The following is a 72,089-nucleotide window of genomic DNA, read 5'->3' as shown; positions in this document are numbered from 1 at the left end:
CTTTCATAGTCATACATATCGATGTCGAGATGATCAATCAAACGGTTTTTCAATATTAAAACTATATTTTCCGATGGATTTTTGAGGGGCATCCGTAGTTTTACATTATAAGGTTGCATCCTTATATAAACTTTTTCCATTATCAAATACCAAATGCCAAACCAAACAAAAATCCCAGTTCAAGTTAATATGAAACAATACATGCCTGAGATATTTGATCAGATTGTCTGGTAAGCAGATAAAGGGACCGCAACTCATATATTATCAAATACCAAAAGCCAAATCAACAATTCATTTCAAAAGAAACCAAATATTTTCACATAAGATATAGGCATATTCAACTCTAACGATACATAACACCACCATATCCGTACCTATATATAAAAAATAGAGAATAAACATGCACTAATACATTTAAACTCAGAATAGCCAATATTAAAGAACAAAAGATCACCAAAGGGAACTAACCAATTCTAATACTCCAAAGTCACATATAGAGATAGGTGAGAGAGAGAGAAATTATGATGATGATATAATAAGAGGGAGAGAGTGGGTGAGACATTTTCAGAAGGAGAGAGATTTTAGGAAAGAAGGAGAGAGAATTTAGGAAAGAGGGAGAGAGATATAGAGAGAGTTTGTTGGAGAGGGAAAGACTTCTAAATTTTGTCAGACATTTAAGAAAAGAGACAATAGAGAGAGAGAGGATGTGTGAGAGAGAGAGATAGTGTGGAGAGAGGGATGTGTGAGAGAGAAAGAGAGATAGATTAGAGAGAGAAACAGAGATAATAACCAAAAAGGAAACTTTCGATCTCCCTCTCTAATACACCTCTCATCTCTCTCTAACTTTCTATCGCTCTTTCTCTTTTGGGCAAGCTTTCTATGCTTTTCCTACAACATAAAACTTAAATATTTTCCCTTATCCAACTGTCCATTCTGAATGGAGGGCTAAGATTGTCCCAATCACAATGTCATGTCTCTACACTATTTTTTTTATAAACTATTTTGACGTCAAACTTTGGACATCCAATAATCTATTAAACTCGCACTAGTGAAAAATATAAAAAAGTATTTTCAATAAAATAAACTGATCAAAATACCCTTGAAATTTTCAAGGGGTATTTTGGTCATTATATTTTATCAAAAAATTATTTTTAATATTTTTTATAGGTGCGTCCCAATGAGAAGATAGCACATACCAAATTTCATATTGATACAATTTGTATAAAAAAAAACTAAGATAAAGAAATTGTCATGATAAACTAAAATCAGACGGTGAGTGACTCTCTTGATCAAAATTGGACGGCTGGATGGTAGGGGAGGATAATTCTTCTATGTTGTAGGGGAAGTATAGAAACATTTCTCTTCTCTTTTTATGAGTAATGAATAGATAAATAAAAAATTCCCCAAAACTCTCTAAATGATAAGCCCTCTCCTCTCTCTCTAACTTTCTAACTTTTTATCTCTCTTTATGAGTAATGAACAGATAACAAAAGAATTCTAAAAAAATCTCTGTAAATGCAATGCCATCTAATGCTTTATACATTGCCTCCTAGAATAATGGTGCGTGATAGAGAGAGAACATGCGAGAGAGTGTGGAGAGAGGGGTGTGTGAGAGAGAGAGAGTTAAAAAGATAGATATAAATTATAATATCACCTTCCATATCTATCAAGAGGGAAATGGAGAAAGGGGAGGGAGAGAGAACGAGAGAGAGATAAATAGGGAAAAGAGGCGGAGAGAGTTTGTTGGAGAGAGAAAGACTTCCAAATTTTGTGAGAAATTTATTATGGAAAGAGATGGTAGAGAAAGAGAGGACATTAGAGAGATAGAGAGATAGTATGGAGAGAAAGACCTCAAAGAGAGAAAGAATGAGAGATAAAGAGAAAGAGAAAGAGAAAGAGAGTGAAATAAGCCATCTAATACTTTCTATATTTTGAGAGTGAGATTTAAGGAAAGAAGAGAGGGAGAGAGAAATATGGTGTTGGGAAGAGGGAGAGAAAATGGATAGTGAGAGCGCAATTATAGAATAAAAAAAAGACACGTGGTGCAAAAATGGTGAGGGTATTGTTCTCATTTAATATATATATATATATATATATATATATATATATATATATATATATATATATATATATATATATAGGGATTTTCTAGGGTAACAACCTCCAAATTACATAGGTTCAAGTTAAAGACCCTTGTGAACCATATTTTCACTTTTACTGCCCCTACATTACTTAAAGACCAAAGGATACAAAAGGGCATTTTGGAATTTTTACTTCCAAACTAGAAAAATTTTGAATTTTGAAATTTAAAACTCTTATCTCTCACACACGCCTTCCTATTTTTTCTCTCTCCTTGCTAACCCCCATCCTCTCTTTCTTTATATCTCTTTCTCTTTACTTGTCCCCCATCCTCTCTCTCTCTTTATCTATCTCCTTGTTGTCCCCTTTCCTATTCTTTCTATCTCCTTGTTGCCCCCTTCCTATTCTTTCTATCTCCTTGTTGTCCCCTTCCTATTATTTATTTCTTTCTCTCTCTTGATCTCATATGAGAGTTTTCCGGTCAAAAGAGAGCGAAGATGAGGGAGGGAAAGGAGAGAGATAAAGAAAGGATGGGGGACATCAAGGATAGATAAAGGATAGGAAGACGTGTGAGAGATGAGCTTTACATTTCATGTAAAAAGTCCAAAATTCCATTCTATATCATTTGGTCTTCAAGTAATATAGGGGCAGTAAAAGTAAAAATATGGTTCACAAGGGTCTCTAACTTGAACCTATGTAATTTGAGGGGTTGTTAACTCTAGAAAGTCCCATATATATAGATATATATATATATATATATATATATATATATATATATATATATATATATATATATAGGTTGTCGGTATGTGTTGGACTTCCTTCTCCTTTTTGCCTGGCCCGACTTTGGCTCCAACAAAAATTCGTCCCCGCAGCACCCGTTTGGGTAGTCTAGCTTTAACTGGTTGGCTCGGTTTTGAAAAATAGGGCTTCTAGAAGGATGGGAGGGTTGAGCACCATGACAAGCCCAACCCTGGCCGAGCATTTGTTTTTTGTTTTTTTTTTTTTTTATGTTTCACTTACATTAGTCTTGACCTAGCCTTAATTAGGTTAAGACTGAGCCTAGGCTAAGGCCCCTCAGGCCTGATCAAGGTCAAGCCAAGCCTTGCCTGACCCTATAGAGACCTAGATCGGGCTTGGACCATGGCAAGCCCGACCTAGATGTAGACCCCTCATTGGTTATATTTCCAGGTTCCTGAACCCGAGTCTTAAAGCTTATATCCAGTTAATTCTAATTCCATAAAACCTAAGCCAACAATTTCAAAATCTATAGGAAAATAACTTAATTTAGGTTAGGCGGCCATTAGGGACCACACTAGTCTACTAATTCCTAGTACATCATAGATTGTAGTCCATATGCGCATACACTTAAGCCTAATCGGGGTGGTGGCTAGGCCGCCGGTCCACCACTCTCTTTCTCTTTCTCTTTCTCTCTCACTCTTTTCTCCTCTCCCTCGGTTTCTCTTTCTTCTCTCTCTCTTATACAAGCCGTCGGCTCCCCTCCTTTTCCCTCTCTTTCTTCTCACTCCCTCTCTCTCTAACGAGAGCCGTCGGCCCACTCCTCCCCTCCTTTTCCCTCTCTTTTTTTCTCTCTCTCTCGCTCTTGCTCCCTCACTCTCATTCTCTCTTCTCTCTCCCTCTCTCCCTCTCTCCTCTCGATCTCTTTCTCTCTCTCTTCCTCTCGACTTTCTCTCTCTCACCTCCTCTCGATCTCTCTCTTGCTCTCTCTCTCTCTCTCTTCCTCTTAGTTTTCTCTCTCTCCTCCTCTCAGTAACTCTCTCTTGGTCTCTTTCTCTCTCTTGCTCCCTCTCTCTCTCTCTCTCTCTCTCTCTTGCTCTCTCTTCCCCTTGGTTCTCCCTCTCTCCCCTCCTATCAGTCTCTCTCTCCTAGTCTCTTTCTCTTTCGGCCTCTCTCTTGCTCCATATCTCTCACACTCTCTCTCTTTCTCTTACTCTCTCATTTTCCCTCTCTCTCTTTCTTCCCCTTGGTCTCTCTCTCACGTCCTCTCAAATTCTCACCCTCTTTCTCTCTCCTCTCCTCAATTCCTCTCTTTTCCCTCTCTTATTTTCATTCTTTCTCTCCTCTTCTCGATCTCTCTCGTTTTCTCTCTTGCTTGCTCTCACTCTCTCTCTATTTCCTCTTGTCGGTCTCTCTCATTTTCACACTCTCTTTCTCTTCCTCTCGATTTCTCTTGGTCTCATTCTCTCTCGCTCTCTTCCTCTTGCTCTCTCCTTCTCGTTTTCTCTCCCCTCCATTTCCCTCTCTTTCTTCTCACTGTCACTCTCTCTAACGAACTGGCGACTAAGCCGTTGGCTCACAGCTCCCCACCTTCTACACGTTCTTTCTTTTCTCTTTCCCATCTCTTATGAAATTCCTCCTTATTTCATCTACTTCTTCAACCCCTACACTATCTCTTCTATCATCATCTCACCCATTCCATTTCATCATATTTATTTATTTGTTTATTTGTTTGCCTATATGAGATCGTTTGACTAGTGGTGCCGAAAGGCTGTCAAACCGACAAACAATCTCGTACCATCCCATCTTTTCATATATATATATATATATATATATATATATATATATATATATATATATATATATATATATATATATATATATATATATATATATATATATATATATATATATATATATATATATATATATATATATAATGGCAAGTCAGGATCTTCTGATCAACTTGTCTGGCAACCTTATGTGTGTGTGTTCATAAGCCATAGAGTGTGAGCAAGGAGGCTAAAGCCGAATCAGCCTTAGGCTAGGGGGCTTTCCGTCGTGATCTAAGAGGGTGCCTGCGAATGCTTGAGTGTGTCACGAACCCACTGTGAGGTAGGTCCCATCTCACACCCCATAATCCTCTCTCATTAGTTGATATCTATCCCCACATGCACCTCACACACCGCGGTTCTCGAGAGAGGGATCTCAAGCTGGACCCACATTCGGGTCCCCGCACGGTCATCTGACCCGATGAGATCGAGGCCCAACCAGTTGGCGACTCCACTGGAGACGTCGCTACCCCATCATTTGTTTAGTCTCCTTACCATGGATTTTTCTCTGCACACACACACACACACGTCTTGGGGATTATTTAATCCCTACATCTGGGTTAGTGATTTCGTTATCTCAACACTCGTAAGTTTGTCCCCCGCCGGCGAAGTTCCGCGATCATCATTCCCCACTTTTCTCTTGAGCATCAACCAGGTTTCGCACTCTTGGATTCTCACCCAGCTTAGGGTAAGGAGGGACCTTCAAGTCCCTTCCTCCCTATCTACCGGCATCAACGGACCACGTGTTAGTGTCACTTGCATTGGTGGTACTACAACCACCTCTCACAGCATTCACCTAGTTATCGGTAAGTCACTTGCCGATACTATTGCTCTGGGCAGCCGAAAGGCCACCTCTCTATCTGCCGCAAATGACATAATGCCTACCATGCCTCTGTGGGTCGCCATATGGCTACCCCCCACTCTTAGTCACTCTGAGCCACCACTTCTGGTGGTTCGACACAAATGGGAGGCTTCAAAGCCACTCCCACTCACCCACTTCCAATGGCTAGCGGCTCAATCGACGGTCTACATCTTGAGGCAACCCCAAGAGTCCCTCGGTTCACCATCACAAGTGGGTCTTTTAGGACCTAGCCCCACACACGTGGGCAACCCAAAGGTTGCCTCACCAAGCATGCTGCATCTCTATCCCTTAGCTCTGAGTGGCATCAAAACCACGACTCCACGAGCACATGGGCAACGACCCCCATGTCGACACCACTCGCACAAATCTGCACATCACATGAAGGGTGGTCACAAGAGTACTTCATCATGCACAATAGCTCGTGGGACCGGCATTCTTGAAGCCGGGCCTTCTGATTGAGCCCGAGCCGACCCCAAAGTCACCCGGAAGCCCTCTGTAGGTCGTGCACATACACGCGACCCTCGGATTGCCTCGAATGCCAATGGTAACGGCCATAGGTGTGTGCCCGATCCCTCGTTTACTCTGCCTGTTCAGCCAAGACCAGTGGCCACATGGTACTCGAAGAAGTTTCCACCGAGTACCCTTCCAGTCCCCTCAATAATCCCACACGGCCATTGGCTCTAAAAAGCGAGCTTAGGGCAGAGCTCCAATGGTCAAGAAAGTTCAGTCTCCCCCATCTCTCTCGGTCAAACCAAGGCCATCAAAAGAAGTTGTAGCACCGGCCCTCTCAAGTCTTCATTCCCTGCCTCGACTGATGGAGGTGGCCTTAGCCTCCCTAATAAGAGCCAACTGTCTGCAGTCCTGCTCTCAATTCCAGTTTTGAGAGACGGTATACTGGAATTTGAGAATCAAGCACAAGAAGGGCATGTGGCACATTCAAAGGGAGAAGCCCAAGACATCGGTAACGCTTGAACCCATTGACCCCCTTAAAGAGAGTCCCTTCTACCCATTGCAGATGGCCATGAAATCCAAAACAAGAGAAGGGGAGCAATGCATAGTTATCGAAGTTGTGGGAGATGACCCCAGCTATCAAAATCGATGGTCCCAAGACCATCGCGAACCGATGATGACCCGGTCTATCACCAGAGCCCAAACTCAGTTGGGGCACACTCAACCCCTTCTAACTAGCCTCCTGGACTGAGTCACCCGGCGGTACAAAGCCCCTATTATGCTTGATACCTCCTTCCCCGAGGAGAGGGTTGAGGTCATGGTTATCAATCAGACCAATGACGAGCCCCTAGATCGCATAGCCTAACTTGAGGAAGTCATCAATTGAATGGTGGAGAGGCTTAATTAGGTGGCAAATGTCAGTCCTCCAGCAAACTCATCCCACCATGGGGACAATTCGCCATAGCTGCCCGACTCCTCAGATGAGCTCCCTAGGCAACCTCCTCTACCACCGATTTATGGTTATCCCCCAATGCCATCTCAAGCTCTCCCTCATCTGGTTACGCAGGCTGACATAGATTCTATGTTCAACCACAGCCTATGAAACAAACAGATCTCTGAGGTGCGAAAGACAGCTCTTTACCAAAAGCCCTACCCTACATTCATCGAATTATTGCCATTCCTGGCAAACTACCAAAAAGGGAGACTCCTAGTCCTCAATGGTATTGGCTCACCCCATCAACATATTGTGCACTTTATGTCAGCATGCTAAGAAACAATCTAGGATGGCAGACTCCTTCTTTGCCAATTCGTAGAAACCCTAGATGGATCAGCATTCAGATGGTATGCTCGTCTCCTTCCAAACTCTATTCAAACCTAGGAGGAGATGGAGCATTTGTTTTATAAGCATTTCTACGAGGTTGAGAGAGAAGTACAGATCATAGAATTGCTTACCATGACTCAGGGTCAAGACGAGCTCGTTGATCAATTCATTGCCAGATGGAAAGACGCAGTACAAACTTGTTTCCGCAATATGCGGCCTGAGATCTCACTGCATGGCGAAGCCTCGAACCCCACTACTATTTTGGATCTGATTTCCAAGGAAGTTCGTATTGAAAGCTTGTTTAAGCACCACGGGGGAACCCCATCGAGAACCTCGGATCGGGAAGCCAATTGGTATGCCAATAATAATCGCACTAATCCTTGGGGCTACCAACAAAGAGGTGCGGTTAGTGTAGCAGTCACTGTCTCCGCAGCCAAACAAGTTGTTGATCAGACACCTCTACAAACTTTGGACACTTCCAGGGGCTTATTGCCTTTGAAGACTCAGGAGACCCCTCAGCAAGGGTAGCAGCAATCACAGTCCTATAATAGGGTGCCGCCACCTCAAAGCCTCTATCGAAGGGACTATTGAGAAGAAAATAGGAACAAAATCTATAGCTTCGACAAGGAGTGGGTCCCAACACTCCTCCTGATGTTATTAGATTAAGGAATGATTGTCCTTCCTGAGGCAAAAAGGCCAGACGAAGTCGGACTGGTAAATAACAAGAGGTATTGTGCATATCACTGGATGCTGGGGCATCCAGTCCAGGATTGCTTCACTCTCAAAGACTGCATTGAAGCACTGATTCAGAAAGGTCAAATACAGTTGGATAGCCTCAAGAAGGTGTTTGAGACCACTGAAGCCTCCCACATGGTCATAGTCCAGGAAGAAGAGCAAGTTCAAGGGGTGCATTCCGATGAGTTGCCACTCGACCTTCTCCCCGCCATATTCGCCATGATGGTCCAACAAGGAGTTATCTCTCTTCGTCCATCGTGGCAACCCAAGCACATAGTTCGAGGGACTGAGGATCTTTGGTGCTCATACAATCAAATAGTAGGCCATGACATATCTAAGCGTTTTGGCTTCCTAGCCCTGATTGAAGAAAAGATAAGAAGAGGGTGAATTGCCATCGAAGTCTCAGTCCTGAGTCACGAAACACATTCTCAAGAACTTGACTCGGTGATACAAGAGGCCACTCAAGAACAGACCTTGTGTAAAAGTCTACTTCCTGAGTTTCCTTACTCTATGAGCCCTCTACTTCGCAACCTTAGCAAACTTATAGGGGGCGAAGCAGAATGAAGTCCATGAAGAGGGAGGCAATTCGTTAAGCAAACATGATGCCTAGACCCCACACGCCTTGCCAGCCTGTTTCTGTCAATAAGAAAGGAAAAGGTAGATAAGTCAGGTAGATAAGCACGCGAGTTTCTCATTGAAAGAGAAGAATACCACAGCCTCTGTTGAAGTCGTATTCCTCCCACCTATTCCACCTTTGCCAACTTTGCAGGATTTCTTCCCCAATCTGATCACATTTCTCAATGATGACCATGGTCCAGATTTGCGAACTGGTCAGGAAATCATCTCAAAGGAAACAAATACCCATGTCTCCACTCACTCATCCAATAAGGGTGAGGACTTAAAACGCACCCCTCAATGGTCCATGTAGGGTAAAGACCTTAAAGATTCTCTGTACATGTCCGACAAGGGTTATGGCGTAAAAAGAACCTGAACACGTCCAATGAGAGAGAAGATGTTAAAAGCCTCTTTGAGTCCAATACGCTGATGACCCCAAAAGCTACATGGCTCAGTCCACCTTGAGTGATGACCCTAAAAGCTCTCTCCCCTCTTCTATGCCCGATTCTTTGAACCTTTTTTCTCTCAGAAATTACTCTTTAATGCCCAAACTTTGAGGCCCTCGATGAGGAACTTAAGAGTTGTAATGTCAGTAAGCGACATTGTAAGCAGCTGAAAAAGACGATAGCACAAGCAGTCGGATTCTTAACTCTTGTTGATGCGTTAGCCTCTAGATCCCCCTTCCCACTCTTGAAGAGCTAATTGAGCGATATCCGAACCCAAGACTCAAAAAGTCTCGATGGCCTCCTGAGCCTGACCCAGAGTAGCAATGGAGAGATACGAAAGGGCGGAGCTACTCTTCTTATGAAGCATGCCATATGGTGCAAGTCACTAGGGGAATAATCAATGTCAGTCAGATTGATTTGAGATCTAGGAAGAAGCTCCAGCCTATCATACAAAAGCCAAAACAACCAAGACTCTTGAAATACCCAGGTCCACCATTGATGTCATACCCAAATACTCCATTCAATCCACCACCCCTCCTTAAATACCCTAGACCACCATTATATCCATACCCAAATCCATCCCCAACTTTCCTCATACACCCTCAAGCCACACCAACCCCGATTCTACCACCTCCTGCCACGACTATACCATTAAGCCAGCTTGCACCCATTCCAACCAACCCATCTGATCAACCTACACCTACTCCGACTGCGCAATCAAGCCGGTCGAGTCAACCCCTCTTGGCTACACAATCTCCACACCTGCTCAATCTACCCCAGCTAAGCAATTAAAACAGCCCACATTCACAAACAATCCTTCTAAACCCATTCCACAACCTCCCATACCATCAAAGCCAGTGGTGAACCCAGGAGTCCATGAACCAAACGACAACAAGGTCAAATATGATGTGGTTGGACACCTAAGGAGACTCCCTGCCCTATTGAGTGTCTATGACGCTCTCATGTTATCAAGAGACTATCACATGACTCTTATACAAGCTATCTCCTGTCCCAAAGTATATGAGACTGAAGTTGAGCGGATCGAGGTGGATCCAACAATCCTTAACAACTTCATGGTCGTCACTTTCTTTGATGACGACCTTCAATTAAGAGGGAAATTCCACAACCACTCCCTCTTCGTGACTGGTGAATTGCATGCCCATCCTATCAGTCGAATAATGCTCGATGGAGGTTCTGCAATAAACCTCATCCCAAGAAGAATTCTCACTTGAATAGGGTTGGGGCTTGAAGATCTCACACCGATGACCCTCACAGTCCAAGGATTCAATCAGTCAGGGAAGAAGCCAGCTGGCACTATTCGTCTCCGTCTCAAGATCGACGACTTGAATGATTACGCCCAGTTCCATGTTATTGAGACAGATACCTCGTATAACATCTTTTGGTCATCCCTGGATGTATGATCAAGGGGTAGTGCCATCTACATTGCATCAATGCTTCAAGAATAGCCGGGAGGGGAGACAATACACGCTCTATGCTTATAACAGACATTTTCCTATAGCTGAAATCTATTATGCGGATGCAAAGTACTACTTTTCCAACCTAGAGTCACCTCAGGAGGCTGTGACGACCGTAAGAGTCGATCCCATTAAAAATTTGGAAGGGTCTTCTCATGATGATGCAAAGGATGTGGGAAAATGCTCCTTGGCTTGTTCCAAGAGGAGGAGAGGAATTACCGAATATCCCTCTGACTCCAATTCATGCAAATGTTCCCTACTGTCCCTTAGAGAAACCACCCAAATACCATGAGGGGCAAACCTCATCCCCCATTCTCCCGACTCTAGAATCGAACATAGTGAAAACGGAACCGGAACCTGCTACAAAGCATGAGGAAGTTGTGGATATTGTCACCCTGGCACCCAGGGTCACTTACATGCCAGATTATCAAAAGGTCCTGTATATTCCCATCCCCCTCCTAAAGGCAAAAGCATCGAGACTAGCAAGGCCGACCGCAAGGTCTTGCACATCCCAACCTCTTTAAGAGGGGAGGATATCGCTTACCTTACCCAAAGGTTAGCTTACAAGTGTGATTCCCAAAAAGTCTTGCACATTTCAAATTCCTTAGCAAGAGGGGATCTGATTCACCCGGTTACAACCGGGAATCCCTCATCACCTGCTTTGTCTCCTAGTAACACCACTCTTCCTCGATTCGACCACTTAGATCAAGCCACCATTGTTGATGTAAGGAAGCAAGCTTAAGAACTCCTTGGTCAACTGTAAGTCATTAGAAAAGGAAAGACCAAGGTAGAGGAGGTCCCCTTGAAATTAACAGCCTTGAAACCATTGTTAGGGTTTGTTTCAAAGACCCAAAGTCCTGAGGTGCTTGAGTCACTAAAAGACTACCCAACAAAGATGCTAAGGTGCTCCCACAATGGGGTCTCTATAGTCATCAAGCTCATCAAATGATGAGGAAGATGAAGTATGCCCCTGACCAATCAAGGACTAAAAGGCGGCAAAGGGATGATTGCTCCATTCAAAGCTGTTGAGGTAGCTTTTGCCCAATGCGAAGTGAGAAAGGGGGTCAGATATTCTAGGGCTGCTCACTGCCCAACAACATAAGGTCTGTCATACAATCAGTATGGTGGCCATTCCCAATTCATCACCACCATCTTCTGAACTTAAACCCCAATCCCCTTCACTTCGTGAATTTTCCTTCTCTCAAGATAGCCTTCACCAGGCTACCCAAGCTCCTCAAGACCCTTCCCCCTCATCACTTGAGCCTTCTCCTTTTGACCCAAGTTTTCATCGACCCATCCAAACTTCTCAAGATTCATCCCTCTCGTATTCTGATCCCCCTCTTCTTGATACCAACCCTTCTCAACTCATGCGGGAAGTCGAGATAATTACTATGTCTCACATTACTGAGACTCCAGTCAAAGTAGGAGTGGCAGGGGAGTTAATAACTCTTGGTCAGATAACAGAAGCATTCGAAGTTGGGGAAGGGACCTCTGACCCCTTTGATAGCCAATGAAGTAGGGGTCTAAGAAGCCCCAGAAGTATTGGAAGATGGTGGACAGGCCACGACTGACGATTTAGAAGAGATAAATCTGGGTGATGACATTGACCCAAGGCCAACTATCATGTCATCGGAAGAAAAGTAGTACGCCATCTTCTTACAAGAAAATTGAGACATCTTCACCTGGCACTATCATGAGATGCCCGGTCTTGACCCTTAGATTGCAGTCCATCGAATTGGTATTGATTCATCTTTTAAGCCAATGAAGCAGAAGTCAAGAAGGTTTCTATCTAATCTTGAAATTCAGATTGATGCTGAGGTAAGCAGGCTTAAGGTAGCACACTTTATCCGAGAAGTTAAATACCTGAAGTGGCTGGCCAATGTCGTAGCAGTTAAGAAGAAAGATGGGGCATATTAGGGTATGCATTGACTTTCGTGATCTGAATGCCGCATGCCCAAAAGATGACTTTCTACTTCCATTCACCGAGATTCTCATTGATTCCACAACTCATTGTTAGGCCTTTTCCTTCATGAATGGGTATTCGGGATACAATCAGATAGGAATGGCACTTGAAGATGAGGAGGCTACTGCTTTCTTGACCCCTAAAGGAGTTTTATGTTACACAATGATGCCCTTAAGATTAAAGAATGCAGGTGCCACATACCAGCAAGCTATGACTACTGTCTTTGATGATATGTTGCATAAGGAGGTAGAATGCTACGTTAGCGACCTGATGGTGAAGTCGGAAGAGAGGGAGACCCACATTCGAGACATCGAACTGGTGTTCAAGCGGCTTCATCTTCATCAGCTCAAGAGGAATCCCCTAAAGTGTGCCTTCTGCATGCGATCAGGGAAGTTTCTGGGGTTCATTATCAGGTATCGAGGATTGGAGTTCGAGCCTGTTAAGATTAAAGCAATTCAGGAGATAACACACCAAAAAATCGCCAAGAGCTTAGGTCTCTTCAAGGCAAGCTTGCTTACATTCGAAGATTCATTGTCAATCTATCTGGACGTTGTAGACCCTTTACACGCCTGTTGAGGAAAGATGTACCCTTTGAGTAGAATGAAGCATGTCAATTAGCCCTAGAAGACATCAAGACTTATTTGTTGAAACCCTCGGTGCTCTCTACTCCTGTGCCTGGGAAGCCCCTCATCTTATACGTGAGCGCACTCGACTAGTCACTTGGTGCACTCCATGTGCAGCATAATAAAGAAGGGAAAGAAACTACTTTGTATTACCTCAATCGCAGTATGCAAGGGGCTCAGAAGAATTACCCCTCGATTGAGAAGATGTGCCTAGCCTTAATATTTGCAATCCAAAAGCTCCGCCATTATTTGCTTGCCCACGAAGTCCAGCTCGTTTCATGGGCTGATCCGATTAAGTTCCTTATGTCATGCCCCTGCTTGTAAGGGCGTCTGGCGAAGTGGTCACTGTTATTGATGGAATTTGACATCACCTATGTGCCACAGAAAGCCATCAAAGGCCAAGCCCTGGCTGACTTTTTAGCTACGCACCCCCTGCCGTCAGATTCCCCCTTGTCAAGTGACCTCTTTGATGAAGAAGTATTCTATGCAGAAGAACCATATGGATAAGGCTACAAGTTAAGGACTCGTGATCCCAAAACCCCTTTTCAAGAGACAAAACATGCATCTTCAAACTATGGCCTAAAGCCTTACATTGAAACAAAAACTCGAGTCTCGATAAGCACTAGCAATGAAAACAACAGAAAGTAAGGGTGATCCACCAATCACTCCTTATGAGCACCAATATTGGTGAATACACATTGCCTGATCCGTGATCTATCTTTTAGTTCGGCCACCATGAGAGAATCTGCATGCCTGACTAATAAGGGGAAAGTGCCTGATTCGAAATTAGTCAATGGGTGGTCACTCATTTCTTCGCGAACTCGAGTCAATAGGGTCTCCGTCTCACCAATATGATGTCTAAGGATAATCATATCAACCTCATTATCACGAAGAGAAATCCCACCAAGTGCAGCATCCTCCCCTTCATGTAGTGAATGTGCCTCGAGAGTTGGGTGAAAGCCTTCCACGTATGCCAAATCGCTCTTTAACTTTGCTAGGAGGCCTTCGGCAGAGAGGGTTGGTCAGGGTAAGAATCAAGCAAAGGACCAATGGATGGATTCAATGTCGGGGATATTAGCCTTTCTAGTTTCATGATCTCTCCCGCCTCTTGAGCCAGTTCCCCCATAATCTTCTTAAGCTTAAAAGACTTGGGCACGCCAATGGCCGTCAGATTTGCTGTAGTCCTCTCTAAAAGGCTAGGAAGCTGTATCAATTCCTCAAGAGAAGATCGTCCTATAAGACGGTGAACGCCCTTAGAAGCTCTTTCCCATACTCCATCATGGCAATATCGTCACTCAGGTAATCTAACCCCACTACCTGTGTGGAAAATGGGATTCTCAGTTGCTCCGGCACAATAACCCCATGAGTAAACCAAGCAAGTGTAAAAAGAACCCACCAAAGTGAGGGCAGCCGTGACGAAGACAAAGGTTTGTCTGGATTAATTCTGAACGCATGCCCTGGATCCTCCTCAACCATCGCCACAGGTGGTTCATCATCAGCAATGATAATGACATCCTCTGGGGTATCATCACCTACAGGATTTCTCATCCGAAGGCTGTCAGCAGCCTTAGCTGCATGACGCGTGGTCATTCAGCGAGGCACATGATCTAAAGAAACACATAGCAAGAGAAACCAAAGCAAAAGTGACTCGGGGATACGTAAAAGCTAGTCAGAAGAAGGAAGACACAGGGCCCGCCAAAAATTCGACAGCATCTCCATTGTAAACCGGACTTCTGACGAAAAAAGGTACCCAAAGAAGTCAAGGCGTCCTGGAGGATGCTCAGGGAAGTGAATTGTGGGACGTACCCAAGCCAGACGGACCCCAACAGAGCCCCCTTCCATTTAGGTGAAATCCATGTGAAAGTGCTAAAAAAGCATAAAAAATGATAAAAAAATATATATTAAAAGTACTTCAAAAGCATTAAAAATGCCTAAAAAGCATTTAAAATGCTCGAAAAGTGCTTAAAATACTTAACAATCATTCAAAATGCTCAAAAAGTGCTTAAAAAGCACCTAAAATACTTGAAAAGCGTTAAAATTGCTAATTAAGTGCCTAAAATGCTCAAAAAGCACTTAAAATACTTAAAAAGCACCCAAAATACCTAAAAAGCATTAAAAGTGTTAATTAAGTATTAAAAAAGCCAAAAGAAATGTTATAATGCACAAAAGAGCATAATAAATATATATATATATATATATATATATATATATATATATATATATATATATATATATATATTCAAATTCTGAAGAGCATGCATTATTATGCTAAAATGAAGAGCATATAAAAAGCTAAGCATGGAAAGACGAAAAAAAATACATCAAAGAAAAGGAGCTCAACAAATCCCCGAGTGCCAGATGTACACTCCATGAAGTCGCCCCTTTGAAAGAATAGAACCCCTTTTGAAACCCAATTTTTAAAAAGCTCCCCACCTTCTCTCGCTCCAATTTTTTAAAATGAGTAAGAATGGCAATGAGCCCCCCTCCCACTTTTAAGTACCCATCCTCAAAAAGGTCCTTTCTACCTTTCCTCCATAACCCCCAACAATTCTTGTATCCCAGCCTAGTCCATGATCACTTTTTGGTCATTTCAAGAGAACTAAAAGGGCACTTGGAAAAGATATTTAGCCAAAAGACATCTTTGACCTTGAAGATGCTCCTTTAAACCAAAATTAGGGGAGGGGCAAAAGGGTCAACTAGGGCCAAATGGAGTCACGAAACTGGCATCAGGGAATGCAGAAAAATTTGCCAAACAGGCCCACCCGTCAGTCAAACCGGGCCTCCCGGGTCCCCTGAGGGCCCAACGAACCCTATTTTCTCTCTTCTCCCTTTTGATGCAAATGGGCCGGGCTGGGCCTTTGGCCTGAACCCGAGCCTCACCTCATGCCCTCTCTCATGCACGTATTTCCATGCATGTCTTCCTCTCCCCCCTTCATCACGAGCTAAGCCAGGCTCTAGCCCCGGGCCCAAGCCACGCACGTCACCTCTCACCTCCTCTCACACCGTGTGCGCCATTATCTCTCTTTCGCATGTGTGTGTGCGTACCTTCCCCCTTTTCACATATGTGAATATATATCTCCCGCTCTATTCCTCTTCATGCACTTTCCTTCTCTCTCACACGCACACACTTCTTTCTACACGTGCGTATTTATTTCTTTCCCCTCTCAACACCTTCTCATATACATTCTCGTTCATCTCAAACATTCTTACACTCTCTCTCCATTTCATCCCCGCTCCCAAATACCATCATACATCCCATTAGATGTCTACCCCAAGCTATCATACTCATGTACACCCTACAAATATCAAAACCACCATCCCCAGTGAGCCCAATCATCCCATGCTCACTCCGTGCATCCCCCATAAGAGCTCTTATCATTCCCAGTGAATCGTACCTCTCATACCATTCACCATCAACCCTTCATCATGCGGAAAGACTCGCTCCATTCACCAGTGAGTCGCACCTTCCATCACCATCCCAATCATCTCTCATGAAAACTCACTCCATTCCCCCAATGAGTCAAACCACCCCAAACTCACTTAATCCCTAGTGAACCCTAACCATGTTTTGAGCCTCATTTAAAATTACGATAAGCGCTACCACCTTGATTGCCCATCTTCACCTTCAAAATCATTGTTCACCTCCATCATCATCTATTACCCACAACCAGTTCCATTTATGTATATACAATAAATAGACATGAATGGGCATGGTCGTGAAACCATGGGTAAAAATGCTCAAAGAAAAAAACGGGCATAGTAAAGACCCGAAAGGGAAGCATGAGTAAAAATGACAGACGGACACGGTCAAGAAACTATGAGTAAGAGTGTTTTGCAAAAAGAATAAAACGGGCATGGTGAAAACCCTAAAGGGCACCATGAGTAATGGTCATGAAACAATGAGTAAGAGCGTTATGCAAACAAAGAAAAAAAGACCGGCACGGTGAAAACCTGAAAGGGCACCGTGAGTAAAAATAGAAAAGAAGGAGATCATGACCATGAAGTCATGGGTAAAAGAGCCCAATAAAAGAATGAATTCTACGGTGCCACTCCCCTTCTGTTTAGGTGAAATCCCAAAAGGACATATGTATCAATAAGCAGGTTGATGCAACGCTCGTCTCCATATACGGTTCAGCCGGCAATCCTGGCAAGAAAGCCCGGCAACGTGGGAATCAATACTTCCCCCCATAGGAGGTTACCCTGCTACTAGAACCAAAGAGAGCTTAAGAAAATTTCAACAGCATGGGTCAATCCATGAGAAGAACCAACAAGTGAGTAGAATCAACAAGATGGCAAGCCGAAACTCCATACTGACAGAATTCATTTTCAAGAAGTCACCAAAAATAAGAAAGTCATACCGACCAGCCGAAGATGCTCCCAAAAGGCAATTGACTGTCAAGCCAGACCAATACCTCCACTGATATCCAAGGTAGCAGTCTCGCCAAGGTTTCTTGTTGCTGATGGTCTAGACTTTTTCGGATGGCCAACAAAAAGCCCTGACTAGACCCGGTAAGACTAGGGCTTCTAGCCCCAAAGAGATCACCTCGCCAAAATCCCCACCTCTTGATGGTTCAGATTTTCAAGATGGCCAACAAAAAGCCCCTAACTTGATTCGATAAACTAGAGCCGAAAGAGGCACCCCACCTGTCAAACAAACTCCAAACCCTAGCATAGCAGTTCATACGCCCCATTAAGGGCCCCCGAATGTCTATCCAAGTACAAGCATCTCTTGAAGTGGGAAGAAAGCACTTAAGCAAGGCCCCCACCAGAAGACTAAAAATAAAGCCTGACTGATTGGGAAGGAAGCTCTTGAGCAAGACCCCTGACTACCAGACAAACCCAGAATTTGACTTATTGGGTCAACAAGCCCTTAAGCAAAGCCCCCAGTTGTTGGAACAAAAAAATAGGACTGCTGAGTGGGAAGAAAGCCCTTAGCAAGGCCCCTACAAGTAGTTCTTGTCTCGTCTCCCCCCAAAGTCTTGACACCCCTGGGTTTACAAGCCCTTCAACAAGGCCCCCAGTTTTCAAAGCACCTCGGTCATCCCCTAAGGAAGAATCTTGGTGTTGCTGGTCGTGCTGATGCTGGTGGCTAAGAAGAAAAATGAAAGCTGAAGGATCAATTTTGATTCTGAACGTTGTCCTTTTCGCTTCTCTCGAAGCACAACATTGGGCGGGACAAGTTGTTTTAGGGTATTTTTCAACACTTATATCCCCGATGTGAATACGAAAGAAGCCAATCACGACTTAGGCCCATGGGCATCCAAATGCCTACGGACCACGAAAGCACTATTGAAATAAACCCTGATCCAGAGCGAATTTTTGAAAGGCAATAGATGGGTCCCAAAAAGCATGTGGATGTAGCACTTGACTCTCTAAGAACACCCATCAAGTTTCGTCACGATCTAACGACGTTAGGGTTGATTAGAGACAAAACCAGTTTTCATGTTCAGCCTTTATCATGTTGAAAAATGCACTTTATAACTGCAGCCCTATCACCGGACCTTTAGAAGAACACCAGACCACTCCCATTGGATTCATAAGGTTTGAAAAGCCCTAAATATCAAATTTCAACTCATTCAGACACTTTTGGACCATCATGTGGCCAACTTGCCCAAAAAGGTTGGGTCGCACACTATTCTGGTGCACCCTTGGTAAACCAGTTTCCATTTATGGAAACTGTATAATATGATTTCAGGATCACCTTTTAAAGGTCATAACTTCTTCATCTTAAGCTGGATCAAGGAGGATCTTTGTCTCGTCGCCACGAACGATTTGATACGTGGCACGACCCATGACACAACCCGAGACGAAAGAAATCTTAGAGAGAATTTGGTTAAGACAAATCATGTTTTATAGATTTTTGTCAAGAAGAGATCCCTTCAATCAAGAGGTCATATCACGAAGCCCTGACCTCGGATCGACTTAAAAGCGAGTCTGTTGCGACCGTGACGTTGGGGGCTTCTATCCAAAGTAAACATCATACGTGATAAATGACCGAAAAGGTTGTATTTCAATGTTACAAGAAAGGGTATTTTTCGGCAATCGGAATCCAGATTCTGGCAACTTCCCCAATTCGGAAAGTGGTGGTCCGGTCATCAAATCGATCCATTGCTGTCACCAAACGACCGTGATGACTTCCCCATCGTTCCACGATGGAAAGATCAAACTAAAACACCAAGAAATGGACAAGATTAGATATCTAAGATCGTAAAATCCCCATCTTTTGACGGATTTCACCAAGAGCTCAATACTTTGATTATAGGATCAAAAGATATGTTAGAACGACCGCCTCACAGAGACCATCACTTTTGCGACATTCTTTTTGTCGAAAGGTTCCCAAAAAGATCGAAAATGGGCCCCGGATGACCACCATAGCCTATGACCCCTTTTTAGGGACCATTTTGTCATTTTTGAGATTGTGAGTAGGGGTAAAATAGTAATTTTGCCCCAAAAAAGGGATTCAAATTTAATTCATAGAAAATGTATTTTTTTTTTAGCAATTTTAGTTAGTTTTGAGCATCCACCCTTACTTCAAAAGGGGTGCTATAAAAGCATTTGTAACCCTAAATACAAAAAAGAGGAGATTAATGAGATTTGACCCCTAAGCTCAAGAATTCAATTAATTTTTTCCGTTGGTTTTGCAATATTTTTATGTACCCCTTTCATTCAAAGAGATAAGAAAAATATTTTTCAATAAGCCACTACCCCTAGAACTTCCTACTCCTCACTTGGAACTTCCCACTTCTCACTTGGAACTCTCCACTCCCAACCTAGCCTCTGGTTCGGTCCAAAAATCCCACTAGGTAACGCCTTACACTTTCTCTCTCTTCCTCTTTCTTTTTCTTTCTTCTCTATGTCTCTTTCTTCTCTCTTCCCTCTTTCCCCCCTCTCTCTCTCTCTCATGACCAAGTGGGTCGGCAGCTAGACCGTCGGCCCACTACTCTCTCTCTCTTCTCTAGCTTCCTCCTTTCTCTTCCTCTTTCTTTCTCATTCTTCTCTCTCTTCTCTACCTTTCTCTCTCACCCTTTCTCTCTATCTTCTTCTTTCTTTCTATCTCTTCTCTCTCTCTCTCTCTCTTTCTTCTCTCTTCCCTCTTTCTCCTTCTCTCTCACTCTCTCATGGCCAATCCGTCGGCCCACCACTCTCTTTCTCTCTCTCTTCTCTTCCCCCTTTCTTTCTCTTCCTCTTTCTTCTCTCTCTTTCTTTTTCTTTCTTCTCTCTCTTTATCTTTCTCTCTCTTCCTCTTTCTTTCTCTATCTTCTCTCACTCTCTCTTTCTTCTCTCCTCCCTCTTTTTGTTTCTCTCTCTTTTACGGCCATGGGATCGACGACCTCTCTCTCCCCCTCTTTCTTTCTCTTCCTCTTTTTTTTCTTTCTTCTCTCTCCCTCTTTGTCCCTCTACCTCTTTCTTTCTCTTTCTTCTCTCTTCCCTCCTCTCTCTCTCTCACATGGCCAAGCTGGCCGGCGGCTAATCCATCGGCCCACCTTCTTTCTTCTCTTTCTTCTCTCTCTCTTTCCCTTCGTTTCTCTCTCACCCTCACTCTCTCGGTTTGCCTCTCTTTTCTTTCTCTCACACTCTCTCTTTCTTCTCTCATGCTTCCTCTCTTTCTCACTCTCTCTCCCATGGCCAAGCAGGCATGTGGCCATCTTCTTTCTTCCTTCTTCTCTTTCTTCTCTCTCTCTTTCTTTTCCTTTCTCTCTCACCCTCACTCTCTCGGTTTCCCTCACTTTTCTTTTTCCCTCTTTCTTCTCTCTTCCCTCCTCTTTCCCTCACTTTTCTTTTTCCCTCTTTCTTCTCTCTTCCCTCCTCTTTCTCTCACTCTCTTTCACACTCCTAAGCGGGCTAACAACCTCTTTTTTCTCTCTCTTCTCTCTTCTTTCTCTCTCCCTCTCTCTCTTTCTTTCTCATTTTTTCTTTTCCTTCTCTCTCTCTTCTTTCCTTCTCGATTCCACTCAATCTCCTTAAGCATAATCGAGCTGGAGGCCTAGCTCTCTTTTTCCCTCACTCTTTTCTCCTCTCCCTTGGCTTCTCTTTCTTCTTTTTCTCTCTTGTATAAGCTAGCGGCTCCCCTCCTTTTCCCTCTCTTTCTTCTCACTCCCTCTCTCTATAATGAGCCGACGGCTAAGCCATCGGCTCACTCCTCCCCTCCTTTTCCCTCTCTTTCTTCTCACTCTCTCTCTTGCTCCCTCACTCTCATTCTCTCTTCTCTCTCTCTATCCCTCTCTCCTCTTCTCGGTCTCTCTCTATCGATCTCTCTCTCTTCCTCTCAAGTTTCTCTCTCTCTCCCCTTCTCTCGGTCTCTCTCTCTTGCTCTCTCTCTTCCTCTCTGTTCTCTCTCCCCTCCTCTCGGTCTCTCTCTCCCCCTCCTCTCGATCTATCTCTCCTGGTCTCTTTCTCTCTCTTGCTCCCTCTCTCTCATTCTATCTCTTCATCTCGGTTTTCTCTCCCCTCCTATCGATCTATCTCTCCTTGTCTCTTTCTCTCTATTGCTCCCTCTCTCTCTCGATCTCTTCCTCTTGCTCTCTCGTTTTCCTCTCTCTCTTTCTTCCTCTCGGCCTCTCTCTCATTTCCTCTCGATTTCTCTCCCTCTCTTTCTCTCTCCTCTCCTCAATTCCTCTCTTTTCCTCTCTCATTTTCATTTTTTCTTTCATCTTCTCGGTCTCTCTCTCTTTTTTCAGTCTTTCTTGCTTTCACTCTCTCTCTATATCCTCTTCTCGGTCTCTCTCACTTTCTCCCTCTCGTTTTCACTCTCTCTTTCTCTTCCTCTCGGTCTCTCTCTTGGTCTCATTCGCTCTCTCTCTTGCTCTCTCCTCATTTTCTTTCCCTCGTTTTTTCTATCTTTCTTCTCACTTTCTCTCTCTCTAACGAGCCGGTGGCTAAGCTGCCGGCCCACAACTCCCCACCTTCTACACCTTCTTTCTTCTCTCTCTCCCATCTCTTATGAAACTCCTCCTTCTTTCTTCTTCTTCTTCAACCCCCACACTATCTCTTCTATCATCATCACACCCATACTATTTTGTTATATTTATTTATTTATTTGTTTGCCTATATGAGACCGTTTGACAAGTGGCGTTGAAAGGCTGTCAAACCGACAAACAATCTTGTACCATACCATCTTTTCATATATATATATATAATGGCAAGTCAAGATCTTTTGACCCTCTTGTCTGGCAACCTTATGTGTGAGTATTCATAAGCCGTAGAGTGCGAGCAAGGAGGTTAAAGCAGAACCAGCCTCAGGCTAGGGGGCTTTCCGTCGTGATCTAAGAGAGCGTCCACGAACGCCCGAGTGTGTCACGAACCCTCCGTAACTTCACACCCCATGGTCCTCTCTCATTAGTTGGCACCTATCTGCACGTGCACCTCACGCACCGTAGTTCCTAAGAGAGCAATCTCAAGCCAGACCTAAATCCAAGTCCCTGTGCGATCATCCGATCCGATGAGATCGAGGCCCAACCAATAATATGTTGACTTTTTATTTTTTGAACTTGTTTCCTATTTAACTCTCCAATTTGGTGGTCTGACATTTGAAACGCCCAAGGCACAAAAACTAATGTATTTAGATGTTTCCAAAATCCAATTGTCGAACCTCCGTTTGGGTGGTCTGAAAGTTTAACTTTTGGAATGATTAAAAAAAACAAATGTTGGATAGTAGGAAAGCTCAACTTTCAAACAGTTCATATGCATTAGATTTTTATTTTATTTTTTACTTTCTTTTTGTGCTTTGGGCGGCTTGAACTTAGACTTTCAAACAACTCATGTTCATAGTTCAGGGAGTTCAAAAGGTGAACTTGTAAACCACCTAAATATATCTATTAGTTAGACTTTTGAACTAGGGTAAAATAGAAATAAAAAATTTCAAAAACGTAGGGCCTCAATATAATATGATCCAAAACATGGAGATGCATTAATAAATTCCTTTGGATCTTTCTATATAATATGTGCATTTACATGATTACACTATTCGAACAAGTATGTATGATGTACTCCCAAATAAATATCCAGAATATTATTGATAGTTAATTTTCGAAATCAAGTTGTAAATGTGAATTATGAAACTTTGATATTGTTTTAAAACAAATACATATAATATCTCTCACATTCTTTTTCTCTCTATTTGTCTGTCTTGTTACTTCTCCTTGAAGATTTACTCTCTCTTGTTATTTTTCATTGAAGATTTACTTGCTCAGGGCATTGATGGGGGCCAAATGACGAACTACTTTGTTATTGTTTTTTACAAACTAAATAATCCACAAAATGGCTCCAAATCATGGTTTGGGGTAGCATCCAAACATACCCTTAATTTTTAGCTCTTTAAGTTATATAGAGACAAATTTCTTTTATTTTAGGATTTTATTTTATTTTTCTAATATTAACTTGGGACGGTTGGGAGTTAAGGGTGGTAAAGGCGCTGGCCTAGGCTAGCCCAAGCCTTGTTTGCGACCTAGAGGGCTAGCTCTAGCCATGACGTCAACGGCGCCCTAGCCCAGCTCTACTCTTGGGCTAGGTAGCATGACCAGTTAACTGGGCTAATAATATTAAAATTTTTGTTTTTAAAAATAATAAAAAGAGAGACAAAAAAATGATAGGATTAGCGTTGGGCGAAGCCACACCCCTAGCCTTGGTCCAACTAGCCTAGATATTAGGCCTAAAAATTTGGCCCGGCCTAGTCATCAGGCCAACTTTATTGGCTTAAGTGGGAATGGAGCTCTTGTTTTTTTTGACAATTTCATTTATTTATTAATAATCAAAGAGTTACATTGTGAGTAATAGATAATAAATCAAATTATAATGGTCCATGATTAACTTCAAACCCCGAATGCGTAACTCCTTGCTTAGCCAATTAATTTGCTTCTTTGTAAAGATAAACAAAAGAAATATTGAAGCTTTCAATAAGGTTTAAAATCCTCATCCAATGTGATCTAAGCGTCCAGTGGGTTTTCTGCTCACACGAGTACCGACTAATAATGTTTTGTGAGCTTCTATCTATAAAAATTTTATTAAGAGATTGTCGAAACTATTTATCTTTTGTACATGGAGGTCTCAATATTCCCACTCTTTAAATGTCAAATTGGATAGCTTGGAGTGAGTCACGAAATCCGAAAATATTTTTAAAACTTTTCATATTCTGTGACACTCTTGCAACCGCTCATTTTAAAATTTAAGGGACAAGAATGATTGTGACCACCACGTACAAAAGATAAATGATCTTTTATTGATCTTGCTTTGAAGAAAGACTCTGACCTTGTAGCACTACATTTATTCGGCTTTATTTAGAGATACATTATCAGATGGACCTGAAAAGGATAGAAATATTTGCTCTTGGTGATTTCTAATTAATCCTCGAACTCCAGCCCGACTTGGATGGATTCTTAAAAAAAGTTCTACGAAAGAACAAAACGAGATAATCCCAGCTCCTTAAAATTCTTCATTTTGAAACACTCGACGTTTCCTAGACTCCAAGTGGAGATGCATTTGGAAATACCAGAACATTCTTTATGAATTGTCATCCAACAAAAAGAGTAACTATATTTTGATAATTCCCCATCCAATACATTTTCATCAAAGACACTTATATTTCTTTCTTTTCACATTTTTTAAAGAAAGTATACTTTCAATTCTTTATGAATCATATTTCCCACACTAGGAAGATAAGGGAGATGTAAATGTTTCATGATATCGCTATTATCTTCCCAGTGATTGTAGCTAACCTTGACCCATATACCAAGAGACCCATTTCCCTAATTTTTGAATTTAAATTATAGGAGACCAGAGTTTTAAACTCCGGCAATTTTTTTGACCGGATTGCTGATTTGGATACGTATCACTTGAGGCCAAACGGACTTAGAGATGGTATGGGTCTTGGTCTAGTTCACCCCAAAACCCCTTGCTCTTATATATATTATTTTTCTTTTTTAGGTTTGTCTAATATATTTTTGGATCCCTTTAAATCTCTACCAAGTAAATTTGTATTTTGAATTTATTTTATATTATTTATTTGAAATATACTTTTCAAATCACTAATTCGGGCTAATATAGACCATATCCTGCCGATCCAATAATTTGACACGAAATTTTTGACAAATAATCTGTTCATCCTATCATAAAAAAAATAGTGGTAGGTTTTTATACCTCTTTATGAGGGCCCTACATTCCATAAGAATTGATGGTGGTGCAAGTTGGTGAGGATGATCGGATTTGATTATATAACATTCATGGTTATACTTCGACATTGAGCCTTCATATCCATTATTCGCTCTAGTTAAATGATCAATATGTAAAGGGTGTGGTTTCTATAAGGTTGCAACCTTAAACAATCCAATTAAGGTGCAGCTCTAAATCTTATGATAACATATGATTTTGGTGTAAAAACTTCTTAAGATTATTTAAAAATTTATTTTCATATCTAATTATAAAATTTAAAATTTAAAAAATAGTTAAAATCAAGTAGATCTATAAACAAATGAAAATATTAAAAATGGATGGTCTAGATATTGCAAGATGTACTATTTTTTGGGATTGAAAATCTTTTTTGTTTTTATTTTTATATTTCTACATCTGGATGGATGGGAGGATGATTTTTCCAGCTTTAAAACAATCTTTTCTAATGAATTTTTGTGGTTTGTTCTACATTTTAGGTTGCAACCTTGTATTAACTTTTTCCTATCTAAATGGCCATCAGGAGAGAGAGAGGCCAGTTTTTTTTTTTTATCATCAGCGAGAGAAAGGAGAGAGTAGTTCTATTTATTAACTGCTGTCCATGGCCACCTCCACATTATCACGTCCCGTGGTAGTGGCGCCACCCTCGCCAGCCAACCTCCCAAACCTGTGCACCACCATGAGGGACCTCCAACAGCTCCATGCCCACTTGCTCAAGACCGGCCAAGCCCAATCCACCTACCCAGCCAGCAAGCTCATCCAATTCTGTGCTCTCTCCCCCAGTGGCTCCATGGCGTATGCCCAGCGCCTCCTCCCTGCCATCGAAAGCCCGGACACCTTCACTTTCAACACCATGATTCGAGGCTACACTAAAACTGGGGCCCCTAAACAAGCTCTCCTCTTCTTTGTCTACATGATCGAGATCGCCCACCCACCTAACACACACACATTTCCGTTTGTTTTAAAGGCTTGCGCCCACGTCGAGGAACTGAAACTCGGCCAATCTCTACATGCGCATGTTGTAAAATTAGGGTTTTTAGCTGATATGCACATACAAACCGCTTTGGTGAGCCTCTACTCGGTTTGCAGCGACCTAGAAGCCGCTCAGAGAGTGTTTGATAGAATAACTCACCGAACTGTTGCCTCTTGGAATAGCATGATTTCCGGATATGTTAAGGGGAACCTACCTAAAAGGGCATTCGAGGCATGTGATGAGATGTTGCAAGTGGCCGCTGAGCCTGATGAGGTCACTGTGGCTAGCCTCCTTTGTGCTTGTGCCGACACAGGCGCACTTGGCCTCGGCCGGTGGCTCCATGATTACATAGCAAAGAAGGGGATAAAGCTCGATGCCATCGTGGGCACGGCCCTCATTGACATGTACGCCAAGTGCGGTAGTATAGAGCGCGCAGAAGAGGTCTTCGGTATAATGCATGAGAAGAATGTTTTAACCTGGACTGCCATGATGTGGGGTCTCGCAATGTGTGACCGTGGTGAATCATCTTTGGGATTCTTTTATCAAATGTTGGAGACAACTGACATAAAACCTGATGCGGTCACCTTCGTTACCGTGCTCTCTGCATGTAGTCATACAGGATTAGTTGATGAGGGCCGCAGGCTCTTCGCCTGTATGACTCGAGACTTTGGGATTGAACCAAGGGTTGAGCACTTTGGATGCATGGTCGACCTCTTCAGTCGAGCTGGGTTGGTTGATGAGGCCTTGAAATTGATGGAAAGCATGCCACTTGAGCCTGATGCTGCTCTACTCGGTTCTATACTGAGTGCGTGTAGTAGGAGTCCAGGGCATGTTGAGCTTGCAGAGAGTGTAGCAAGTCCTCTTCTCGCACTAGAGCCTGATAATGAGGCGACCTATGTGCTTCTCTCTAACATCTATGCCTCTGAGAATCGATGGGATGATGTTGTGAGGGTTAGGAAACGGATGAAAGCGAGAGGAATGACAAAGACACCTGGTTCTAGCCTCATTGAGGTGGGCGGCCAAGTTTACGAATTCATTGCGGGAGATAAACGCCATCCTCTTTCCAATGACATACACAAAATGGTCGAGGAGATCGAAAGAAAGGTAAAGGAGATGGGCTATGTGATGGATATCTCTGAGGTTTTTCTAGATTTGGATGGGGACATGAAGAAGGAAGTGTTGTTGCATCACAGTGAGAAGTTGGCTGTTGCTTTTGGGCTCATCAGCATGAATTCTTCTGAACCTATTCGAATCTCAAAGAACCTTCGGATATGTGGTGACTGCCACTCGATGCTGAAGATGGTGTCGATGGTGTATAGTCGGGAGTTAATCGTGCGCGACAGGAGCCGATTCCATCGGTTTCGAGAGGGTTCTTGTAGCTGTGGAGATTTTTGGTAGGTCTTTACCTGAGCTATTTCACTTTAGTTGTAGACTGTAATGTAACAATTTGTTTAGTAATTAAAGAAAGGTCGGGAAATGGGTTCCTCTTCATGACCATCGCTTAGTGTTTTGCTTCCTGTTAAGAGAACAGAGACATGTTTTGGGGTACATTACATTTGCATACCTTACCTTGTTTCCAATAACTCATGGTTCCTGAAACAGGATCACGTGCAAAAGGATAAAGTTCAGGGTTCGTTTGTTTAGTGGGATGAGAAAGTTGTTTTATATTTGTTGGGAAAGAGCTAAACTATTGCCTTTTCATATTTGTTTTGGGGAAAGCTATAAGCCTATAATAATTATAGTTGGTGGGGAAGTGCTTTGTTAGCTTTTTTGTTGATTTTTGAGAAAGCGACTTTCTATTTAGTAGAAAAGTTAATATAAGTCTTCAAATATTGAAGTAAGGGGCACCTCAAAAATCCTCCTGAAGAGAGTATTCCGATACCGTAAAAACTATAGATTAAACATGTTGATCTTAAGATTTATGGATATGAAGAAAAAAAGAATTTCAAGTGCCAAATATAGTGTATCCTCTAACAAGTTCTCTTGACTGTCAATTTTCAAGATTTTCCAATTATTTATAGATCCACTAGATCTATATTATTATTAGAATGTTAAATTTTATTACTAGAAATACAAATAGATTATCAAGTTATAATTAACTTTTTGACAAGGAAATTACATCTCCAAAAAAAATTTAGATGTGCGTCCTCCTTCTACAGTTTAAGGAGGGCACATTATATAAACCCCATCCCTATTTATTTGGGTATTAAAGCACTTTTCCAAACTCACAAGAAACTTCTCTCGGTGAGAAAACTTTCGTAAGACCCTTGGAAAGTGTTTTCACATGAAAGAAACCCACCCTAAAAGCTTGGCCCACACTTGGAACCGAGTTTACCACGGTGTGATATCCACCGCGTTAGAATCCAAGGTGAAACCGTAATGGAGGCAACAAAAGTATGTTTTAAGATGTTTGGTAGCTGCCCTATGTTCCTCCTCATGCATTCACCATGTTTTAAGGCGAAAATATTTTTAAGGGCTAGCTTAAACAGGCCCTAAAAAAGGTAGGCATGAGCCGCAAACCGTGGCCCAAAGGCTGGGATTGGGCCAGTATCAGCCGGGCCTGCCCCCTTTTTTTCTTGCTTTTTCTTTTCATATTTCTTCGTAGGGGGACATGGCCATGCCCAGAGTAGGCCAGCCCAGGCTGGGTCTGTTGCCTCCCTTACTATTTCTCTGCTACATTGATCATTTACAATTTTTCCATTCATTTCATTCTCAAATGCCGCAGAAAATCTCTCATGCTGAAGCATGTACCCTATGGTTAATGTCTCCAAGTAAAAATGCGACCCTTAGCTGTTCCTTACCTCAAATTATGACCTAAATAAGGAACCACTAGCAAAACGTTCAACTTTGTAGCGCCCCAAAATGCTTACATGTAAGTATTGCAGAAACGGGATATCTCTCTTGTTTTTTTTTTTTTTGTAGTGGGCGAGGCAGTCTCTTACCTATTTTTTCAATAGATCGAGAAGTTACATTTTAAAGGTGTTATAATTGGGGTTGTCAGCGGTAGGCATGGATACCATGATGTGATAACTGGGTGTAGGGATGCTACCATCACGACCTTTCCTCGTAACCTGGATCTATGAGGTGGATTTTCCACTCCACATAATTGTGTCGGATTGCCAAATTTTCGATCTGGATGGGTTTGAATGGGTGATTCAAAAAAATATTGAAAAATAAATAAATATAAAAACTACAATAGGGATTTATGTGGGTGGGTTGGGTGGGGGACCTAAAAGAAAATTAGATAAGTTTAAAAAATAAAAAACACGTGCAGGCAGGGGACTGGGTGGGTATCATACCTACCTGAACGTGGTTAAGCTCTGGCCCATTCCTGATCCCAATTGGCTCCAGTGACATCTGCCCGGTCTTGATTGTAACTTGGTAATAGTTTGTAGACATGAACTCAAAACTAGAGATACGGCATGCAATGAACTATTGGTAATAATTTGTCCACCCTAGCACATGGGAATAATCTACGAGCAGATTCACGTAAAACAGTTTAGGGAAAAAAAATAAAAATAGACAAAATTACATATAGACATTATTTCCACCCCTTTATTACCAAATGAGACCCTTTTTTTGGTCAAATTACAACGAGCAACCCTTCGCTCGGCGGCCCCCCTTTTTTTTTTTTCACAACTGCCTGTCTGTCCGGCGATGACAACATTGGATAGGAAGGTTTTCACACATGTTTTCAAATATTCTTTTATAAAGTGCATACAATGTGCTTAGAGAGCACATTGTGCCTATACTGCCTCGGCCAAAACAGCTAGCTACATTGATTTTTTTTTTCTAAAATCTTGGGAACCATATAATAATTACTAGATTATTTTATGAGAAAAATTTGAATTTTGAGTTTTGTGACAATTAGACATTGCCATCCAAAAATTGGACAGTATCTACTCAATCTTGAGGCAATATTTTTTTTTTCAAGTACGTAAGAAATTATTTTGCTAAGATTATTATATGGCTTACAGAGATTATATACCCAAAATTCGAGATCTAAAAAGTATCTTTGACATGTATTTTGCTTGCCGGACTAAATAGATAGTATACTCCAATGAGAGTAAATATTGGCGGATAAGAGCAATTGCAAAGAAAAAAAATGGCTGTCGACGGGGGTACTTGTTATATTTTTGGCAAAAAATGCAGTGGGTTAGAAATAATTGTTGGGTTTGATGATAGCTAAATCACCATAATTATATTTTTTTTTAAAGATTAAGGTATTATGGAAAATTAAAAATTGACTTTATTGAGAAGCAAGAAAGTGATATCTTTATAAGATAGTGAAGGAGGACATAATACCCATCTTTTTGAGGGTTACCCCTTTGGAGATTATGGGAATGGATCTCCAATATAGAGATGGGTCTTCAAGAGAAAGACACGGCCTCTGAGAGAGATGCGGTATTCCCATAAGTTTTGGGTTGGTTAACTTTCACTTTTAGAGAGAGAAAATCTCTATATTTCTCACGAAGTTATCTTTCCGATATCGGTATTGCGATGGGAAAGAGGATGTGGATCGACGGTGTTGTTCAGTCGAGAGAGCGGGTTTAGAGGGGAAGATCGGTGATGGCCTTTTTTTTATCGATGGTTAGAGATAGGTATTGTCTCTTGTAATCTAAAACTCTAATCTTCATTGTGATAGTGAATTTCTTGTTGCCGAGGCCATGGATGTAGCCTTATGGGTTGAACCATGTAAATCTTGTGTTGTTGTGGTGTGCCTTTTGTGTTTGCTTTATTTTTCGCAATCGATTTATAGTTGTGTTGATCTTCTTCGTATTTAGCCAATCATATGCACGATCTTGGGTGGGATCTCGAAATTTGAGATTCCCAATTCCATAAGCAAGAAGCTCCTGAGAACCCTACAATAATACCCGTGCGTAGCAAAAGATGAACTAATTTACCAACAAACGTGGACAAGGAGGTCAGACGAGATATAAAAGTAACAATAGCATTCATGCAGTTAGTCTGCTCATTAAGTGTTTATAACTTGAGTATCAACCAATATTGCCCTATCCTAGTGAATTAGGTCCAAAACTTATAATTAATGGTGCTAATTATATGAGGACCTTAAACCATGGTGCACCTCCAAACTCTATCAGGAGATGTAGTTCGTTGGAACTCTTATGACGGCTTGAAATTTGCCTCTACCTCTGGTTCTGGAAGTTCTTGAGAGCGGATGGTTCAGATTTACAAGATGCAATATTTAAGACTCAAGATTCTTTTTCCATTACGGTATTTCTTGAGATCGAGATGATTCTGGAAGTTCTTGAGAGCGGATGGTTCAGATTTACAAGATGCAATATTTAAGACTCAAGATTCTTTTTTCATTACGGTATTTCTTGAGATCGAGATGATTAATTGAAAGTCTTCCAGCATTGGAACAACCTTTCTTCAATGGGGTTTTTAGGTGTACCTCATTTCTTTGGTATAAAAAAGGGAAAAAATTGTTTTCCGTGAGGTAAATATGGTTGTTGATGTTCTCACCTAGAGAGCAGCCACAACACCTGGCGCTACTATTTAGCATTGCCGACCGCTAGATTGTATTTCTTCTTTGTTATTTCAGGACCTAGCACAACTGCACTATTGTAGGGATTTAAGATAAAGAGAAAAGTTCATATAAGGTTGCAACCTTAAAATGTAGAATCACAGATGCGCCTCAAACATCTATCGGAAATGTTGTTTTAATGTTAAAAAAGCCCTTTAATCAATCATCTCGACATCGAGATCTATGAATATGAAAAAAAAAAGTTCTTGAATATCGGAAATAGTGCATATTGCAACACATTATCTAAACCGTCTATTTTCAAGATTTTCATATATTTATAGATCTACTTGATTTTAACATTTTTGGAATTTAAATGTTCTAATTAGGTATGAAAATAGATTTTAAGATAATACTAAGAATTTTTTACAACAAAATTACATGTTATGATAAAATTTTAAGGTGCGCCTTAATTGGATTGTTAGATTGCAACCTTATAGAAACAACACCCTAAGATAAATAAGTTACTTTTTTTCTTTTTAATTAATGAAAAAAAGAGTAGGGAGGCCTTCTCCTCCACTGATTTACCCAAAAAAAAGAAAAAAAAATAGAAATCAACAATAACATGATGAAGATTGTATTAAAGAAGTATAAAAAATACATGAGTGCAATAATTTAATAAAAAGAATGAAAGCAAAACATAATTTCTATTTAAAAAGAAATTCTACAATAATTTTGAAATAAGCACAACAATTTATATGATAGAAAAGTCAAATAGAAAACAGTGTAAAAGAAACAAAAAAGAGATGGCAAAAACATTATTTAGTCATTTGTAAATTAGTAATAACTATTTTTAAAACTTTAAAAATTCATACTATAAAATATAAATTTATTAATAAGCTCCAAAAGAAATAAAGAATTAAAAATTCATACTATAAAATATAAATTTATTAATAAGTTCCAAAAGAAATAAAGAATTAAAAATTCACACTATAAAATATAAATTTATTACTAAGTTCCAAAACAAATAACGCAAGATTTCTTTCTTTCTTATAGTGATTGAATGTTTAATCATCACTGGGGGTTCACAACTAATCATTTGGGAACTCAAAGGCCTAACCAACAAGTAGATGCACACTCCAAACTCGAAACATCCGTATCACTCCCCCTTAAAGTGCAAGTACCAGATGGGTCTCATAGTGGTGGATGATAGCCCCTGAAGCAGGACTTGATGGTAATGATGAAAGGTGGATATTCCTTGAACAATCAAAGGACTTATGATAAACTGTCATCGACTATATCCATCATGGGTATCTTTGCACTTAACCAATAGAACCCCGCTCTTTGAAGATAAGCTCCTAAATATACCAACCTTATCAAGGTGTTATACAAGAGATCTTCAAACGATATTCTCCTCTGTTTTCTCTTTGAAAATGAGACTAGCAAGTTCCAAAAGTGATAACATGTATCAATGTGGGCCAAAATTATAAGAAAGAATATGGTCCTTCGCTTATTGTTAGCTAACCAAAGTTTCAGATTCTATGTTATATGGTATCATGTGTGACTAATCTTTGGGGGTTTTACACATCAAGCCCCTTTGCATCCATGGTCACATCTTAGCCTTTCGCTCAACAGGCACGGGATATTATGAGTTCTAATTATCTAATTTCATCTGCCAGACACACGTGTTAGCTACGACGGATTATTTTTTGAAATGGGTCAAGGCCATACTGATTCGATGAGATAGACTTTGTTTGCCATCATATCATTAATAGGTTTTGGGTCATAGATATGATAATCCCCATATCAGAAGTTAATACATTGATCATCTGGTAAGCACATTTCACTTTGAGAGGAGATACTCGGCCATAAACAAGACCTTATGTGAAACCATCTGAAAAACAATCTCCAAATCTAGAAAGGATGCCAGAAATAATGTGTGTCTGTCGAACTACAACCATAACCCCCACAGAAAGTAGCTTCATAGTCCCCAGTTTATGTCAGTAAGGTTGTCTTCCCCTAGATATCTAGTTCACGTCAAGGGCTGCTTGAAGAAAAAGGAGATAAAATCTGCTTCTTAGAGCTCAAAATATCTGACAAAAAGCTCCTCCAAGCACTGTAGAACTTTGCCTCCAAGCACTGTAGAACTTTGAAGTGTACTAGGGCTCATACGTGCCATGCCATTAACAAAAAGGTCAAGATTTTGGTCACTATTTTAAAATGGCCCATTACAATGCATTTTCACTCAAAAGGAAAATTTGAAGCCAAATAAGAGAGAGAATTTTTTCTTATTGGATATATTTACTTAAGGGTAAAGAAGCCATGGCTGCTATATAAATGGTAATTATGTCAAAAGATACTTTGCATAACACCACATTGTATTGCAGGATCTTAAAATACATGTTATATCATATGTTGTCCCTTTCACACGATGTTAAATTGTGCGACATGTCATCTCAGCATTTTTGAAGTTTACAATAAACTATCCGTGTTGTATGGTGTGAAAGTACACATCCTTGTGATCCAAGCATTTTTTATTGCTTCCAATATGGTCGTCTGATTCAAACTCATCCTTGGCATATGAAAATACTCTGTATAAACTACGGTCCACGTTGCAAGATTATAAACTACTCAGTCCCCGTGCTTCCAATCCTTAGGACTCTAGTCCCTTGTGAGGCACATGCTTTGTCCCTATTACAAGATATTCAGCTTTGAGGTGTGTCAAAATAATATAGAAAAGAAAAAAAAGAACATAGTAAAGCAAAGATAAAGCAACATAAGATAAAGAAAAAGATGGATGTGACTAAATCCTGAAAGAGCATCATGAGTAAAAAGCATCAAATTTAAATAATTAAGGTACGGTGAAAACCTTCCATGGTGCCTACCTTATTGAACCCAGTGAAAATCCATTAGGGCACTGAGAATTCCTATTTTATTTTGAGCATTGGCCACCCATTTCACGTGGAAGTTGGAGTAAATTGATAAGACTTGGGATAAACCCGAGAGTAGTTGCCCATGCTTAATCTATAGCGAGTGGCATAGCAGGCCCAAAACATTATCTAGTAATCTGATGACATTGAATTGTTGGCATTGGTACTAAAAGGAATTACACAAATGGGTCCTAGTCGCATGACCTTTAAAGGCATTGCACATACATTGGTCCTAATTGCATTACTTTAAATGGGTATTTCAAATGTATTGGACCTAGTGGCATGATCAGTCCTAGTCTTATGACCCCAAATGGCATTAAACATATTTGCACTCTAACAAAAAAGGAAGGACATAAAAAGAAAATACAATAAATAAAAAAAATAAAGAAGACTAACGTGGTGAAAATCTGAATGGCTGTTATGTGTAAAAATTTCAATAAGTTGTTCAGTGGTGAAAGTAGGGTCCAAATTCCTTAAGGACACCTCCAACCATACTTCATGTTTGGTGGTACGATCATTTTTGCACCATTAGATGATCTGTGTTGGTTTGGAAAACTAAGTGAATGGAGAATAATCTTTATCATATGAGCCTCTGATAAAACAGATAAGGGCGAATATTTGCTTTTTGCTTGCATTATGCAAGAAGCAATATCTAGGCTAGCGCGAAAGACGTTGCACTAACGTGCATCTATTTTTTCTACGAGAAGCAACAGCTAGCCTAGTACGAAACCCATTGTGCTAACACGCATCCATTATCTTGCAAGAAGCAATGATTAGCCTAGCGTGAAAGCCGTTGCGCTAACACACATAAGTTTTCTTGCAAGAAGCAATGACTACCCTAGTGCGAAAGCCATTGTGCTAACGCACATCCGTTTTCTTGCAAGAAGCAATGACTAGCCTAGCACGAAAACCGTTTATTGTGCTAACGCGCATCAGTTTTCTTGCAAGAAGCAACAACTAGCCTAGCACGAACCAGTTGCATTAATGCGCATCCATTTTCTTTTAGTTTAGCGTGAAAGACATTGCACTAATGTGCATCCGTATTCTTGCAAGAAGCAACGGCTTGCCTAGAACGAAAGTTGTTGCAATAACACACATCCGTTTTCTTGCTTGCATTCGTTGGTTTGCTTTTTTACCGTGTAGATTTCTTGCACTCACATGCATCACATCGTCTTGATTTCTTCTCTTTCCTTGCGATGAGCCTTAGCATTAGTATGACTTCATTGATGAAAAAGTCTTTCAAACGACAAAGTCTTTGCCTTGTTGTTAGCTTTGCTTTTGAGTGCTTTGCTTTGGTCTTTGCTTTAGGATCGACAAATCTTGTACCAAAATATCCAAGGAAAATCACAAACAAAAACTCATTGGCACCAAGCGTGAGGTAATTCTAGACGTTGATCCACTACGAGATAACAAAAGGTGATTGAACATGTGTTTTTCAAAATAAAAGGGAAAACTCTTAGATTTGTTTGCTTTGTCGGAGGGATGAACCTGCGATATTCATCATGTGTTTCGGAAAGCAAATAGAGTGGCTGACTCATTAGCTAACTTGGGAGTAGAAGGTTACGAATTACATTTTTGATGCCTGAATGTAATTGAGCTATGAGGTATAAAAGGACTGAGGGCTTCCCTTTAGCTCGCATAATAAGTCTACCCTCCTTTCTTTCCCTTTGGTCAGTCAACCATTTCCTTCTCTACCCTCTATTGATTGTCTGATAGGCGATAGACTTCCACTACTGACTTAAGCACTCAGATAGTCCTAAAGTCTGATGCTTTAGTAGGCTTTTAGTGACTTAGCTAAGCCACTCCATCTGAACACTAAATCCATGAGGAACCAACCGCACCAGTGCACCCAAAAAAGAGGTGTGTGACGCATCCGAAGAAGATCGTAAAACTTAAAAAGCAGACCAAAGCGAAAGAAAATGTTTTCTTTTGCTTTGCATCAACTTGACAAGGGAATCATATTCTTAGGAAAAAGCTCCTCAAGGGCTAAGTCATAACGGTAACACACACTGGCATATCGTTCCAAATACTCCACATTCAGCCCCAACCATGATTTAATGACAAGATGCTCTTTTATCTGTTCATCTTTAGGGCTAGGATAGAACGAGCGAAGCCATTCGACCTCTTTCATATTGTAATCTTGTAGCTTAACTCTTTCAAGTATGAAGGCCCTCACCATCTCAAACTCCTCTTGAGTCATGTAAGCAAAAACACAACCAAAGTTCAAGAGGTAAAGGGAGAATGCATAAAAAGAAAGTGACGCTTCCACCTTATTGAGATAGGAATGGTACGACAACTATACACTTGATAAGATGCTCCGCTGAGTCGATACGACATCTACAAGGTCATAGGATATAAAGACAACAAAATAAACGCAGAGCAAGCACAATGCAATGTTTGCAAGACATGGAGTGACACGGGATTCAAATCCCGCTCACTTGCGTCACAAATGAAATGTTTAGCGAACTCTAGTGCGCCTGTATGAGAAATGAGTGATTTCTCTATTTCAATGGTCAATGTACATTTATCCATCCACTTCTGAGATGATTTCACACCGATCGACGATGACAATGTAATCATCTTGGAGTGCATTGTCCCAGAAAGGCTTACCCAGGCCAGGCTGCATACCACATTAGCATATGATGTGTTAACACAAATACAGGCCAGCAAGAGTAGTAGCCTAGAGGCCGACCCTTAGTAAACCCGAAGACATACCCACAGAGTGTTGAAGGACCCCATGCAGTCTAAATGTGAGCAAAGTCATAATTGGGGCCAACATGTCCCTTTCATCTTGTTAAAGAGTCCAGAAAAGATATCAACCGAAATGAGCGTCGGTACATAATCAATGGCAGATTTGAAATCAATGGAGAAGAGGGCTGGTTGGGCCTAGATCTACCTCGCTCGGGCTCCTTAGGGTACCCGAGTTCTACTGACCCCCTCTCAAGCAACTGCCTGACCTCACGAGCATGTGTGCGACTCATGTGTCACATGTGGATAGGTGCGTCCAACTATGAGAGAATTTTAAACCAATGAAGAGATGGACTCGGGCACCTAATGGGATAAGCTAGGGCCATTTCCCTCTTTGATCAATGACAAAATCTCTCCGACTGTCCAACAGTGTGGCTTGAATTTGGCCCCCGCTCTAAACTCAACACCTCACCTAGATTCTCACTTGAAAACTGCTAATGAAATCCAAATATAATGTACTCTTCTTTGATGTGCTTCTTATGGGTAAAAGGCTCTAGTTTTAAGGGTAGAGTTATAAAATAGAGAAGAAAAAAGAGAACATGAATGAATTGGTGAAAATATGGTTTTAGAAGTGAGAAGAACAAGAAAGTGAAGAAGATAAAAGAAGTGAAGAGACGACCCAAAGAAAATTTGGAAACCTCCCAGGCTAACCTCTCCTAAGAAGTATTACCGGAGACAACGAAAAGCATCAGGCTTGAAACCTTGGTACCCGAAAGATTTGGAAAGTGGAGTTACAGGAGTGGGCCCATATCTATGTCACTAAACCAAAGAGCCTCCGAAAAGCGATCAAGGGTTAGAAGAAGGTGAGAGAGAAAGAGCGAGAGAGAGATGAAAGCCTCTCACATCCCGAGCACTGTATGACTCAGTGGTTAGAGTAGTGGAAGGGTTAAAACTCTAAAAAAAGCTAACTCAGGATGACCCTAATCAGAGTGACCGAGTGTAAGAGAATCAATATCTCCTATGACTCGACTACACTGTACGAGCTGGTAGTTAGAGTAGCAATCCAACAGTTAGAACCCTAGGGAACTATCTCAGGAAGACCCTAATTCGAGTGCTTGCTGAGGTGAAAGAGGCAATAAGAAAGTAATGAAATGGTAAGAATAAATTTGTGGGACAAGAGAAGGTGAGAGGGGGATGATATTGTAGGAGAGTAGAAGATGGACTCGCCTTAGGTGTGGGTTCGGGCTCTGGAGTGATGGATAAGAGGATAAGAGGTATAAAGATGTGGATGGGAGAGTCAGATGAAAGGGGTGGACATGGTATGTATGAGAGTATGGCTAATAAAGTGTTAAGAGATCAGCAGGGACGATAGGGGTTAGATGAGAGAGGGGCAAATAAAGTATTAAGTGATGAGAGGGGTGGATAAGGGTTCGATGAGAGAGGGGCAGATAGGGTGTTAAGAGATGAGAGGGTCGGATAGGGGTTAAATGAGAGAGGGGGCGAGTAGAGCGTTAAGATATGATAGGGTGGATAGGGGTTAGATGAAAGAGGGGCGAATAGGGTGTTAATAGATGAGAGGGGCAAATAGGGGTTAGATGAGAGAGGGACGAATACGGTGCGTAGAAATGAGAGGGGCAGAAAGGTGGAGAGAGGAAAGAGGGCCAGATAGGTCAAGGTGGGGGGGGGGGGGGGGGGGCAGATAGAGTATAAGAGAGATGAGAGAATGGAGCGGATGAGAGTGACGATGAGAGGGAGAGAGGTGGACTAAGGAGAGGAGCGGACGGGAGACAGATCGAGAGAGTAAAGAGAAAAAGAGAGGGCAGGGCAGACTTGCCTAAGGCACATGTTCTTCACTTTGACGAGAGGGAAAGAGAGAGAAGAAGGAGTCGGGCCTGCCCTAGGTATGGGTCTAGGCGTCGACAAGAGACAGAGAGAGAGAAGAGAAGAAAAGAAGAGGGTGGTGCTCAGACTCGCCCTAGGTTCGAGCAGAGGAGGAGGAGAGAGAAAAAAGAGAGAGAAAGGGAAGAGAGAAAGAGTGAGGAGCGAAAAAAAAGAAAGAGGAGAGAGAAAAAAGAAAGAGAGAGGAGAGAGAGAAAGAGAGAGGAGAGAGAAAAAGAGAGAGGAGAGAGAAAAGAGAGAGAGAGTGAACATAGAATGGGCTTGAGCCTAGGTGCACTTTCATTGGTCCTTTTGCATGCACCTGAGAGAGAGAGAGATCTTAGTCTAAGGGCAATGCTAGCATCTAAGATCTAGGTGTCCAGCTTAGATGGGCTAGGTTGAGGTATGGTGTCTAGGAATTATGGTATATGGAATTGGCTAAGGTATAGGCTAGCTAAGGTATATAAGACATTATGGTGTATGGAGTACTATGGTGTATGGTGTAGGGTAGGGTGTACGCTAACTAAGGTAAGGTATAAGGCATATGGATTAGGATTGGAAGCTAGAGGTTCTAAGGGTTATGGAAGCTAGGAGTCCTAGGGAATATGGGATTAGCAGATGAGAATCCTAAGGGAATTGGAATTTTGGGATTCTAAGGAGTGTAGGGTTCTTAAGGGTATTTTATCTCTCTAGGAAATATTTCTATCTCCTCTCATCTTGAGTCTTGAACTTGAAAGAAAAACAAAAAGAACAAGCCTAAGCCTTAGAATTCTCATGCCTTTCTCATTAATTTCCAACACTTTCAAGAGAGATCAAGAGCTCATTTACAAATGACTTAAGTTCCTTATATAGAGCAACCACAAAACAAGGGTGGAATGTTGAAAAACAACCAAAATTGTCAAAGATAAGCTTTCTAGAATTAAAATATTACTCCCGTTTTTGGACCAAATGATCAAATACCCCTAAGCACTTTTCAACAAATGACAAAACCATCCCTCAATGAGAGGCCTCTTGCCATTGTTAAGCCTCGGGACCTTTTTCGGACACTTACAGTGGTAATTCAGGTCCTCAATTGTCGTAGAATCGATGCTTGAATTATTGTGTACATTTTGACACCCTTTGATCGTCTTGAAATAGATTTTTAAGGAAGAACAAAAAATCTGACCAAGTTCCATGAACTTGTGATTCTTTGGCCACTAATCCAAGACGATCTATGATGTTCCAAGCATTCATTTTGATCACAAATTGAAAAGGATATTTGCACGATTATTTTGTGATAAATTTCGTCCAGTTTGGTCTCTGTTTGAGCATGTTCCAATTTCGGGAAGTTACCGTAAAATGGGATTCCGGCAACTGAAAAAGTATGCCATTTTCGATCTCAAAATTCATGTTATCCAGCTTTCGATCGTATAAAAAATTTATATCAAACTGTATCTCGTCAAAGCATGGTCGCAACAGATCTATACTTGCGACGATCCGACATCGGGATCTTGAGATGTAGCCTCTCAAAGAATTTTATATTCTTCTTTATAAAATCTAAATTTTTATGTTTCAAGCTCATCTTCTCTCTAAAAATTCTCTCATTTTGAGTCATGCCATGACGCGTGCCATATGTTAAAACAAGCGGGTCGTTGAGATCTAGCCGGTGTCTGAGTTTGAGCTTAATTGGACTCAAAATGCGCAAGTTATGAGCATTTGAAAATCATCTCAAAATGAAAAAATATAGTTTCCATAAATGGAAACTGGTTCACCGAGGTTGCACCGCAATAGTGTAAAACTTACCCTTTTATGGTAAGTTAAGCCCAATATTCTAACCCTTTCACTATTATAATTACCTAGTCATATAATGTTCAGGTTGTGAGTTGTTTTTATCTCTCTCTCTCTCGCTCTCTCTCTCTTTTCTCCCTTGATGATTTTTAGGGCGCTCTTTGGGTTAGTGACATAGTTACAGGCTCAGTCTTGTAACTCCACTTTCCAAATCCTCCGGGTACCAAGGCTTTGTGTTTGGTGCTTTTTCCTTGTCTCCGGCAATACCTCTTGGGAGAGGTTACACAGGGAGGTTGCCCAATTTTAGGGTTAGTTTCCTCCCCTCTATTTCTATTTCTCTCTCTCATCCTCACTCGCCCCCTCGTCTAAGCCACGGACCCGCGCCAAAGGCAAGTCCATTTACCCTTTCTTTTATCCCTATCCCTCGCACACCCTCTCCCCCTCGCCTAATCACGAACCCGCACCTTAGGGGGGTCCATCATCTCCCCCTCTCTTTTACTCTCTTGTTCTCTCTCTCTCACACACAGACTAGGTCACGGACCCGTGTCATAGGCAAGTTTGTCCCTCTCTATCTATATCTTACTGTCTCTCGCCCTCATTACTCACCTCCTAAGACACGGACCCACACCATAGGTGAGTTCCTCCCTCCTCACTCCCTTCATCTATCTCTCTCATCATCTCTCCACCCCCACATAGACCCGAACCAGTGCCATAGGCAGGTCTGCTTTATCCCTTCTTCTCACTAACTCTTTCACATTCACTCACACACTCTCATACTCTCACTCACACACTCACTCACACACTCACATCATACACTCCCATTCAAATTCTCACTCACACACTCACATCATACACTCCCATTCAAACTCTCACTCACACACTCACTTCACTCTCAACCACGTACTCTTATCTCTACTCTCTTACACACCTCTTTCACACACTTTTACTCGCATTTCACCCATCCGAACCTATACTGATTTGAACACACCCTAATCTTCACAACCCCTCTATTCTTTTGTGTTAGTAGCTTCTTCAATTCTTTGTGTGTTCGACTTAGTGCCACACTTAGAGCTATTTTTGTGGTTTTACCTTTCCTACTGCTGCTCTAACCTCTATTCCATACAGTTGAGTTGAGTTGAGTTGCGAGAGATATTGAAGCTCTTGCCCTCGCTCACTCGGATGGGGTCATCCTGAGTTAGCAATTCATAGAGTTCTAACTCTTTAACTGCTCTACTCACTGAGTCTCGTCACACTTGAGTGGTAAAGAACTTCTATCACCCCACTAAGCCTTAGTTTAGACCCTCAATTTACCATAGTACCAATAGGAGGAGACACCTAAAAGTATACCCTGAAGGCCATTTTTAGTGTGTGGATCCAAGTGCTGCATAGGAAAGTGAGGGAGCCGAATTCAAACTGCACTGCAAGGACAGCCGTAGGGCTTTCGAGATGATCTAAGAGGGCGAATCGCTCGGACGAAGCCCCTAAACCCCAACACGGTAAGGTAGATGCTCGAGCCCTTCTTTGTGGATTAAAATCTCTCTTTGTTGGTTCCTATCCGCACTGCAATTACACGTGTGCACAAGCGCGTGGGCCCCGCAGTTGTTTGAAAGAGGATTCCTCCAATCGGGTCACCCACCATATCGGGCTATCCTGGACAACGAGAAATCAGCCCCGACCAACGTTCTCTCTCTAAAACTTAAAATTTTAGATACTTTCTCTTTATAAAAATTAAAATTTGAGATAGTTTCTCTCTCTAAAATATTTTTATATATTTCTCTCTCTAAATTTGACATAATTTCTCTTTAAATTTTTTAGATATTTTTTCTCCCTATAAAAACTTTGAGATAATTTGTCTCTCTAAAAATTTTAGATCGTTTCACTCTCTAAAATTATATAGTTTCTATCTCTAAAATTTTAAGATACTTTCTCACTCCCAAATGAAAAATTTGAGATAGTTTCGTGTTCTAATTCGAGGGCGTGTTTTTGCAGAATTAATTGTATTTTATGAAGTGGACATATTCGTAATGGGGAAATCTGGCTGGAAATCAATTTCAGTAGAGGGTAAGACTAGGACACATATTTTTTTATTTGTCTTGAAATGAGGAAAACAATTACTGGCATAAATACTTTTGGGTCCCAAAATTTCGATCCAAATGCCCGAAATGTGCAATCTCTATTGAAAAACATTTCTAGAAATATATTTCCAAGTATCCAAACAACCCCTAAAACTCTAATTTTCTGCCACTCCAGCAAAACATCAACATCACGCTACTCTGGTGGGCAAAATCAAATCCTCATTTTTTTGTGTTTAGTTTTTTGAGTGTTTCTTTTTAAGTGTTAAAATTTTCTTGCCAGGAAAGAAAATTATACAATGAGTCCATTTTTCTGTTTTTGTTTTTGTTCTTTTGTTTTTTGTTTTTTGGTTTTTGTTTGTTTTGTTTTGTTTTGTTTTGTTTTGTTTTGTTTTGTTTTTGTTTTGTTTTGTTTTTTGTTTTGTTTTTTTTTTTTTTGGTGACTCAGTGGGGATATGATGCATATCAAAATTTGGATGCTACAAATTTTTAATTTTATTTTTTATAATTTTATGTTTAGAGGTTGGGTAGAATTTTCATAATTAAAATTAATTTTTTATAAATAAGATTAGTATGAGTTTTTAGTTTATTTTTATAAGTCCGTTTTTTTCAAGTTGATTTTAGGTATATTTATCGATGTTCATCATTTATTTGGAAGCAATATTTAGAAGGGTTCCAGCTAAAGAGGTGGACGTGGGTCACGTGGATGGGAAGAACGATACGAATTTGCTTTAAGTTTATCTATTAAAAAGGATAAGGTTGAGTTAGGAAGGTTTTCAGGAAGTAAAAGATATTATTAGATGAGGGGTAAGTTTATGGAGGTTATCATTTTAGTGAAGCCAAACCGCGCGTGAGTTGTAATGGGGATCCATTTTTATGGAATAAAGGAAGTGTTTCTTGTATAGAGAGATGTGTTTTTGTGGGTGTTGTTTCTTTTCTTATATTTATGGGCCCGTGTCGGAGTACTCGTATCTGCGAGTTTTGTTTTTTTTTTTGTGATTTCTTTTAAGATTTTATTTTTGTTATTGTGATTTCATTTTGAATTTTTTATTTTTTATTTTTTCTTCTTGTGATTGCTTTTACGATTTTTATTTTTTTCTTAAACGCGGATATTTTTGCTGGTGGTGTTTGTAGGTAAATTTTATATTGTGTCAGGTGGTATCAGAGTGTACTTGATTCTTGTGGATCGTGGTGTTCGCCGACGATCGGCCTCATGCTAGTGGACATCGTCTACTGCTGGGCAGTCATGGGGACTCAGCCCATTTAATATGAACGAAACCTCCAAGCTCCCCGTGAGGTAGAGAACAAAAGTTTGAGAAGGCAATGGTAGAAAACAAAAGTTTGAGAAGGCAACTAAAAGAGCTGACCTTGTGCTTAGTGCAAAAACTAGCTTCGATATACTATGATGACCATTTTCGAGAACCTGTTTAATGCCAATGCTCTGCGTCGGGTCAAGAGCCTCACAGTTGGGAGAGTGATCAATTGCCTTATGGTCGGGAGATTGATTGACCTAAGTTTGATGAAGATCTATTGAAGATGAAGAACAAGTAGGTTTGAATATTCAATTGGAATTATCACTCTTTGATGTCATAGGTTACCCCATCTTTGAAGTTCCTCTTTTTGATAAAAAACAAGAAGAAAGGAAAAAAGTTATCTTTGAGGCGGCAAGGATATCTAATTTTCTTACTGATGGAGAGGTAGAAACTCAAGGGGTTGACTTGATCCTGAGCCTTTGGAAATGTATAACAAAGAAACAAATGCATATGTGCCTGCCCTAAACTTGAAGTTTGAGCAATTTCAGCCAGTGGATGTGGCTGAAAAATCTGAAAAATCTACCTACAACGACCTTTTCCTCGAGGGTTTCACAATTTTAATACACCATCGTTATTCACAGATTTCAAGATCGTGTTTACAACATTTGGATCGAAACCCACATGTTCCAAGATCGTGTTTATAACATTCAGATTGAAGAAAGTGGCAGGAATTCGGATAGAAGAAAGTGGCAGGATACAAAGTTGATCTTAGAGCAATTCAAAACTCGAGGTTGAGTTTTCTTCAACCAGGAGAATGTTGATCTTAGAGAAATTCAAACTCGAGGTTGAGTTTTCTTCAACCAGGGAGAATGATGCAGATGAAAATTTGGATGCTAAAAATTTTTAATTTTATTTTTGATAATTTTATTTTTAAAGGTTGGGTAGAATTTTAATTTTTATTTATTAGAATTAATTTTTAAAAATAGTATTAGTACAAGTTTTTAGTTAATTTGATAAGTCTGTTTTTTTGTTTCCTTTCTTTTTTTTACGCGAGTTGATTTTAGATATCTTTTTCTTAGGTTGATGTTCATCTTTTATTTGAAGAAATATTTAGAAAGGATTCCATCTAAAGAGGTGGACGTGGGTCATGTGGATGGGAAGAAGAATACGAATTGCTTTAAGGTTATCTATTAAAAACGATAAGGTTGAGTTAGGAAGGTTTTTAAGAAGTAAAAGATATTATTTGATAAGGGCGTTAATTTATCATTAGCATGTGAGTTGTAATGGAGATTGAATTTTATGGAACAAAAAAAGTGTTTCTTGTAGAGGAATACTACTATCCTTAGAACTCCTTTAATTGATCAGGGGAGTTGTAATGGAGATTGAATTTTATGGAATAAAGAAAGTGTTTCTTGTAAAGGAATATACTATCCGTAGAACTCTTTTAATAGGAGCATGGGAGTTGTAATGGAGATTGAATTTTACAGAATAAAACAAGTGTTTCTTGCAAAGGAATACTACTATCGGCATATTTTGTTCTTTCTTCGTATGATTTCCTTCACGATTTTTATTTATTTTAAACGCGGTTATTTTTGCTCGTAGTTTTGCTAGAAAATTTATACAACATCACGATATCAGTCACAACCCTTTTTATTGTAATGAGACCATCTAATTTTATTGTAAGAAAGTTACAATTATCATTGATAGCTAGATCCAATATATAAAAATAATTATGACCTTCTTATACCAAAAATCAATATTTTTTATAAAAAGTGCAAAACTTCGGAGGCTTAGTTTCCTGAACTAACAAAATGCCAACGACAACACAGAAATAGAACCTACAAGAAAGAGGAGAGAGACGGAAGATATCACCAAACACTCGTATAGCACATAGAACTTGATGTTCTAAAAAAGAAAGAAGTACGTTCTATAAAAGAAATGAAGCAATATCCAGATTTGATCGTTTTTGTACAAAAGTTGAAAGAGAAACCAGTTTAGGAGCTGAACCAAGTCAAAGGCCATGGGAAAGGAGCTTAGACACTCATCTGAATTATGAGAGAGAGAGAGAGAGAGAGAGAGAGAGAGAGAGGACAGTGCTTAGGAGAGAGACATTTGAGCCAGGGGGTAGAGGGAGCTGAAACACTGAAAAAAGCAACAAACGAAGGGAAAAATCAAGAGAGAGAAAGAGCGAGCTTCCATTCAAACAAAGAAAAAAAGAGCAAGAGAAATACACACAGACACAGAGTTGAAAACATCAAATTAAAGATAGAGGCACCCATCTCAGTAGAAACACGAAGGTTCCATCACCCACTTATTACCAGTCCACCTACTACACTCAGGGTGCACCGTGCCTGCAACCAGCTCAAACAGATCGGCCTCCCTCCTCACCTTCTCCTCCTCCTCTTTAATTTCTATCTCCATTTTAGGCTCGGGAAACCAATCGTGTCCTTCCTTCTGCTGCTTTTCTTCCAGTCCATAACAATAATTTCTTCCTCCTCTGAAACTTCCTCCGCCAGCGCATGCATGACACTCCAACAAGCTAAACAGATCCATATCACAACAGCTCTCCCTATCACACACACTATAACCGCCGCAGCTACTGCTGCTGCTGCTCCCACTGCCACTACTGCATCCATTCTCCATACCAGCCATTGGATTAGGAGCAATCGGAAAACCAGCACATGCCAGGGGTTCAGCCTGCAACATCTTCGGCAATTGTTCGGGGATTTCTTTCAATGGGGGAGGCAAACCCACCATTAAATTTCTTGTTGTTGTTGTTGTGGTTGGAAGGGTTTGGGTCTTAATATATTCTTGGAGGACTGAGCTCGTTGATGGGCGTTGGGTGCTGGTGGTGGTGGTGTTTCCATGGTGGTGGTTGTTATTGTTATTACTATTACGGGATCGTTTGGTCGAGAGCTGCCGGCGTTTGGTTGCATTCCAGTGGTTCTTTATGGAGTTCTCGGTGCGCCCAGGTAGGCATTTGGCAATCTCCGCCCACCGGTTCCCGACGTCAGCGTGCGCCTCCACTAGTGTCCTCTCTTCTTCCTCACTCCAGGCATCCTTCTGCAGTTCCAAATGTTATTTTCCCCTTTTTTATAATATGCTTCACATTTTCCCCAAAATGACGTAGAGAGCAATCCCCCGTCATTCTTCATTCTTCTATTTTTTCCCCCAAAATTCGACCATTTCCAACATCAAACATGTGGAAAATTTAAAGTTTGAAGGCCTGTTGATATCAAATACACTAAGCACCCCTATCCCTTGTTCTGTTCGACATTGAGGATGTTGGACAGCCTAAAATCCATGGTGTGCTCGACATCAATAATATTGGATATCTCCAAATCTTTGCCTTCAGATTATTCGAGATAGGCCTCATGCCGAGGAATGAAGTGTCCGGTGTCAGCAAAGTTGGACAACCTAACATCCTTGCCTTTTGGGTTGTTCGATATTTTCAATGCCAAACAAGTCTCTTGCTAAGGGACGAAATATTCGGTGTTAGTAACATCAGACAACCTAAAGACAAGGATTAGCAGGTACCTGCTATCATTGGTGTTGAATGCACCATGGGTATTAGGGTTATCCAACATTGTAGATCAAGAGACAGTGGTGTTTCATATTCGTGATAACGACCCAGCCTCAACAATAGAGGAAGGTGGGCGCGGGGATGGTCTCCACATAATTTTGAAGAAAATATGGAGCATACTATAAGAATAGGAAAAAACTGGTTGTTGCGAAAATTTACCGTTTTTATTTTATTTTTCTTTTATTGAATTTCTAATATGTTGTTTTAAAAAATTTGATATCTGATATCTTGCTAATGGAAATCCAGGAAATTTATACCCAAGATCCAACAGGAGGGCCTCAAAAACGAAAAATGTGTTTTAGGGTTTGAAGAGCATGACATGGGCATGGTTTGGCTGACATGACATGCGCATGACAAATTCAATTTGTTGAGGCCATGAAAAGCCACATTCTATCTTTGGCAAATAAAACTAGCCAAAAAGATGCAACAAACATGAGCCAGAAAACAAAATGGCCGCGTTTCTCTCTCTCTCACTCCTCTCATCTCATGTTTGGTTGGGTGGCTTTCATTCTCTTCTTTTCCTCTCTCACAGTGTTGGAAACCATGACTCCGGGACGGAAATTGGCCATGGGCCGAGCCTGAGTAGCTGAGGAAATAGGGCCGAATTTTGAGGTACTTGGCCGAGTCAGGAGGCCAAATGTGTTAAATAAAAATACAAAAAATTCAAAAGTTTGAGAAATATGTTTAAAGTAAAATTAAACAAATAAGGTTAAAAAAGTATTAAAAAATAGATATAGAAAAAAAATGTGAACGGGGTATTTTATAAATAATCTAAAAAAGAGAAAATTGTAAAATTAAGTATTCATGACCAAAACACTTTACAATCTTTGTCAAAATTATAAAAAACATAAAGAAAGATTTTTTAGAAATTTTTTTTATTTTTTAATATATCTCAAAGCATGACCACCAAACTTAGGATACTTGGGCTCGCTCAAGTTACTTGGGCGAGTCTAGATTGGCTAGCCGTAATGCTTTCTCTTCTACCTTTATTCATTACGAGCACAATCTCTCTCTCACTAAAATTGTTTCATACGAGCTGGATCGCATTTCTATATATGAGGTCCAAAAAGTGTAAATCATTCATCTTAAAGATGGACGCAAGTAGGTGTTCCATCTTAAAACAATGGAAACTAACTGTCCAAATGTTTTTTTACTAGAATTATTATTTCTGGTTTTCAATTTTATTTATTTTTTCATATTCATGATTTCCATGTTGGAGATTACATGTCTTTGAAAATTAAGTCTTTAAATCCATCTCAAAACTAGATTTATTAAAAGGCCCGCATTCCTATAGGGCTGGGCCGCATAGAAACCGGGTCCATAACAAAAACGCCGATAATTTTCTGATAAATTTTGAGTGCTTATTTGAATATAAGTAGTTATAAATATTAATCATTGATATATTAAAAAAACGAGATTTAATGAGACGACCTGAGGCAAGATTTGGCATACACTACAGAATGCAATACACATGTATAAAAGCTTTTAAATGTATTTTGTTTGGCTACTTGCATGCCTTCTATCTATGAAGATCCACCACGTTTAGACAACATGAAAATTGTTTATTATTATTATTTATTTTGAAAAAATATGCTTAAAGTGATGCCAATCGCCTAATCAATTTCCCAACTTCCTTTTCAAGAGAGAGAGAAATAGTATCCCTAGAGAGAGAGGAATAGTATCCCGAGAGAAAGAGAGCAATAGTATCAACATGTGCAGATGAATCTCTAGATAGAGAGAGAGAAAGAGAGAGCAATAGTATCAACATGTGCAGATGAATACCTACAGTGTATGCCTATTAATACACCGCTTTCTTGTTGACAAACATATACAAGGTTGTAAGGAACTTTAATGAATAACCCATTTTTTATATAATAACGCAGAACGCATAAAATAACATAAACTAAGAACATAGAATTAATAAATATAAATAATATTGCTTCGTTGTTTAAAACCATTATGTGAACGCAGAGAGAAAATTTAATTTGATTTATAGATGACAAAATGACTAAAAATAATCAAATCCAGTAAAAAAGAGAAGTGAGCAGAGTACCTTGATATCAGGTCGAAGGTGATTGTGCCATCTCTCTCTACACTGTTTTCCGACCCTTCCGACCAGTCTGCAAGCGATCTGAGACCACTTCTTCTCTCCAAATTCGTCCACAAGCCTCACCAGCATCCTACACAATTTTTCCATTTTTCTGTTTCTTAGAATCGAAAGCAAAAGAAAGTAAAATGTCAAGCCATTTTATGAAAAACAAGGAGGGTTTTCTTTCTTTTAATCGAAAAAATGAGATCAAAGGAAATAAGAGAGTGCATAAATGGCAGAGAGAGAGAAATATTGCATTTAAAAAATAACCAACAGGGCTTTCTCTTGCTTCTGATCAACACCATGAGGAAGAGAAGCAAGATTAAATCCAGAGAGAGAAAGACTGCATTTGATGAAAGGAAAACTAGAGAGAAGAAGAATTAAATTTTGTTTAATAACTTGTCTTCTTCGGAACTCCATTGGCCCTTGATCAAGAGAGTTTTCAAGGTGGTGGTGGTGGGGAGCAGTGTCTGCGCAATCGAGCTCGACATTTCTTCTTCGAATCTCCTCATTCTTCTCTCTCTATCTCTCTCTCCTCTTCTTCTCCTCTCTTCTCTCTCCTCTTCTTCTCACTTCTCTCTCCTTCTCTGAAACCGAGCATTACCAACAATGGGTTTAATATTTGGATTGAAGAAAATATAGTAGAGCTTTTCGTTAAGAACGGCTCATCATTAATGGGCCTCTGGGGACCGTCCAGTTTGATACCCATTTGACGGCCACGATGCTCCAGCGACTGTGACGGTTGGGCTTCCCCTCTCTCTTGGCTCAGTAACGTCAATAACTTTTTCATACAAATTACACTTTCACCCTTTACCTTTAAAGATAAATCATATTAAAATCCGTTGGGGCACACTGTGTATTTACTCCTTTAGGTAAAAGCGCATTTAGGATTAATAGCCGGCGGGGCGCACTGTCTATTTATACTCCTTTGAATAAAAGCGCAATGTAGGATTGATTTTTGTAGGGAGCGTTAGGGTATATAGAAATCTATTAAATGACAATAGATTATAAGAAAATATGAAAGGAAATATCCGAGATTACTTGAGATTTCACAAAAAATCCTCAAACCATTACCGTGGTGAAAAATCTAATATGTAGTAAATCTTTCGCAAATATCTACTGTATCTCCGCTTAAGAAAATATCTTTACGAAACCTTTGGTTTGGTGATCCCTGTCATCTCCCTTGGCCCTAATAACTAGTTGCCCTCTCTCTTTAACCCTTTTATCTCATCTGTACATTTTTCTGTTAACCTGAAAAGAGAGATGAAGGAGAGTCACTACTGCTAACTTGAAGAGAGAGTAACAAAAGAGTCCTTGTAAGCCCTACAAAATCATAATAAAAAATTTCACCACCATAATCCTCATAAGAGATTAGTAAAAGCTCAATTGAAATAAGACACCTCCTTAGTCTACTCCAATCTTCAAAATTTTCTACGGCAATTACCAATCCTTTTAGTTTACTAATCAAACTTATTTCCATTTTTCAACTTGTACTATAAAGATTTTAAAGTTGATATCATAAATTTGTTGTTTATTTAAAATTATATAGAGAGACATTTAAAATACTTCTATAAAAAATAAATAAAAATTAGGCTTGTCACAATAAAATCATGTTATTCCAATCATATTATTCCAATGTCTTATCATGTTGAAACCAAAGTCTATTAGTGTTAAAGACATGAGATTCTATGTAAGTGCCAACGGCATGCAAAATAAGTAGGAAATGGTGTCATCATGGATTTATAATGGTACAAGTTATTATTATAAAATCTTTTGGAATGGTAATGATGTTATTATTAGAAACACTTTTTGGAATGATGTGATGATTACTTTAATTCCGCATTTCAGTAGAATGTTGTGACAAAAAAAAAGAAATGATAGTTTATAAGCAAGTGCGGGTAAGATGTTGATAATGCATTTCCCATATTTCTTCCGGCCAGCCAAACAGTAGCAATGTTTTTTGCAAGTTGCATGTAAATACTACCCAAATAGTAACAATCCATTTACAGGTAATGTATTATGTCAGTAATATATTTCACAGACAATATATTTTCAGGTATCCAAACGGCTCTTTAGAGATAGAGCCTCTTAACCCCATATATTAATTTCCAAAAAGATGTCTAAAATTGCATCTTCTAAGGAAAAAAAAAAAGATTTAAGTGTTAAAAAATAATAATTCTGATTTTTCTTTTGAGGACAATTACTTAGCGATTTTTAGGTAGTTGCAAATTTCGGATTAAAAAACTCTTCCTAAGTAGCTCTGATAAACGAGGGAGTAGAGGCACACTATGCTCCCACAGGAATATCGACGTGTAATGCATTTAAATAGGCGGCGGCAATCTATTTCCAATGATTAAAAGGTCACAAAGAAAGCATGTAAAAAGTTAAAATCAGATTGCACCCTTACTTTTTTACTTCTATAAATAAAATTACACTAATCTATGCAATTGATTTTCTCGAAATGGTGTAGATTTGATATGGCATTCAAAGTTGTTTTATTTATTCGATAGTTTTAAAACGCATGTAAATTTGTCAAATTTATAATATTTTAACTAAAATAGATGGCACCTTATAGAAAAGTCACTCAAAGAAAGTACACCGTAGGTTAATCCTGGCGTGTTATATTTGGCATTTAAATCATTTTAAAAGAGATTTCCTTTTATGTTTTTTAGAGAGTAGAGACTGTGGAATGGGCCCCCCCGCTACGTATAGAACGCGTAGGTAGAATTCAGTGCCACAATGTTAAAATGCAGTTTGCATGAAGGCTACAAATTGATGAAGGCAGTTGCTGGATTTAATGTAATTAAACCACTATTTTTCCTTTCTTTCGACTTCGATTTCATTTTAAGCCTAAAAATTAGTGAATATAAGAGCTTGTGGTAGATGTCTCACAGGCCTATTCACATACACTAAATAAACAACAATTAAGAGTCAAATATGGTAAAAGATTAGCAGATTCAACTAACATAAAATTCAAAATTTTGAGTTGTGACCAATTTTTTTTTTTGATAATTAAGTGGGGAAGACAAGTTCCTATCAGTTTCTACAAATAAATTAAGAGTTAGATTTTTAAGATATTAGTGGGGTGGTGTCCGTGAGAATGAAAACCACTAAAAGCTCTAAGCTCTAATGTTCAAGGAAGTTCAATGTTATATTTTATAGCTGGTTAATTTTGAGGGATCACCATTTAGCAACCACTCAAGATGTAATGGGATGATCATGTTGAAAGATGTAATGGGATGATCATGTTGAAACCTATGAGATACCTCATGGGACCTTTAATTAATGTAAAGAGGCTCTAAGAGTTATCACACTTTCTATCTCCATTCCAATATATGAATCTAAGTAATGAATCCTATTCATCAATTCTTGAGGTATCAATGGCAAACAAGTTCGAACTTGAGTAATTTTCTAAGCTTTTTAAAGAAAAATCTTAGTGGATTGCCTTTTGATCATATCTACATAAAGTTAACTATGGCATTGTAAAGGAGAGTTTATGTATCTTGATAACTATAACATGTTTATATACCTAATTATGTGCTGTACTCAACTTCTTTCTTGAAGGAATCTCTTAATTGTTTTTCCTTAATTGTTTATTTGCTGAGGTTACAATGATGTGTTATTTAATTTGTTTGAATAAATTCTTATATTTACCAACTATAAGAATTCATGTTTACCAAGAAAATCACCGTTCGAAGCTCTGTATACTTGTACATTTCATGTAATTTTGTGGGCATGTAAATTAATTGCAGGGTTCTGCTTAATTACTACATGGATAGGGATAAGCTTAACCCAGGCTAAACATAGAAAATAGAAAAAAAAGATAAGAATAGACACCAACGGCGGATCCTACAATGCCCTGAGACATAATTGCGCTCCAGGAACTGCTTGACACAGGGCATCATCCTCTGTAAATAAGGTAACACCAGGCATCCTCCATAAATAAGCAACACGAGGTCTCTGTTTCACTATGTATAATGTGCTACAAGCCCAACTATTTCTTTTCTTTTATTTCATCTTTTTTTCCTATGGCTTGGACATGGGATTCAAACCTTTGGACATTGTATCAAGGCTGTCAATGACTAAGATTGGACTCTGAGCCAGGAAAAGCTCAATCATCTTTTTATCAGAGTCAATGGTGAAGTGTGTAGATTCTTAAATTTGTGGAGATTATTAACTCGTAGGCCTCTGTGGAGTGTCATGCGAGATCATACATGTATATCTTAAGTAATGGATTTAGGGCTGCATGAAAAAGGGTTCCACATGATTAGATATTTGATAGCAACAGGCATTGAGCCCCATAGTCTTTTTGGGTAGGTATAGTCTTTTTGGGTAGGTAAAGATCAGGTAGCTTGGTTTGGACCATGGGACAACTCTTTAAAACTACCAGAATTGATATGCAGAATAACATCCATCAATGTCGAGGTCGTTCAGTTTCCACTAGTGTTGGAAAGTTTGACTCGGGCAGGGTAATCGGCCCAATCCCGAGCTGATTACTCCGCCCAAGTTGAACTGAGTTCTAGCTAAGAAAAAAAGTTTTAAAAAATAAAAAACACAAAAAAATTCAAAAAAATTAGGAAAAATATGTTTAAAGTAAATTTAAATAGAACATATCTAAATGAGGTTAAAAAGGTAGTGAAAAAATGGATTTTGAAAAAATCAATTTGTGATGGGCTATTTTAGAAATAATCTAAAAAAAAAGGGAAATGTAAAAAATAAGTATTCATGGCCAAAATATTTTTCAATCTTTGTCAAGATGATAGAAAACATAAAAACCATATTAAAACTAAATTTCTTATTTTTTGAATTTTTTAAATTTTTTGATATTTTGTTAAGATCCCTAAGTTGGACAATATGTTGGACGTGCCATCCCATGAGGGAGGGGCACCAATGAAAATAGTCTGTCTAGAAGTGAAGTTTTGGAAAGATGGAAATATGACTTGTTGACCAAGTCATGATCCCATGAAATATGGAAGTCTAATGTGATTGGTATGGGTAGATATTTCTTCTTATCTCTTACTTAAAAGAGATAGAGATGAACTACTTTTTTGAGGTTATGAGAAACTCTTTCCATGTTGTTCTTTATCCCATTGGCCCATAGAAACAATCACGTGAGGGGTTCGTAGTTCTCTTAAACTGTCCGAGAAACTAAAAGATTGCTATGCTCATTATGACAATGGTTCGTACATGGCACATGATATGCTACTGGCTCAGGGTTCTGCCTAGGGTTTGGCATTGGAAAAAATGGGCAAGGCGTTGTTAAGGCAATCACTCATCCCCCTCAAGCGAAAATAAACACCAAGCACTGTAGAGGGTTAGGTTGCACACTTTCTAAACTTCAATACAAACTCAAGGCTTCTTGGAATCCCGGCTTCATTCTTGGAGGAATTATGGGCCTTGACCATACCAAAATTGAATCTCTTCTAGAATTGAAAATCATAATTAAATATCCCTCGGAGGAAGAGTCGTTTGAACGACAATTTTCAAGGCTTACGCTTGGAATTAACATTCTAACTGTCACTTCCTCAGCCCCTAGGCAGACTAGGGCAACTACTGAAAATTGGAGTGTCACTCCCCTATCCATGAAAGCCATCAAGGGGGTACAACGACACTTTCAAATACCTGTGCCAAACAATGGGTTGACGCAGGTTGCTAATACAGACATCCTGTGCAAAGCACCTCCTGCACCATCACCACTCCCGTTGTACAAAATATAGTCAAGACCCTTGACAAACCCAACAAAAGCTCGGGTCAAGTCAAAAAGGACAATAAAAACCAAAAGGAGGACTCACCAACCATTGAAAGACTTGAGGTTGATGAAGAATCTCCATCTGAGGACCTCATGTTCCAAGCTAAGCAGTTTAAGACAAGATGTGATGGTAGCCCTACTGTTTTGTCGCAGAAACCTTAGACATCAACTTAACAACCTAGTAAAATTCAAAACTTACAAAAATAGGAATCTCTATGTCACCAGAAGAACAAGGCATGATGATCTCCCTCTTAAATAAATATATAGACATCTTTGCCTGGTCTTATGATGACATGCCTGACCTAAACCCTGAATTGGTACAACACCATCTTGTATTCCATGAAGGGGAAAGGGCCGTTAAACAAAACTTACGCCGACAAAAGTCTCACTTGGAGCTGAAGATAAAAGTAGAGATTAACAAGCTTTTGAAGGCAAACTTCATCTTACCTATAGACTCTCCAGATTGGTTAGCCAATTTAGAGGTAGTAACTAAGAAAGATGGAAGAATAAGAGTTTGTGCCGACTATAGGGATCTAAACAAACAAGTCCTAAGGATGACTTTCCTCTTCCAAACATAGATTCCCTAGTGGACAGCACTGCTGAACACCAGATGCTATCCTTCATGGACAGTTTCTCTGGTTACAATCAGATCCTCATAGTGAAAGAAGATCAAAATAAGACTTCATTCAACACGCAATTGGGAAAATACTGTCATAGGGTCATGCCTGTCAGTCTAAAAAATGCTAGGGCAACCTATCAGAGGGCCAAGACATTCTGAAAGACTATGTGGATGACATCCTAGTCAAATCCAAAACTAAGGATGCCCACTGCCAATTTAAAGATAATATTTGACCAACTTCGAGAGCACCAACTAAAACCGAATCCTCAAAAGTGTGTCTTGTGTCGAGTCTGACAAACTGCTTGGCTTCATTGTGAGCCAAAAAGGCATAAAAGTAGACCCAATTAAAGTTCAAGTTATCTTAGAAATACCACCACCAAAAAATATACGGGAAATACATGGGTTATAAGGTAGGATCCATGCTATTCAAAGATTCATCTCCCAGATAGCTAAGAAATGTGTTTCATTCAAGCACCTGCTAAAGAAGGCTGCCCAATTTATTTGAGATGAGGCATGCTAACAAGCCTTTGACCACATAGGGATTACTTCTCTAACCCACCGATCTTGAGTCCACTTGATCTCTACAAACCACTGTTCATTTACCTTGCTGTTACAGGCAAGACAATGGGGGCGATGCTAGGGTAGTACAATGATTGAGGAAAAGAAAAAATCATCTACAACATCAGTAAGATAATGGTCGATTATGAAATACGGTACTCGGATATGGAAAAACATTGTCCAACCTTGGTATGGGAAACTCAAAATTTGAGGCATTATGTGTTGTCTCATACCATAAAACTCATATTCAAGATGGATCTACTCAAGTACCAGTTAGAACGGCCTGTTCTCTATGGGTCACTAACCAAGTGGAGGATGCTCCTAAGTGAATTTAACATCGAATATGTCACCCAAAAATTAGTCAAGGGGCAAGCAATTGCTGATCGCTTAGCCGAGCATGCCTTACCTGATTGCATGTCCATCAAAACAGACCTCTCTGATGAGGACCTCTTTGTTATCAATGATCCCACTTGGGAGCTATACTTTGATGGGGCAAGGAATAAATACGACATTGGTGTCGGAGTCATTCTATGCTGTCAAGAGGGAATAACATTTCCAACTGTTATAAGGCTCAATTTTCCATGCACCAATAAGATTGCAAAATATGAAGCCTTAATAGCTAGTCTCAAGAACACCCGTGAACTCCAAATTGAATAATTACGGGTCATCGGCAATTCTCTTCTTGCAATAAATCAAACCAATGGAGAATGGAAGGTTAGAGATCAAAACCTCCAACCCTACCAAGACTCGGTTGAAAAGCTATCAAAATGCTTCAAAAGAATAACGTTTCAACATATGACTAGGGAAAACAACCAGTTTGCCGATACCTTAGCCACTCTAGCATCAATGGTAGACATTCCGCTCCAAATGAGTGTGCAACCATTCTACATCAGACACAAAAGTGATCATTCTCCTCTTAAGATGGAGCCGGAAGGAAGATCAATAACTAGAAAGGAAAGAAGAAGTGTTTGCCCTCGGGTCCAACCAGATTGTCAAAGTCAAGCCCTGGTATCATGATGTATCAGCCCTCTTAAAAGATGGAACTTGTCCCATAGAGTCTTATAAGAAGATAGGGATGCCCCAAGAAGATTCTCAATCAACTTGTTGATCAAAGACAACATCCTCTACAAGAAGTCTTTTGGAGGACTCCTAAAATGTATTGACTAGCCAGAAGTCGATATGATGCTCAAATAACTATATGATGAAGGAGAACACACAGGGGCAACTCTAATAGCTCAGAAAGTCAGAAGACCAGGATACTATTAGACTACCATGGCCAAAGATTGCTAGAAATATGTGAAGCGATATCTTAAATGCCAAGTTTATGGGGACATACACGCTCCTTCCATGCCACTCAATTCAACACCTCCAGTCTGACCATTCTCCATGTGAGCCCTAGACATAGTCCACCTGATCTCTACAAACCCTTGTTCCTTTACCTCGCTGTTACAAACAAGACAATGGGGGCGATGCTAGGGTAGTACAATGATTGAAGAAAAGAGAAGACCATCTACTACATCAGTATGACAATGATCGATTATGAAATGCAGTACTCGGATATGAAAAAGCATTGTCTAACCTTGGTATGGGAAACTCAAAATTTAAGGCATTATGTGTTGTCTCATACCATCAAACTCATATTCAAAATGGATCCACTCAAGTACCTGTTAGAAAGTCCTATTCTCAATGGGTGACTAGCCAAGTGGAGGATGCTCCTAAGTGAATTTGACATCAAATATGTCACCCAAAAATTAGTCAAGGGGCAAGCAATTACCGATGGCTTAGCCGAGCATGCCTTACCTGATTGTGTGCCCATCAAAACAAGCCTCCCTGATGAGGACCTCTTTGTCAATGACTATCCCATTTGGGAGCTATACTTTGATGGGACAAGGAATAACTACGGCACTGGTATCGAAGTCCTTCATTGCTCTCAAGAGGGAATAATGTTTCCAACTGTTATAAGGCTCAATTTTCCTTGCACCAATAACATTGGATAATATAAAGCTTTAATAGCTGGCCTTGAGAACACCCGTGAACTCCGAATTGAATAATTACGAGTCATTAACGATTCTCTTCTTGCAATAAATCAAACCAATGGAGAATGAAAGGTTAGAGACAAAGAGCTCCAGCCCAAATAAGACTCAGTTGAAAATCTGTCAAAATACTTCAAAAGAATAACTTTTCAGAACATGACTAGGGAAAACAACCGGTTTGCCAATACCTTAGCCACTCTCTTATCAATGGTGGACATTCAACACCAAATGAGTGTCCAACCATTCTACTTCAGACACAAAAGTGATCATTCTCATCCTAAGATGGAGCAAGAAGAGGAAGATCAAGAACCAGAATGGAAAGAAGAAGTATTCGCCCTTGGGTCCAACCAGATTGTCAAAGTCAAGCCCTGGTATCACGATGTATCAGTCCTCTTAAAAGATGGAACATGTCCCATATGGTCCACAAAGGACATAGGGATGCCCTAAGAAGATTCTCAATCAACTTCTTGCTCAAAGGCAACATCCTCTACTAGAAGTCTTTTGAAGGAACCCTCCTAAGATGTATTAACCAACCAGAAGTCGATATGGTACCCAAATAACTATACGATGAAGAAGGACACACAGGGGCAATACTACTAGCTCAGAAGTCAAAAGACCATAATACTATTGGACTGCCATGGCCGAAGATTGCTAGAAATATGTGAAGTGATGTCTTAAATGCCAATTTTATGGGGATATCATACACGCTTTTTCCATGTCACTCAATTCAACACCTCCAGCCAGGCCATTCTGCATGTGGGCTCTAGACATAATCAGACTGATAACACCAAGAGCTTCTAATGGACATAGGTTCATTCCCATTATTGCTGGGTATTTCAAGAAGTGGGTCAAGGCTGCCTCATTCACAAAGATAGAAGGACAACATGTGGCCCAATTCATTATGAACAACATCGTCTATAGATTTGGAGTCCCCGAAGTGATCGTCACTGACGATGGGACCAACTTCAAAAATAAAAAAGTAGTAAGGATGTGCAAAAAATTCAAGACAGTATAAAATTCTCTTCACCATATTATCCCTAAGGAAACGGTCAAGCAGAAGCAACTAACAAGACTCTCTTGAATATCATCAATCAAACTATGGAAGGTGGCAAGGATTGGCACAAAAAGCTACAAGCTGCACTCTGGGCCAACAGAACCATTGAGAAAACATCCTCATGGATGACTCCCTACTCATTGCTCTATGGTATGGAGGTGGTACTCCCAATTGAGGTAGAGATCCCCTCTCTTAGGATACTCGCTCACAAGGAATCGGATTACAAGCAACATGTTGAAGCTCAACTAGCCACTCTCGAAACCCTAGATGAAAGACAACTCCGAGCTGCTAAGAAAATGATCCTCTACCATCACACTCTCTCGATACCGAAAGAAGGTGATATCGAGAGAGTTTAGAGTTGGGGATCTAGTCCTAAATAAAATCTTCCATTCAACAATGAATCCTCACCCATTAGGAAAATTGAAGCCTAATTGGGAAGGACCATATGTCGTGATCCAGACTCATCTTGGTAATGCCTACACACTCAGAAACCTTGAAGGACTGAAATTGAAAGACCCAATTAATGCTATGTACCATAACTAATACTACTCCCAAGGAAAAGAAAAAACATAAAAAATAAATAAATCAAAATGTGTTGATCCCAAGTCTGCTTAGGGATCTCAAAAAAGGAGAAAGAAAATAGAATAAAAAGAACCGGCCCCGAGTGAGCTTAGGGGCCTAAAACGCGGAAATAATACTAAAGAAGAGAGATCTTGATCCCAAGAATGCTTAGGGATACAAAAAAAAAAAAAGAATGGAAGGAAATCGAGAAATGATATATATCCAAAGGTTTTCCATACATCGTGAACAAGAAAGAAAAGTATTCATAAAAGATACAAAGATGGGACTCAATCCCCATCTCTCGAAACTGTCTGGAAGTCAATCTAGGCCTTCTGCTCGCTCGCTCTAGGGTGTACTCTATGCTCACCGTTGCCTCTTGAAGCCGCAGGAGAAGTAGGGATTGGCAACCTCAGAACTATCCTCTGGCCCCAAGTTGCCCATGCTGGGTCAGCACCAACCTGCACTAATGCCGAACTTTCCAACACAAACTGGCAAATCATCTTGGTCTGCTCCAATAGACGCTTCTCTAGTTGTCAGCTATATACATCTTGGAAAAGAAGAAAAGAGACAACCCAAAGTCACAGGAAAGAAAAAGGAAAATCAAGACTATATTAGTGAAAGTCTCTAACCTGGTTCAAAGACAAAGGAAAATCAAGACTATATTAGTGAAGGTCTCTAACCTGGTTCAAAATAAAAAATGTGTTATGTGATTTACCCACAAGACTAGATGTCTAAAAGTAGATGACAATTGATCTATGAAAAAGACAAAATAGAAAGAAATAAATTGAAGAATATGCACTCTCAAACATTTGCCCTTCCCCTGAATCAAGGACAAGTTGGTAATTTTCATGTTTTTCCCAATACGAGCTGTTATGGGGCCAATATGTGATACCATTGATAAAATCATCATGAAAGTGATCCTAAACTAAGTTTATAGGTCACTACATCACATAATTGGGGCTCCCTGCATAATATTTCATATGCAAAATCAATGCAGGAGGCCTACTTTCACAACATGGAAAAAATAGCCAACATGCTCAGAATTCTCCAAAACAGGAAAGAACAAGAATTCAATATGGGAAACAATCATGATTACAGTCTGAGAATGGAAAATTTAGTTATGAAAAGAGAGAAAAGGAAAAAAGAAAAAGAAAAAAAGAGACAAGAATTAGTAAAACTAGGGCAGGGCCAAATTTCTCGGGCCCTAGAAAATGAGAAAAGAGTCAGAAAAAAGAAGAAGTCAAAGATACGACACACAGAAGAGAGTGATAACTGTTTCGAAAGAAGACCGGAGAAGTCATAGCATGTCCTCCACTACGACCACACGTCAATGGTTCTCAGACACCTTTTCAACCACCTTTGAAGTCACTAAACTCCAAAGTGATGCGAGTTGAAATGGCTCACCAAATCCAGTTAAGGACATCTATCCTGTGAGACGTAAGACAATCAGGAATCCAATCACAAATCAATTAAATGACGTCCAACCTGTACAACATGAAACATCTCAAACAAAACGTTGAACTCATGCGACAAAAAAGAGCTGAGATAATCAAAAACATCAAATTTGTGTTATGCAAAAGAGCCAAGACAGAAAAACGTCCAACCCATACGACGTAAAGCAGTCAGAAAAATCTCAAACAAAACGCAAAAGAGCTGAAACATGAAGACGTCTAAACCCGTATGACAATAAAAAGATTGAGTACCCAATCTCAATCAATGTCAAACCTGTGCGACACAAAAGAGTTGCGGCAAGTACAAAAATGTCAATCACTGCATGACATAAATCTGCTAAGAGGACTCCATGATAATATGAGCCTAAACTGCTTACTAAGCTTGTTTTTCAAAATTTCTCATCCATCTTCAAAATTTTCTCAATGTGTTTTGTAATTTTTTAAAAACCTTAAATTCTTTAGTTAAAAATTCAGGATTTCTGTTGTGTTTTCAAAATCCTATCTGTCTCTATTTTTTTTCAAAATCCTATCTATCTTCAAAATTTCTAAAATGTTTTAAAAAAATGAAGGAGTTTCATGGAGGCTTGAATATGATGTTTTCGCGACCACCCTTGAAAAAAAAAACCGAACCATAGGTTCCCATTCCAAAAAGCTTGAACCTGTGGACTCCAAGAAGCAGAATCAAAGGCGAACCAAGAAGTTCAATTAGTCAGGAATTCATCATCCCATCATTTCTTCTAAATCAAGCTCCCATTCGATTGGAGAACCAAACCCCTAGAAAAATGTCTAAAGCCGAAGATGACTACACTGGCAGTGCCCAGGTAGTATTGGGGTGACTACGATAAGGAGTGTCATCATATCAAAGATAGCATGGTTCCTATTGATGTCACTTGGGATCTCGATTGTTGAAGACATCTCAACCACACTGGCTCAAAGATAGTAGTAGAAGTTCGATGTCTTAAGGATCAAAAGCATCCATTAGCATACTGCCTACCCGAAGGGTACTGGCCATTCAAAAGAATGATCCCTTAGAAAGCTCTTCCTTCCCATTGTGTCTAGGTGTCTACTTCTTTGCCAATCACCTGGTACCCCTGGTGAATGTCAAAGAGGGGTAATTATAAACACCTCCCATGAAATTCTGGCTAAGGGAATTCCTAAAACCTCGATTTTGAGCCCGAAGGACAACAAAAACCTAGTAAAAACCATGGGAAACTTAGGCCCAATATAATTATCCCAAAAACACCCAAAACCTATCCCAAATCGAAGTAAACCCCAAGAGCTTCCCAACAGTCCAAGAATCACACAAATCGAACTTACGGTTAAAAAGGTACAAAAAAGTGACACTTCAGTCCTTGCTTAATGGGCCCAAGGTGAAGCCAAAAAAATAAAGATAAATCCAAAAAAAGTCACCAATTTAATCCTATAAATACCCCTACATAACCCAAAAAGAACATATTAGAAATCCCTTAAAAATTTCTGAAATTAGAAAAAACTCCTAAAAATAGCTCAAAATACCTGAAAATAGGAAAAAACCCTAAATATTTCCTAAAAAATTAGGAAAAATTCCCAAATATCCCAGTATATCAAAAAATTGGGATTTAATCTTAGGAACCCCCAAAAACCCTTAGAAAACTAAAGAAAAACTCTCATAAACTCTCAGAAAAACCTAAATAGACACGACCTACAATTCTCCAGTATTTCCCTTACCTTAAGAACCTTAGATCTAAGTAAAAGTACTTTAGATATACTAAGTCCAGCAAGCATAAACATCCCAAAGGAGATGGTGGAAAAATTAATAGAGGGGCTTGATCCAAGCCCAAAACTCCTGATTCCAGGTTCTCAATGGTAAGTATCCTTATCTTATTCAATTTTAAATAATTTTCCTATCTAGTTTAATTTATTTTCTGTATTTTTTCATTTCTTAATTTGTAAAGTTTTAAAAGAGTTTTCAAGGCAATTACTTAGATCTTGAAGTTGGGCCCATATTTTGAGTGACTCCACTTTCTCTACCTTATTACAAGTTAACTCAGTTTTTTCTAAACTTTGAGCAGATCTCATCCCAAAGAATGGCATGGATCGGGGCGTAAATAGATGGTGCCCGCTTTAAAGAAGAATCTTCCTCGAAGCAATAACTATCATCTTTAGGAGGCTAAGAAAGCCATATTGTGAAGCCATCATCAAATGCTCCCCGCAAAGCTGTCCTCAAGCACATGGTAGGCTATGTGATGCCTCAATCTGCAGCTTGACCATTACTCACTCCAAGGAATGCTACCCCAAGGAATTTATATTCGCCTCGATTCCAAAAACCAGCAATCATGATCGTACCCCAGTTTACCCCAAGTGAACTAGGTCAAAGGCAGCTCCGTCCCATATATCCCTAGTGGATCAAACGTTTTCACCATTGTCCTGACTCTGTGGGATGAATTTGTTGCTCGGACTAAGCCGACCATATGAGCCGCACCTCTGCAATGAATCGTCGCCAAGGAATGCTCACACCCACACCCTAAATGAAGCAGTCGCCTCTACTTTGCATCACTCCATCACCAGCCTTATCCGTCTTATGCATCTTTCAAATCCATGAACGTTTACCCTCCATCAACCACCCCATTTACCTAGTCGAGTCCCATCCCTCATAACGCTCTTGAATCTCCACCTCTCATTCAAAACACCCGTCAAACCGCACAAATCCATCTAAAATCCACTCTTCCATCTCCCTTCACATGGAGGACATCGTTTTTAAAAAGACCCTCGCATGCATGATCCTCAGAGACATGAGTCAAAAGTGTCCGAATGAGGGTATACCCTTGGACCTCCTGGATTGCTTGAAGCCACCATATTCTCAATTCATGTGATCACGAAGCTTTCATTTGTCTGATAAGGGCTAATCATATGAAGGAAGCATCCAGGAGTACCCAAGCATCATGAGGACGGATCTTTGAAAATCCACATTTCTAGTGGTGCCGTTATATAGGACGTAATAAGCCCATCTTGAATGCATTGAATTTATGCCCCAGCATAAATCATCCCATACTTCCCCAATGGAATGTACTCTCGGGCGCTGTGCTACAATGTTTATGGTCCTTACCACACCTAAACTGTATAGAACTTTGGGTCGCGACACACATTATAGTCACCCTAAAGAAATAAAAAATCTGGGGATGATGAAAACTTGAAAGGGCGCCACAAGTAAAAGTGGAAAACGAAAGGCGGACATGGCCATGAAGCCACAGGTAAAAATGCCGAAAGAAGAAAGAAAACATAGGCATGGTGAAAACCTGATAGGGCGCCACAACTAAAAGTGGAAAAGGAAAGGCGAAAGTGGCCATGAAGCCATGTGTAAAATGCCCAAGAAAGAAACAAGGCAAGATGTAAACCTGCATGCAACATGATGAGTAAAATCGGTTAAAGGGGATGTGAGCATGAAGTCACAGGTAAAATAGCTTAATAAAGAGGGAGTTGGTGAAAACCACTTTACGGCACCACTCCCACCAAGTCCAGGTGAAAACCCCAAAGGGCGCCTGAGCCAGTAAACTGGGTGATACAATGCTTGTCATGATAGGCGGCTTCAACCAACTCAAGATGAGAAAAAGCTCACTAGCATGGTAGTAACGCCCTTCAAAAGGGCCTCCTACTGCTGAATAAAAAAATAGTCGTAAAGCCTCAACAGTTTGGGCCAACCTCTAAAGGGATTCTGAAGGTTAGAAAGATGAATAAGATAGGAAATCGAACCAGCAACCTTCTAAAAGTTTTTCCATCCCAAAATGTCAATAAAGAAAAATCACTCCAACACAGCGGGTCACACGCCCCCAAAAGGCTACCGACTGTCAAGTCAGTTCAACATCTCGACAGTATGGTTCCTATGCCTTAATAAGGCTCCCTATATACATTTTGATTCGGGTTCATGCCCCACAGTTGCTTGACTAGGCCCTAGAAAAGTGGAATTCATGCTGCAAAGAGGCCCCCAATTGTTAATTGATTTGAATCTCGATGAAGCAATCTGCACACCCAAGAAGGGCCCTTGATTGTCAAATCAAAACAATGTCTACTAAATTGACACTAGATGATTTGGGTTCATGACCCAAAGTCCCCCGATCACTAGACTTCCTCAAAATCCTAATAGATTGGGAAGGGAAACCCTTAAGTAACTCCTCTAAACTGTCAGACAAATCCGGATTCTGATAAGAAGGGTCACAAGCCCTTAAGCAAGGCTTCCACCTGTTGAAACTAAAAACACCCACCAATTACGCCCCCTCGCCCAGTCGATAGGCTAGGTGTGATTTACTCTCTTTCAAAGGTCACGTTGATGCTAGTAACAATGGAAGCAAAATTAGGAAAAAAAAAAAAAAAATGCCCCTGTAAGGATTCGAAAGTCGAACTCTAGCGGTTTTGTTCTGAATGTCACACTTCTTGCTCCCCTAAAAAAGGAACATTTGGCAGGGCAAGCTGTTGTATGGTATTTTTAACACACTTTGACCCCAATGCACATAAAAGAGGCGACGGTTTCAACCCAAGCCTATAGGTACCAAAAATGCCTATGGACTACAGATGCCCGAGAGGAAATAAATGTAATTTTGAAGAGCTTTTGAAATGGTGTTCTCTCAGCCCCAAAAAGCATGTAAGAGCAAAATATGATGTCCCAAGGTTCATCCCAAAGTTTCAACCCAACCAGACAAAGGCACTAGGGAACATGATAAATGTGCAGTTTCAAGAACTACATGATAACATGCACGAGCTACCTCATAACTAAAGCTCTATTAGGGTGATGTTGGATTGTCACCAGATTACCACATATAGCTTCAGAAGGTCCCAAAACCCTTAACTACCATTTCAACTCATCTAAGTCCTACTTTCCTAAAACGCGTAGGTCGTTTACTATTCATGTGCAGCCAGCAAAACCAGTTACTAAAAGTAGTAAAAAAATTGACGGGCTCGCCACAAAAAAGGAGAGTCTTGCGAGGCATGTATCTCATCGTCTCCAATGCGTATTGAACTCAAATTTTAGTATGTTGTTCGTCTCGTTGAGACGAAGATTTTGACATATGGAATGCATCAAACGGATCACCGAGTTGAGAAAAATCTAAGAGAGAAGGTTGCCTGAATAACACATTATGCAGATTTTTTGTTCATGGCATGCCTTCATTCCAACAGACATATCTCAAAACCACAACATCAGGCCATGCTAAAAATAGAGGAATTTTGATCATAACTCAAAGGGCTTCGATTTAAGGTAAAATAAGCCCGAGTGAGGACCGAGAAGGCATCCATTTGAAGGTCAAACAGAGGCACAATTTTTGGGTTGTCAGAAAATCATTTTGCAAAGGTTCCCAAAAATCATAAAGTTATCGATCGGAGTCCAAATCGCATGGTTTTTTATGCAAAATGACCGCGTCGACTTCCTATATGATTTACCATACTAATATTCCAAGAAACCTAAGACTCTGAAATTAAAGAGAAGACCTTGAGAAAACCTTAGATCTAGAAAATTCATAGTAAGCTTTAGGCCACTAACCTACAGCCCTTAGGTTTAGAAAGCCATCCAACCCAAGCAAGACCTTGGCAAGACCTGAAAAGAGACAAAGAGGATGCACGGCATAAACTCAGTTGATCCTGATATGAGGAGGCCTCGAAGCCTCGGGAATCTCAAGCCAACTGGCTCAATCTAGTATATTTTACACTTTCCTACATTTTCTTATTTTATTTATTTATTTATTTTTATTAAAATTAAATTAGTTTTATTGCATTTTGTGTAACATTTTGTATTTCGAATCAATGGTGGCTCTATCACTGATCTATGAGCAGATCTGCTTATTTATGAGTCGATATGACCTTATATAAGAATTTGAATTGTCTCATTCTCTATCAATCTCAAGAAAATCAGTTTGTGGTTTGGATCTGGTCGATCGTTATCCTGATATCGTCCCAATCTACAGTGTGAACAAGTGCAAAGAGAAAAAGTTTTGCACTTAAGACAGATACCCCTACTCCCATACTCCCCACTTCCATACTTCCTACTCTCATACTTCCTACTTTCATACTCTCTACTCTCATACTCCCTAGTCTATACTCCTCACTTCTAGACACCCAGCTTCCATAATCTCCACTTTCATACTCCCCACTTCACTTAGGCCCAGTCTTTGGGACATAAAATACTCCCCATTGAGGGGTAGGGAGGTACCCTAAGGAGTACTCGAGTCATCTTCACTTAGCCCCACTTTTTAGGAGATACCCTAAGGTGTACTCGAATCGGGTTCAACCCATCTGTGTCGTGACCTTAAGAGTCTTCTAGGGTACTTAGGCTTCGTGCCTAGTATTTTTTCTGAAGTCTCCTCAGTAATATCACCTAGGGAGGCGACAATGGAATGCTGCCAGATTATTGAGTGGGCTGCTAACCCACTTAGCCACTTCGAGTAACCTAGTTCAACGGACCTACCCAACTTAGTCCCTTTCTGCTTTTCTCTCTTTCGGTCTCTCTCTCTCTCTCCGCTTCATTCTCTCTTTTTCTTCGCTCACTCTTTCCCTTCCTTCTCTCTTTCTTCTCTTCCCCCCTCTCTCTCTCCTCTAGCCCTAGCCGCCCCTCCCCCTAAGCCTTAACCATTCCTCTTCCTATGACCTAGTGGCCCCTCTCTCTCCTATTCCTAGCTGCCCCTCTCTTCTAACATGAGATGTACCTCCCTCATACCTAGTCTCTCCAAGAAGATCCTAGATGAAATCCCCTCTACTTTATGATTTAAATAAACTTAACTAAAATTGGTAAAGATAGTGAGCCCTATCGAATTATAGATCACACCAGTTTAGCCTCACATCATTCCCTTTCATGATCTGGCATCCATACTGGCTTAAGATAGCGTAAAACCAAAGAAAAGAAACTCATGAAAACACAAAGAAACATAAAGATAGGCTTAAAAAGTGTTTTAAGGAAAATAAAGTAGAAATTAAAAGAGATGAAAAGAGGCAACTAACTTGGCAAGCCAGGCCCCCAAGCTTGGCTCCCATAGTTGGTGGCCAAGATTAGACTTAGCAGTTGAGGTTCCTTTCTCCTCAATACGCGAATCTCACTCAAACCAGATAATTTTTTGGTTTTCAAAAGGATTTAATCTTAATGTGCACTTGACCAATGGATTAGGGTTTGAATTTCTTGATTTATGGAGCTTCAATGGCTGTTAGCAGTCTAGGATTTGAAGGCTTAAGGTTTCTAGGGTGGTTATTAATAGTCTAGGATTTGAAGGCCTAAGGTTTCTAGGGTTTTGTGGGCATAGAGCGCTTCATATCAGAATTTTGGGGCTTCTAAGGATTTCTCATATGTTCATATGCTCATAATCACATTGTAGATGTGTATTTATAGGGTAATCAGACGAGGCTAGAATGCATATCCAACATTTCGAAAGCCTTCGGAACTCGATGGGCATAGATATCAACACAGACCGTAGCGCTTCCATCTTTATGTACTGTCCAGTGACTTTCAAAAGCTTTCAGAATGCCGGTTATGCATTTTGGAGTCGTTTGACTATGTTATAAATACCCTTCTCCAATGCAATTCAAAACAGATGAATAGATGAGGAAAAAACCCCATAAGCCCTAGAATTCTAATCTCAAAGCTCTTTTCCTTCTAAACCCTAAGAACCCTATGCCTTCAAAACCTAGAATTCTAGCAACCATTGCAGCTCTATAAACCAAGAAATTCAGAGTCGAAGCCCTTGTTCAAGTTCAAGTTAAGAAAACCCTAGGAAAACTCTTAGATCAAATCCTTTTGAAGACCAAAAAATTATGACTCAAATGAAATTTGAAGGTTGAGGACAAACATGCCGTGGGCCTAGCTTTCCAAATAAGTTATTTCTTTTTCTTTCTTTCATTTTCTAGTTTATTATCCTCCAAAATCTTTCTAAACCTATAGTCCCTTTTTTTTGTGTCTTAAAACTATTTTTAAACCTCCATGAGTTTCTTTTTTAAAATTTTACGTAATCATAAGCCAACACTACCCATGGATAATATAAAGGAAGCCATGAGGGTGAACTATTGTGATCCATAATTTGACTGGACCTAATATCTTTACCGGTGATTTTATTTGATTCAATTTATAGCACAAATCAAAGATAATTTTATCTAAGATCTTACCAAATTTGATAGTAAACATTTCCACAAACAAAAATTTTCCCCTTGTTTTTACAATATTAATGAAAATAACAAAAAGATTATTGAGAGATGGAAAGCATAATGGCAACTCTTTCTATGTGAATGCTTGGGCAAAGGGCATCGTAATTGTTGCTCTGTTAAGAAGAAATAAGGCTCTAAAAGTTCATTGGGGATTCAAATTTCCTCTGGGAACATGCAAATTCCTCGTTTTGATGATCGCTTGCTACTCATTGAAAATGCAGCCCACTTGAATCTTCATACATCTTAGTTAAACGGATGGATATGGTGCATCTTGGCACACTATTCATAGAATTATTGTTCAATCTATTTCAGTTAGGGTGTGGTTTGCATAAGGTTGCATACTTAAACAGTTAAAGTAACGTGTGCCTCCAAACTTTATCATGAGATGTAATTTTTGTGTCAAAAATTCTAAGATGTTGAGAAAACCTATTTTTATCTCTAGTAATAAATTTTTAAATTCCAAAAATGGTTCAAATCAAGCAAATCTATACACATGAAAATATTGAAAATGAATCGTCCAAATAATATGTTGCTAGATGTGCTAATTGTAGGACTTAAAATCTCTTTTTTTCTCCACATCTATATATCTCAATGTTGAGATGATCAATTAGATATTTTTTCGACATCAAACAACTTTTTCCGAAGGATTTTAGAGCTGCAGCTCAATTCTAGATTTTAAATTATCATCCTTATGTAAACTTTTTCCTTTTAATTACATGGATACATTCTTTTGTTTTTTTTATATTATTTTTCACGATACTCAATGAACAACTACAAACACATTATCCAAAGATGTCATTTTCAATATTTTTGGGGTTATTTTTACAGTTGAGTGGAAGAAACACCTCTATTTGACGTTTCAAAAATCTATTGGAAGACTTGTGATAGAGATAAAAACAAAGCTTGCAATAGAATTAATTTGCAATATTCCATTTGTCTTGCTAGAATGTGCTTGCATAGCTATGAAAATTTCCTTCTTCCCTTGATTCCTTTCTCTCTATTTGTCAACCATTCCTGCAGGACCTGGTAATGAACTTAGCTTTTTATGGCTCTTGTTTCACTCTCTCATTCCCTCTCATTTTTACTCAGAGAAGCATTGTGCCTTTTAGCCTACAAAATGGTTTGAATTGCTCTTTTCTCTAGTCTAAACTATGTTAGGAAGGAGAAAATGGGTCGAGCAAATCTTCAAATCAAGAAGATTAAAAAGAAAACAAACAAGCAATTAACCTATTCAATGAGAGAAAATGGATCCTCATGATGGCCTATGAGCTCTCTATTCTCTGTGACGAAGATAATGCTCTCATCATGTCTTGGGTAAAAAGTTATTAACATATTCCAAAGCCAACAATTCTCAAATTCTAATTGCCTAAAGGGATAAATTTCAAAATTCCAACCCAACCCAAGGAAAATTGTAATAAACACAAACAGAAATTACTTTCCTTAGACTAGGTTATGACTTTGGAAAATGTTTTTCAATCTAGGCAGTGGCCAGGGAGAAAGCTTTAGCCACAAGTCTTTGTCTTTCTGAGCCTGTCTCTCACCAGTTTCTCAACTCTCCAATTTCATTTCCAATGGAGAGGTAAGGGATATTTATAGAGCTCTCTTAAAACATGGCTGAAAAATCAAGGAGAGATGATAAAGAGGTGGAAAATTAACTTTGTTTCTTGTCATTACCCAAAAGGGTAAGATCTTTATGATCATTTTGGTGAAAATGTCTCCAACTACCAATGGAAAGCTTGGGATTCCATATGCTCACCAAGTTCACTGCTAGTTTCACTGATTTTCCATCTGAATCTGGTCATTTTGGCTCCATAAGAGCACCAATTACAGGTAATTTAACTCAAAACTTGCAAGGACTAAGAGGATTATGTCATTTTTTTTGTAAAGTTGGACCAAA

The 72,089-nt window shown here is 39.9% G+C and overlaps 1 protein-coding gene and 1 pseudogene across 1 annotated transcript; one reads left to right on the top strand and one right to left on the bottom strand.

The window, feature by feature from the left end:
• The first annotated feature begins 25,977 nt into the window (after positions 1-25,977).
• Positions 25,978-27,669, top strand: LOC105421809 (pentatricopeptide repeat-containing protein At5g66520 pseudogene; annotated as a pseudogene).
• Positions 27,670-45,981: 18,312 nt separating this feature from the next.
• On the bottom strand, positions 45,982-50,619 carry LOC18424584 (uncharacterized). Its single transcript, XM_006829169.4, has 3 exons — positions 50,416-50,619; positions 49,981-50,107; positions 45,982-47,407 (listed from the first exon to the last, which is right to left on the bottom strand). The coding sequence occupies exons 1-3, from the start codon at positions 50,526-50,528 to the stop codon at positions 46,625-46,627; spliced, it is 1,023 nt and encodes a 340-aa protein (XP_006829232.3). The 5' UTR covers positions 50,529-50,619; the 3' UTR covers positions 45,982-46,624.
• Between the last annotated feature and the right edge of the window lie 21,470 nt (positions 50,620-72,089).

The sequence above is a fragment of the Amborella trichopoda genome, chromosome 12, assembly GCF_054954075.1.
Source record: "Amborella trichopoda isolate Santa Cruz 75 chromosome 12, AtrichopodaSantaCruz75HAP2 v2.0, whole genome shotgun sequence".
Lineage (NCBI taxonomy): Eukaryota > Viridiplantae > Streptophyta > Magnoliopsida > Amborellales > Amborellaceae > Amborella > Amborella trichopoda.
Note: the sequence above shows the minus strand (reverse complement) of the source record. Positions and strands in the feature narration are given on the sequence as shown.

What these genes read in the sequence shown, in the direction of transcription:
- LOC18424584 (XM_006829169.4), bottom strand. Translation starts at nt 50,528, where the DNA reads ATGAGGAGATTCGAAGAAGAAATGTCGAGCTCGATTGCGCAGACACTG. An exon ending in TGGAGTTCCGAAGAAGACAA is followed by an intron (nt 50,108 to 50,415) that starts GTTATTAAACAA and finishes AAAATTGTGTAG; the next exon opens with GATGCTGGTGAGGCTTGTGG. An exon ending in ACCTTCGACCTGATATCAAG is followed by an intron (nt 47,408 to 49,980) that starts GTACTCTGCTCA and finishes TTGGAACTGCAG; the next exon opens with AAGGATGCCTGGAGTGAGGA.